Source organism: Miscanthus floridulus, chromosome 4 (genome assembly GCF_019320115.1).
Source record: "Miscanthus floridulus cultivar M001 chromosome 4, ASM1932011v1, whole genome shotgun sequence".
Classification (NCBI taxonomy): Eukaryota; Viridiplantae; Streptophyta; class Magnoliopsida; order Poales; family Poaceae; genus Miscanthus; species Miscanthus floridulus.
In genome coordinates this window covers 96,523,507-96,595,595 of record NC_089583.1, presented here as the reverse complement: position 1 = coordinate 96,595,595, position 72,089 = coordinate 96,523,507, and the positions used below count along the sequence as shown (strand labels likewise).

At 44.6% G+C, this 72,089-nt stretch overlaps 2 protein-coding genes and 1 pseudogene across 2 annotated transcripts; 2 read left to right on the top strand and 1 right to left on the bottom strand.

The window, feature by feature from the left end:
• Positions 1–3,648: 3,648 nt before the first annotated feature.
• LOC136552221 (uncharacterized) lies at positions 3,649–4,697 on the bottom strand (annotated as a pseudogene).
• Positions 4,698–28,613: 23,916 nt separating this feature from the next.
• On the top strand, positions 28,614–29,675 carry LOC136548859 (mavicyanin-like). The gene is made up of 3 exons (XM_066540234.1): positions 28,614–28,691; positions 28,889–29,039; positions 29,182–29,675. Exons 1-3 carry the CDS (start codon positions 28,614–28,616, stop codon positions 29,526–29,528), a joined length of 576 nt encoding a protein of 191 aa, XP_066396331.1. The 3' UTR covers positions 29,529–29,675.
• A 24,687-nt stretch (positions 29,676–54,362) lies between these two features.
• On the top strand, positions 54,363–59,066 carry LOC136552220 (la-related protein 1B-like). Its single transcript, XM_066543755.1, has 7 exons — positions 54,363–54,842; positions 54,956–55,730; positions 55,817–55,973; positions 56,057–56,147; positions 58,188–58,265; positions 58,380–58,451; positions 58,571–59,066. Exons 1-6 carry the CDS (start codon positions 54,495–54,497, stop codon positions 58,428–58,430), a joined length of 1,500 nt encoding a protein of 499 aa, XP_066399852.1. The 5' UTR covers positions 54,363–54,494; the 3' UTR covers positions 58,431–58,451; positions 58,571–59,066.
• Positions 59,067–72,089: the final 13,023 nt, after the last annotated feature.

Below are 72,089 nucleotides of genomic sequence, written 5' to 3'. Positions count from 1 at the left end.
ATACTATGATTACATTCCGTTGTTATAATAATAAATATTATACTCTGATATTGTATTAAAAGTGATGTAAGAAATGTTTAAGAATGATGTAAGCTTTATTCTCTCATTTGTGATCCTGATGGAAAAATATGGATTTTCGGGTTCTCCCCTAGGGTGTGCGTGACGGAATCGAGTAATTTAATGTTATCCCTTGGGTGCTTAGTGTCTAATGGAAGATGAGCACTCATAGGAGGCATTAGATTAGGCGGTTCTACCATAGCTGTACAACCCAGTGGGCTTCGAGTCAAAGACAGCTAGCTCCTCAGTTTGCCTCACCTATAGAGTAGGTGTCTCAGTGGTTTGCTTCACCAGGGATAGCTCCGGGTCCTCACTTTACTCCTATTGTTATGGGCTTCACTCTGACTCAAATTTCTTCGGCGTTAGTGACAGACACCCCTAGTCTCCAAGAGTCTTGGTGCTACCTTCAGTGAGCTTACAAGGCAGCCTACACCTCTAGTATTCTGAGTCTCTGTCCCTACCACAGTTGCTCCAGTTATTGGGACTACCGAGATGATTCTGTCGTCTGTTGCATCATCCGAGCCACCTTAGACAATCACTCCTACACTTGAGGCTTCAGCGACAGCAACAGCGGCAGATGTGGCTCTACTTCCTACTAGTGACACCTCTAGAGTCATAGGCCATGCTAGTTACTGAGCAGACCTAAACCGCTTCACCTTCACTTCCAGCAATAGAGGGTCAAACCGCTCAGAGCTCAGGGTCAGAGGGTGATGAAGCTTAGTTCCAAATCTCTCATCGCACCTCAGCACCCGACTCGACTACTCCTATCCCACCGTCTGTCCCTTAGGTTTTGGTGCTTGTCACCAAAGGGGGAGAGGGAGCGAGTATATTAGATCTAGGGGGAGCATGTGAGATGGTCTCGATTTGTTTCTTTTAATCTTTTGTGGGTGATACTTTGTGCATTCATGTTTACTTTCATGCATTGTATTATATACATGTGATTGTGAGACTTATGTGACATGTGTGCTCTCTACATTGATATATATGTCATGTCACTTGGTTATGCTCATTTGTTGTGCTTTCGCGTTTTACTCCATTTCAAATGAGCTTTACTTCATGTACCCATGCTTAATTCATATTTTTTAGTACACCATGTTGACTTGGGTCATACAAGCATGCCTACCTCCTTTATTCTTATTGTCAAATGCTTATATGAATCAAGCATGTTGAAAACCTCACTCGTCTCTATTACATACTCGAGGTTGTGTTGTCATCAATCACCAAAAAGGGGAAGATTAAAAGCATCTAGGCCCCTAATTGGATTTTGGTGATTAATGACGACGCGAGATTACTATGACTAATAGTGTGTTTTATAGAGGTAATTTGAGTTAGGTCATGATAATAGAAATTGATTGGGCAATCATGGTTGTCATGCCCCTGTCGATGGAAATTGTTTCGGTTTTCAAAGGATGGACGACAAGGTTAAGGACAGACTAGTTCTAAGTGTCATTTGGCAGTTAGAGAGACACTTAGAGTAGTTTAGGACTTTGTTTTTCCTTTGGCCGTACTATTAAGGGGGGTATGGACTAGTAGCATGATCTAGGTGAGTCTAATGGATTAGGTATGGTGCACACATATCAAACTTAGCACTAGGTAGCTCAGGGATAGCCCTAAGATCGATAGAAGTCAACTTCATTCTCGAAGGATTTAGAATTGGAAGTGAATAGGAGGGTCAAATGACTGATCGAACGCTGATTTTGTTGTGATCGAACGCAGCGTGAAGAGTCCGGTCAGTTCATTTGATCAGCAGCTACAGTCATGTACTAACCGTACATGACCGGACGCTAGGGTGCCAGTGTCCGATCAACATCAGAGAGCATCTATAGGGGCATTTTGCTGACCGGACACAGTCGGTGGGTGATGACCGGACGCAGGTCAGAGTCCGATCAGAGCTAACGGCTCTATCTGACACAGTGACGTGTACTACTGACCTGAAGCGTCCGATCACCCCAAAACTTGCTGAGTTGGCCTCCAACCGTTATGTTTTGAATGAGGGGGTATAAATACTTATCTTACTCATTCATGGGAGGTCTCTTGTCCTAATTGTTCAGCTGTGAAATGCCTTTGGAGTGCAAGAAAAAGCAAAAGCCTAGTTTGGTGATTGAGAGTTGATAATCCAAGATTAAGGACCTCACTAGTGCATAGGGAGTAGCAAGTGTGCATCCATCTTTTTTATTAGGCTTGTCTTGGTCAAGTAAGAGTTTGTGTTTGTTACTATTGGTGATCGCCATCACCTAGTCGGCTCGATGGTGGTTGGGAGCTTGGTGATCATCCGGGAGCACTTGTGGATGACCCATGTCATGTTGTGAGCGGTTGTGGGCGATTCATCGTGACTGGGGTGTCAAAGAATCAGCTCGTAGAGAGCACTTGATCCTTGCGTGGATAAGGGGGAGCTACACCCTTGTGCGGGTGCTCCAACGAGGACTAGTGAGGAGTGCTGACTCTTCGATACCTCAGAAAAACATCGTCGCGTTCCTTTCCCTCTCTTTATTTTGAAGCATTTATATTTGAGTAATTTATTTCATATATTTATATTCCTAAAATTACCATGCTAGAGTAGGATTGAAACTTACAATGCAAAACTTTTGTATGGCAGAACAATAGAAACACATTTTAGATACAAATGATGAAATAAGCTAAATATAGGGCTTAATTATTGTAAAAAAATTAGAATTAGTCTAATTCACCTCTCTCTCAGACATCTTGAGCCCTGCCTCCTGCATCATGGTAGTATTCGTACGCAAGATTAGCGTGCATGACCAAAAGCAGGTTGATTTGGACTGAAGTGTTATTTTCAGGAGCATGCAATACTCGCATTTATAGCTATCTAATTATCGCCCCGTTCGTTTAGGCTTGCTTGGCTTATAAGCCATAACTTGAAAGTACTATTTGACTAGTTTGATATAAAAAAAGTATTATTTATTGACTTAATAATCCATGGTTTATAAGCCAAATACAAGTAAGTTGTATTCGGTGTTTCTATTGTGCTGACGATAACGAGGTGCTGGTGCTCCTACTTTGTTGTTCCCCAGACGTGCATTAGAATTAGTACGTATCACACAAGCCTGGACAGCAGCTGTGCATAATAAAATACCGCAACTAACGTATTGCCTGGATACTACGACAGTACGACTTGATCAAGTAGTATTATCTCCGCTAGCCATCGTTGCCAATTCAAAGCAGACGCCACACAGTTTATGTAAATTTGATAATCTTCGGAGAGCTCGATCTGCTTCTAAAGTTGAAAACAGCCGCTGGCGAAATGCCGCTTTGAAACGTTCCAGCAGTCGCCGGCCAGAAACAAATCAACTCTACGAATCAGCCATAATCAGTTCGCTTGAGCTTATAAACCTGAATCAATTCTATTTTTTCAGCCATAAAACAGTAATTTTCCCTCACAACAAATTAACTCTACAAATCAACCACAAAGTCTTGCCGAACAAACCCGTAGCAGCTACCGCCACCCACACCACACCTCCATGATGCCTAGCCAGCTGCTTGTGCTTCGTATCGTATTCAATTCGAAGCTTGTGCACGTCGTCTGTCTACTCGTATATCCTTGCAAGCGAAGTTAAGTTCGCGTTCGCATCGCAGCTGCAGCGAATGTTGTGGTGGACGGCGGCGGCCACGGCGAATGGTTCAAATTTCTAAACGGCGTCCACGTACGGATCCCGAGGAACATTTCGGCAGTAGGGGACAGGAATAGGGGATTGAAAATTCAAATTGAGAGGCCGGCCACACACACACAAGACCACAATGGTACCAGGCTACCAGCACTTGGGGAAGACTCCATTCGGGATCTGGAAATGAATATCTTGCAGGCCCAGTTCGGATCTAAAATTCGAATTCAAAACGTAGCAGCAGCACGAACTGCTTTCTGTACAAGCTAGCTTCACTTTCTTGTCTTGTTCCCCTTCCCCTTTGCTGTGGCCTTCAGCCTTCTTCTAGGAGAACTTTGAAAAGCAAAATGACTGACATTGCAAAACAGACCCTACTAATCTTCGATAATTACACAAAAGCCCTTCCCTCCCATCTCCTACCTTCATCCTCCCCTCCGTCTCCCTCTAGATTCTAGTCTAGAGTCTAGAAGCACTGATCTCCGTCGTACCTGATCGTCGTCCCGGCCTCCGCCTCCGGCTCCGTCTCGTGACCCCGCTTCCTCTTCCTGGCGCTGCCCGCGTCCGCGTCGGCGCCGGTCACGGGCCTCGTGGCGGCGTAGACGTCCGACAGGAGGCGGTACCTCTTCCTGGTCCCTCCTGTCCAGCTCCATCGTCCCGAGCCAGAGACCGGCCCCGGCCACCACCTCCTCTCGATCCTCCCACGCCGCGGCGGCCGCGCACGTGTTCACGGACCGCGGCGACTCCGACTCCGACCCCGACGCCGCCTCGTCCCCTCCGCCGCTGCCGCTGAGCTGCACGAGCTGGTCCGCCACCGCCAGCTCCGCCTCCGTGAACAAGGCCCCGAGCGCGAGCCCTGGGCCGATCTCCCACCCGCCCGCAAGCGATGCGCAAGCCACGGCCATGGCTGCCTGCGGGGCTGCGGGGTGCGGCTGGTCTGGCTGGTTGGTTTCGTGGAGAGAAAAGAGAGGGGTGGCGTCAGGCGAGCGCAGTGGAGAAGGGAATCCGGAATTATGGGTGTTGGCTGGGCCGATCTGCAAGAACCGGTTTCGGGCGAACCGCGCGGGCTTTATAGCGGAACGAAACCGACTCGGTCCGTCTCGCCGCCGAGGTCTAGACGTCTTGGGGGCCTGGCCGTCGGTGCGGCTGGCGTGCGGGCCCGGATCCCGTGCTCGGGGTGGGGACGGACGTGGGGTGCGGGGTCACCAGACCGTTGGGTGGGAGTGGACCGGCTCCGGCTGCCAACGGGAAGCCAAATATATTTTGTTTCTCACAAACAATAGCTACAAATTTGGTGCGCTGTCGTCATTGGTCTTTTGTTATTTCGCTTGACGCACCTCTGACTCGTGCACAAAGCAAGCCACGGTTTTGCGGGTAGTAAAGTGACAAAAACCAGTAGCTAAAAGCTTTGTTTGCATCCACAAGGGGGATACTCTTACGTACCAAGTCACACCATCACCGTGACGGAACCTTGTGGGCAACTGCGCAGCAAGCGTGCATCGCACAAGCACATGCAGGCCGCCCCGTCGTTGCTCGAATTCACGCGCATGAGTGCATGACGCGTCACTGCACGGCCGGCGAAGCCTTGGCGTCCTGGACCTGACGAGCCTGTTTCTGTTGGCGCAGGTAGATTTTTGCCCGCGCACGACGCACCGCACGGCCCAGGATTTGTCACGCACCTTCGGCCCTCTTTGCACTAGCCCGTATACAAAACTGAGTTAGCTTCTGCGAGCCTGGGCCCTCAGTTGAGACGATCCAAAGCCCAGTTTACATCAAAACGCCTCAGCTCTTGCGTTAGCTCATACTAGCTAGCCTCGTACTTCTTGTTCTCGATTATGCAAAGCATCGTCTTGCCGCTGTGAAATGCTAATTTAGGAACGCTGCAGCCCATACCATACTCCTCGATTAAAAGCAGTCGAAAAACTGCTGCGAAATGCTAATTTAGGAGCGAGTGGTAGGTGAAGAAAGCGGCAGCCAGCAGTGACTTTGACTAAATACACGTACTTGAGCACGGCCATAATCAGTAGAGGCATATGCCAAGAGACAGCTTCATTACGCTAGTCGCTGTTAATCACGACCAGGCCCAACCTTGCATCAAACAAGTGAAACAACTCAAGCAAAGCAAGCATAGACTAACTAACTGCACCAATTGGCAACAACTACAGGGAGCTGCAGGTGCTGCTAAGAACTATGGTTATATGCAGCAAAGCCACTTCATTATTATCCCCAAGACCCCAACGCTACGTGGTCTTGGTCTCCCTGCGCCCCTGCTCCCTCCCCAATCATGGGAGCCACCTCGCTTTCATCCAGAACGGCAGCAGCCTGATAGACATTAAAGTAGGATCACTAGACCATAGATCTAACATGTGTACTTGTATTTAGAGTAAACAGCGAATTCCTAGAACGTCTATCAGTATGGGATTAACAGATAGAGTGAGAGAGAGAGGGGTGGAAGAAGTGCAAACCATCGGACCGCCTTAGAGGAAGACGGGCTGGCCATGGCGACGCTTGGTGAAGACTCGGTGGAGGCGCTGTGTCGAAAGGCGGCGGTGCAGTGGAGGCTGTTGCTCGGTGGTGGTGCTTCCCATCACTAGCTACGCACCCTCTCTTAGATCGGATTAGGGTTGTGTCGGTGGGGCGACTGTAGCTCAGGTGAACCTCGTGATCTGAGCCGCTGACCCCACCTTTCTTTTATAGCGCAGTGTGACGGGGACCCACCAACCATGTAGGGTTGGGCGCCCCCGATCAGGGCGAGGATCCAAGGGCCCAATTATCCGTTGGACCAATTGATGGAGATCACCTAACATTCTCCCCCTTGATCTCACCTTATGACTTAAACTTAACTTACTTCATTATCTTATTTCTATTCCATCACAGATCAGTGCATAGAGCGTGTCTCATCGTCACGATCTGTTGCCATTAGATTAAACAGCTACAATGCACCTCTCTGTTTTAAAACAGATTCTCAACTAGGCCCTTATTGTCCAAGAATCATAGGACTTTCCCTTAAACCCATATTGGCTAAGTGTTCTCTGAACACACTGGGTGGTAAGCCTTTTGTAAGCGAATCCGCGAGCATCTTTTCTGTTCTTATATGATCAAGACTAATTATATGATCCCGGACTTTGTCTTTCATAACATAATACTTTATGTCAATGTGTTTGGCAGCACCACTTGACTTATTGTTGTGAGCATAACATAATGTTGGATTATTATCGCAGTATAACTTGAGTGGTTTATATATGTCGTCTACCACTTTTAACCCTGGGACATGAATTTTTTAGCCAATTCACCTACCCTGTGGCCTCATAACATGCTACAAACTCGGCATACATTGTGAACGATGTAGTGACGGTTTGCTTTGAGCTTTTCCATGATATAGCTCCTCCTGTGAGAGTGAATATGTATCCTGACATGGACTTTCTTTATCTCCCGCATAATCAGAATCTGTATACCCCTCTATGTGCAGGGAATCAGATCTTCTGTACGTTAGCATGAGACCCTTCGTACCTTGCAGGTAACGCAAAACTTTCTTTACTAATTTTCTGTGTTCTATTCCTGGATTACTCTGATATCTGCCAAGCAACCCGATAACATATGCTAAGTCAGGGCGAGTACATACTTGATCATAATATAAACATTCCTGATAGCTGAACTATATGGAACCGCTTTCATTTGATCGATCTCATATTGATTCCTGAGGACATTGAAATTCTCCATATCTGTCGCCCTTGACTATGGGAGCAGGTGATGACTTTACAATTTTGCATATTGTATTTCTTTAGAACTTTTTCTAAGTATGCCTTTTGTGATAATCCTAAAGTCCCCTTTTCTCTATCTCGATGAATCTCTATTCCTAGGACGAACGAAGTTTCACCGAGATCCTTCATATCAAACTTTGAGGACAAGAACTTCTTTGTTTCTAGTAGTAGATTAACATCACTGCTAACGAGCAAGATGTCATCCATATACAAGACTAGGAAAATATATTTCCTATTCTTGAACTTTGTATAAACATAATTGTCCTCTACATTTTCTTGAAACCCAAACTTTATTACTGTACTATCAAACTTCAAATACCACTGTCTTGAAGCTTGTTTTATTCCGTAAATGGATTTCTTTAGATGGCATCCCATACATTCTTTTCCTTCCACAACAAAATCTTTCGGTTGTGCCATGTAAACGTTTTCCTCCAAATCCCTTGTTTAGGAATGCCCTCTTTACATCCATCTGGTGTAATTCTAAGTCGTAATGTGCTATAAGCGCCATTATGATTCTAAAAGAATCCTTACATGAGACTAGAGAAAATGTCTCATTGTAATCTACGCCTTCTCTTTGTGTGAAACCTTTTGCCACAAGTCACGCTTTAAACCTTTCTATATTCCCTTTGAAGCCATGTTTAGTTTTGTAGACCCATTTATAGCCTACTATCTTGGCTCCTTTAGGAATTGTTTCTAAGTTCCAAACTCCGTTGGTTTTTATTGATTTTATTTCATCTTCCATGGCTTCAAGCCACTTGGATGAGTGAGTGCTTCTCATGGCTTCTTCAAATGAGGTGGGATCACCCACCATTTGAAATTCCTCATATTCATAAACTTCATAATCATCAGAAATGTCTGATCTCCTGACTCTTTGAGACCTTCTAGGGACCTCGTTAGATGACGCTTGTTCTACATGAGGCTGTTGTTGCTCTCCCTCATGTGTGACAACGGGTTCTTGGGGATCCTAAAGGACATGTTCCTTATGTTCATTCATTGTTGCCACAGGAGAACTAACAACAGGTGTTGTTACTACAGTATTTTGCACTGTTGGTACAGCAACAACAGGTAGCATGAAGAATGGCTCCTGAACCATAGGAGTGGGCATGTATACCCGCTTCTATTCAAAACTAATTTCTCACGCTACCATGCTCCCCCTAATCATATCATCCTCCTAAGAAGATAGCATGTCCTATTTCTACAAACTTCGTTTGTCCTGTTAGAACAATAGAAGCGATAACCTTTTGACTTTTCTAGATAGTCAATGAAATGGCAACCTGACCTGTCTTAGAGTCTAGCTTTTCTATGTTTAGGTTAAATACTTTTACCTCAGCTGGATAACCCCACACACGTAAATAGTTTAGTGAGGGTTCTTTTCCTATCCATAACTCATACTGGTGTTTTGTGCATCGACTTACTTGGCACTCGATTAAGTATATGAATGGCGGCTTTTAACGCCTCCATCCATAAACTTATCGGTAGGGTAGAGTAACTTATCATGCTTCTCACCATATCCATTAAGGTACGGTTGCGTCTTTCAGCTACTCCATTCTGCTGAGGCTCGCCCAGGTGTAGAATACTGAGCTACTATGCTATTTTCCTATAAGTACCTTGCAAAGGGTCCTAAGAACTTGGCCATATGGGGTGTGTCGATCGTAGTATTCTCCCCCACTGGTCGGACCTTACTACCTTAATCTTTAAATTGTGCTAATTTCCAACTTCAACCTTGAATATTTTAAATTTATCCAATGCTTCCGATCTTTCCTTAATTGGATAAATATAGCCAAAACAAGAATAGTCATCTGTGAATGTTATAAATGAATCATAATCATCCATGCTCTTCACAGGAAAAGGACCACAGATGTCTGTGTGAACTATTTCTAAAATTCCTGCACTTCGTTTGGCGTCTTTCTTTATTTTCTCAATGTACTTTCCTTTTATGCAATCTATGCATTGTTCTAAATCTGAAAATTCTAATGGCAGAAGAATTGATTTCTTAATCAATCGCTCTATTCTCCCCCTCGAAATATGGCCTAAACGATAGTGCCATAATTTCGAAGATACATCATGCACTCTCTTCTGCTTATTTGTTGCATTCATGGACGATGAAGCATTCTCATTGTCAGTACTTACATCATTCACATTCTTAGAAAGTGATAATAGATAAAGCTTTTCTTGTCAGAAGGCAAGACTAACACATTTATTATTATAAACAATCTGACATTTGCCATTTCCAAAATGGCAATCATATCCATCGTCATCTAAATGTGAAACACTTATTAAGTTTCTTCGCAAAGAGAGTACAAATAGAACATCTGAAAGCTTAAATAGAAAACCATCAACTAATTCTAGAGAAAGATCTCCAATGGCTTCAACTCCATTTGCTACTTTAATTGATCTTTCTCCTCTTTGCAGGGTCCTCCTTGTACGGAATCCCTATAATGAATTTGCAACATGAACAGTTGCACCTAAATCAATCCACCAAGTAGATTTTACATAACTTAAATACAAGGATTCATCTATGAATATAATGAAATCCTCACCTCTCTTCAGCAGGTTCTTCAGGAAGTATGGACAGTCCCTCTGGTAGTGTCCATGCTTCTTACACCATTTGCACTGTTCCTTTTCAACTTGAGTATTGTTGTTCCTCGAATGGTGGTCATTCTGAGAGGCTTTTTGTAACAGAACCGACCAAATATACGAGATTAAGGAAATCTTCCACCGAAGCAGATAATTTAGCAAACTTAAGTCCGTATAACCCGGTAGTCCGTGAAACCACGAAGGATTTCAAACCAATCAACATATAAACCAAGATTGTACAAGTTTAGCAAGTACCATCATATGTTACATAAAGTTCGCAATGACAGTTGGATACATCAGAGTTTAGAATATAAAGTTATTACAAACCAAGTTCAATCTGAAATAGTGGAAGCAAATAGTTTTAAAGCCACACACACACTTTTAGTTCAGATACAATGCCAGTAGGTAGTCATCTCCAACAAAAGCATCAGATGAGAGATATGGAGCGACCATTGCCCTTGGTCCTAGTTGTCACCCATCGTCGGGTATAGACAGTTAATGCAATAGCCGTAGTACATTTGACCATCTGCAATAACAATGGGAACAACGCCCTGAGTACAAGAAGGTACTCAGCCAGACTTACCCATCTTAAACCAAAATAAAGCGACACCAAGGATTATGCAAGGCTTTCTTTAGTGGGCTAGCTGACTTGTTTGCGAAAAGCATAAGCTATCATGAAGAAACCATTTTAAGTACTTTGCATCATCTTTATTATAACCTATCCACCTAGGTAAGCACCTGTACTATAGCAATCACTTGATTAACCAATAACATCCAGTTACCAATTTAGATTTAGCATATCCCATACCATCTAGATAACCATCATTGTTCCATAATAATTACTACGAATGCCGTAGCTTGAGTCAAGTGCTCACTATCCAGGAGTGATGGCGATTCGAATCGATTCCTAACCAGCTGGTGATTTATTCCTCACACAAACCACACTCACCGATCAAGTGAGCTACAGATCACCAATGACACTTTCCAAGTAGCCGCGGGATAACAGTCGGGACCGCACTACCCAGGGACCACTCGACTGCCAGGACGCACCTTGGGCTCACTCTTCGTGTCCCCGTCATACCCCCTTCAGCACTAGTCTGCCAATCCGAGTTTATCCCAGCTCGAATAGTGTCACTAGCTTCGCGGTCGAAAGGTACTTTATTCGGCCAGCTAAATGTGAGGCATGCGTTCAACATGACAAGAGGGACGAGCAACGATCGGTCCTTAATCGACACAGACGGAAACTAACAGCACCCCAGAACCCTGTCTGGTTGCCTCCAACTTTTTCCGTCCGGTCTCCAATTATCCATCACACATGGTTAATTCTAGGATATCATTCTTTCCATAGCTAAATTCTTCTAGTAACCACCTATAATGTAGGTGACCGGATATCACCGATCGCTACCGGTCTAAGCAAGGCTAAGCAGTTATTCGATCCTGACCTAACAGGGTAAAAGGTAATAAGGTAGGCAAGGATAGTAATAAATGCATCAACTGGTTTCAATCAACTCCTACAACTTAATGCAACAATATATAAACTCATATATATAGAAAGAATTGCTTTTATAAATTAGGAGACTTATAATGCTCCGGGGCTTGCCTCGTTCGAACGAACTAGGTTGATGATCCACGCACTCGGGCAAGTCCTCTCCTGGCTCCTCTTCCTCTGGCACCTCCTGTGCCTGGACTTCTTATGGATCTGTCCTGGTCTGCTCTTCCTGAACTACTGCTAGCAACTCCTCCTGTGATCATGTATGATGCAGATGTATGAGTGCTAATGCATAGGTGCATCGAAGAGATGACATGTAATGATCATGATGCATGAAATGTAGATGAACATGTTTAACTTTATTGGACATAGTAGAAGTAAAGCCCTTCTACAAGGTAGCCAATATCATCCAAGAACATGTACTACCATACTACTACTACAACCACTGTACTAACATGCCAAGTCACCACAGCAATCTAAGATGCTTCAAAGATACACCAAAGCAAACATTATTAACTAATCATGCATTAAAGAAGATTTGTTTATTTCATTTTAAACTAGGGCTACAACAGCAACATATATTTCTGGTGCTCATAAAAATCTGAGAAAATTATAGTAGCATAGTACTACTCTAAGTAGACTACCATAAAATTTTCATGGCATTTGGATAAGTAAAATAGCCTACACAAAAATGACAAGCTATGGCATAATTATGAGCATGAAAATACTTTGTACTATGAAAAGTGTCAAACAATAGATTTGGTATTTTTTCCTATGTTCTACATAGTAAACAATCACTGTACAAAAATTATCATACACATATTTTATACAATTTTTGCTCTCTATTAAAATAACAAAAATCATCAATTAAAAGCACTTGAACTACACCTCAATATTTCTCTACAGAACATGCATGGCATATATTTTTCACAGAAAGTACATCTCAAGAATAGATCAACCAAATTGGAATCATATTTTTCTGATACATATAGGATTTACTAAACATTTTACAAGATATCAGCAATATCAAGAATTAAATAAAGCTCTACATTAAGTATCTCAAAAATGACATGCAATATTTTTATCATGTAGATCTGGTGACAAGGAACACAACAAAATTTGTTTCATCAATTTTGGAGCAATATAACTCGAGATATACATTTTACAAGCTTTTTAATCAATTTTTGAAATCATTTTAGAAATCCTTTTCTTTAAAACTGAAATTCCACCGAACCCTAATCTGCTAGGTGCACCCGGTGCAGTGCACCCTAGAGGTGCTGCCATGTGGGACCCGCGGTCAAGCCGGGCCCACGCGTCAGCCGGAGCCGAGGCAGGGGTCGTCGTTGACCGGCCGGACTTTCGTCCGCCGGTGAGCTCGCTGGCGGTGAGGTCCACCACCAGCGGCTTCCCAGCTACGAGGCGGACCCGATGCGCCAAGAACGGGCATCTGGAGGAGCTCGGAAGCGAGCTTGCCGGCGCGCATGGCGACACGGCGGCGCGGCATGCCCGCGTGCAGGGCACTTCCCGGCCACAGCAAGGCACGGGGAGGCGCTGCACGAGGTTCGCAAGGGCAAGGCGGTGCTAACGCGCGTGAAATCGGAAGGAGAAAGGGAGCGAAGTGGAGCAGAGAGGGGCTGTCCGTGTGGAGCCAAGCTCCGGCGAGGAGAAGCTCACTCCGACAGGAATTCCCGGCTGGTGAAGGCTTACCACGGCAAGCGATGCAAGCACGGGGTGCGCGAGGTGGAGGCGGAGCTGCTGGCGAGACAGTGTGGTCGACGGCGAATGGAACGGCCGAACGGCCAACTCCGGTGAGGAAGCTTGTGCGCGGTGGCGGCGCGTGCGCTGCTGCTGCTATCTGAGCGAGAGAGGCAGGGGGAGTGCGGCACTAGGGTGCATCTGGCCGAGCCTTGAAGGCAGCGGGGACGGTCGGGACGCGGCAGGCCGGTGGTGCTGCGCGGCGAGTTCGCCGCATGGCCGCCACGCGGCGGTCTGGCCTAACGGTCAGGGTCTGGCACGAGTGAGCGGACGGCGGCACGAGGCAGGCCGGGCCGGCTCTCGAGCTGGGCCGAAAGGGAGGCGGCGGCCCATTCAAGGTAAAAATGATTTTTTTCAATTTCTTTTCTCTCCCAATTTCATTCAAACGAATTTTTGAACTTTTTCAAAGTAGTTTCAAACTTTGGCCCAAAAATAAAAGTTGCTCAAAAATTTATTCTCTACAACTTTGCTTTTATGACCAAAGTCAAATTCCAAATAGATTTTGAATTACAAAATTAAAATCAATATTAATTCAAAACCCTAATTTTGAAGAATTATTTTTAAAAGCAAAATTTGGCAAAAATTTAAATATAAACTTTGCTCCAAATTGTATCCTAAATATTTATAAGCTATCTTAGTGATCAAACCAAGAAATCATATCACCCAAACATGAGCATGGCATTTCAAATAGTTTAAACATGATGAATTTCAATTTAATTTCAGCACCACATGAAATGACACTTCCTTTCTTTAGAATGGAATGCATAGATGCTGCTTATGCATAATGAAATGATGATTATGCTCATGAGATGGAATGTTAATGCATGCTTAACACCGAGGTGTTACAGCCCTCCCCACTTATAAGAATCTCATCCCGAGATTTTGAGTTACGAACCATTTGTTATAAAAATCCTTATAAGCGTTTTGCAGATATTCTCCTGTTTCCCACATCGCATCACCATCATCGTGATGACTCCACTGTATCTTATATGTTCTCACCACTTTATTCTGAGTGACTCGGTCCTTAGTGTCCAAAACTCGAACCGGTTGCTCACGGTATTCCAAGTCTGATTTGAGCTGAATGCTCTGAGGTTCTATTCTCTCTTTCGGAACACGCAAGCACTTCTTCAACTGTGATACATGGAAGACTGGGAAGATCGAACCCATCGCTTCTGGTAACTGTAACTTATAAGCCATGGGACCCTTCTTCTCTATGATCTTGTACGGTCCTACAAATCTAGGAGCAAGTTTTCTCTTTACTCCAAACCGTTGTACTTTCTTCATTGGAGTAACCTTCAGATAAACGTAGTCACCTACCTCAAACTCAAGCGGTCTCCTTCTCTTATCGGCATAACTCTTCTGGCGTGACTATGCCGCTTTCATGTTTTGTTGGATAATACGGACCTTTTTCTCAGCCTCGTCAACAAAATCGATTCCATAAAACCTTCTTTCTCCAGGCTCAACCCAATTCAATGGTGTCCTACATTTCCTGCCATACAATGCTTCAAATGGAGCCATCTTGATACTCTCTTGGTAACTGTTGTTGTAAGCAGAACTCTGCCAAAGGTAACCATGATTCCCATGAACCCTTAGACGATAACACACAAGCTCTAAGCATATCTTCAAGAACAGCATTAACTCGCTCTATCTGCCCATCTGTCTGTGGGTGGTAAGTTGTACTCCGAATCAAGCTAGTACCCAAACCTTTATGAAGATGCTCCCAAAAATGAGCGGTAAACTGTGACCCATGGTCAGACACGATAGTCTTTGGTATACCATGTAATCGGACAATCTCTGCAATGTACTTCTCAGCATACTGAGGTGGTCAAAATGTTGTTTTGACTGGTAAAAAGTGAGCTGATTTGGTAAGGCGATCTACAATTACCCAAATCGAATCATTCCCCTTTGGTGTGGTGGGGAAACCGGTGATAAAATCCATACTTATATCATCCCATTTCCAATCTGGTACTGACAAAGGTTGCAACATTCCTACGGGTCTCATGTGAAGAGCTTTCACTCTACAACACATGTCGCAACGAGCAACATACGCTGCAATCTCCTTCTTCATCTTCGTCCACCAATAACGAGGTCTCAATTCTTGGTACATTTTGTTACTTCCAGGATGGATAGACAGCTTAGAGTGATGAGCTTCATCCATCAATTTGTTCTTGAGCTCTCGATCTTTAGGTACAACCAGACGGTCCTTAAACCATAACACTCCTTGTTCATCCACTCTAAAGTGCTTGGTCGATTCTTTCTTCATTTTCTCCTTGATATGGAATATTCCCTTATCTGTTTTCTGACCCTCAATGATCTTGCTTTCCAAGGTACAACTAACCTGGATATTATGCAACACAGCAGGATGCAACAAATTGAACCCATCTTCAAACAATGGTTGCACAACAAGAGAATGTGACTTTCCTACTTAAGGCATCTGCCACTACATTTGTCCTTTCCCGGATGATAGTGCACATTCAGATTATAATCCTTTATTAGCTCTAACCATCTTCATTGTCGCATATTCAACTCAGACTGAGTAAATATGTACTTGAGACTCTTATGATCTGTAAAGATATTGCACACATTCCCAAGCAAGTAGTGTCTCCAAATCTTTAGAGCATGCACAACAGCCACAAGCTCTAAATCATGTGTAGGATAGTTAACCTCATGCTTCCTCAACTGACATGAGGCATAAGCAATGACCCTTTCATCTTGCATTAGAACACATCCTAAATCATTCTTTGATGCATCGCAAAACACATCAAATAGCTTCTCTATATCCGGTTGCGCCAGAACAGGAGCAGTGGTTAGCAAATTCTGCAAGGTGCAGAAAGCTGCCTCACACTCCTCTATCCAAACGAACTTATGATCCTTTTGTAGCAAACTTGTCATTGGCTTGGCAATCTTCGAGAAGTCTGGTATAAAACGACGATAGTAACCGGCTAATCCAAGAAAACTCCGAACCTCATGAACTGTGTTGGGTGCCTTCCAGTCCATAACCTCTTGTACCTTACTAGGATCCACTGAGATTTCATTCTCAGATAACACATGACCGAGAAAAGGAACTGTCTTCAGCTAGAACTCACATTTACTAAACTTAGCATACAGCTGGTGATCTCTAAGTCTAGTCAAGACAATTCTTAGATGCTCTGCATGATCCTGTTCATTCTCTGAGTATACTAGAATGTCATCAATGAACACAATCATGAACTTATCCAACTCTAGCATAAAGACCTAATTCATTAGATACATAAAGTATGCAGGAGCATTTGTCAAACCAAAGGACATGACAAGATACTCGTACAAACCATATCTGGTGGAGAACGTGGTTTTGGGTATATCTTGTGGTCTAATCTTGATCTGATGGTACCCTGATCTCAAATCTATCTTGGAGAACACCTTGGCTTTTGACAATTGATCAAACAAGATATCAATCCGAGGTAGAGGATACTTGTTTTTAATTGTCACCGCATTCAGTGGCTGGTAGTCCACGCACATCCATAAGGAGTTATCCTTCTTCTTCTTCATGAACTAGTGTGGGACATCCCCATTCCGATGAACTTGGACGAATTAAACCCTTAGTCAACAGATCTTGGAGTTGTTTCTTCAACTCGGCTAATTCATTTGAAGGCATCCGATAAGGCCTTCTTGAGATCAGTGGTGTTCCAGGGATTAACTCAATGGCAAACTCAACATCTCTGTTCGGTGGAAGACCGGGTAACTCATCTGGAAACACATCGGAAACTCGCACACTACTGGAATCTTGGCTAGAAGAGTAGTTTAGGACTGCATAAGTTGTACTAGTCAGATCTATTCTCCTAGGTAAGGTTACTTGAAATGTACCTTCTCCAACAGGTTCCTTGAGAGAAATGCTTCTTCCTCGAACATCAATTACTACTCCCATCTTATTCATCCAGTTCATTCCTATAATCACATCTAGAACTAGACCTGGCATAACTATCAAGTTAAGCTGATACTGCCTGTTTGCTATACATAGGGTTATCCCCCGGATTATCTGATTAGTTAACAGATCAGCCCCAGCTGAACTGATCCAATAAGCACATTCCAATTCAACTATCTTTTGCTCATACTTTCTTGTAAATGCTTGACTTATGAATGAATGCGATGATCCAGAATCAAACAAAATGACTACAGGATGATTGTTGATAGAAAACATACCGAGCTGTCATGGGCTCTCCTTCCAGGATGTCATCAATGGTGGTGTGGTGCACATGAGCTTGGTACTGATTCTGCTGCCTCTTGGGACTATGGGCAAAACTTCGCAAAGTGCCCAGGTTGATTGCAGTTGAAACACGATCCTCTTACTTGAGTAGCAGCTCCAGATGAACTACCTTGTCCGGTCTTGGCTTGTGGCACCGCCATCTTGAATGGCTTCTGATTCCTCTGAGGTTGCTGGGCATTCTGATTCCTCCGCTGGGGTGGCCTAAACCTTGCACTAGGGGTAGGCGGACGATACGTAGAACGATTTGCCAATAAGGCCCTTGGCTAGGATGGACCTGACTCAAAAGCCCTCTTGCGAGTCTTGGATGTAGCATATACATTGTTGTTCTTTTCTTGCTTTAAGCAGTCACTAACAAAGTCATTGAAACTAGTTCTTGTGTTGGTACCCACGTGCTTCATCATCTTGGGATTCAGACCTCTCTTGAAACTAGCGATCTTTTTGGTGTTGGTATTCACCATGTCAGAGGCATAGCGACTTAGATTATTGAATGCATGTAGATACTGGGTCACCGTCTTGGTGCCTTGGTTCAGTGCTAGAAATTCTCTAAACTTCATTTCGGTCAAACCCGGTGGAATGTAAACTCCACGAAAAGCCTCTGTGAACTCCCTCCAAGTAATGTGGGCATTGGGGGGAAAAGTGGTGCGATGGTGCTTCCACCACATTCCTACAGGGCCTTATAGCTGATGAGATGCATACTCAGTTTTCAACACTTCTGTCATCCTTAGAACACGAAATTTATCTTCCATGGTGTTTATCCACTCTTCCGCATCCAATGGCTCTGCCGCTTCTTTGAAAATTGGTGATCTGGTGTCCATAAAGTCCTTAAAACTACTATGCTGATTCACTTCATGTCCACCTGGGTTTAACCCACTATGGGTGTTGTCAGCAATATGGTGCAATGCAGCTTCCATGTTCTGCTACATGCCCTCCATGTTGCATTAACTTCCAAGGAACTGTGCGAAGAACTATTCCACGGTGTATGGTGGAGGAGGAGGTGGTGGTGGTGGATCACGGTTCTCATTCCCAGCGGCACTGCCACCTGCCTCAGTCATGTCATACACGGTACGATGAGTGTTCGGCATCTACATATTTCAGCAACAGTAATTATTAGGCGATGTTGTAGAAATTACAGGTGAATGAAAAATTATGTCGTACTAAATTCACTGGAGAGAATAAATTCATACAATAAAACAGGGGCACAATAAGTCATTCCAATTAACACAACATTACTAATTAGATTACTAAAGCGCACACATCGCGTCCAATACAACCAAATCGCTAGCATACATACACTGGACTTTTGACGTTCAGATATCGCCACAAACACATCCAAGTTTTCCAACATTACATCAAGGTCTTAGTCTTTCTACTCATGAGTACATGCCAGACATGTCAACCATGCAAAAGGTCATCGCAAACGAAACCCTAGTAGCTAGCGCAACAACTACTAGCCTACTCATCATGGTCATTGTCTAGGTCAGAGATGTCGACACCATCACTATCTACATCATCGTCATCGTCATCAGCTGGTGCCTCAAGCTCTTCAGGATCCTCATCCTCATCTAGATCCATCTCTATGGCTCTAGGTGGAACGTAAGGGTGGAGCTAGTTATTCAGCTGATGAACCTCCTCATGTAGGTTGTCGTTGTACTCTTCTGCATTGGCCAGCTACTGCTCTAGCTCAACCTGTCAAGCTCTCAGAACATCTTCTGCGGACCAGGCTTCATTCCTCTGGTGGAGCACATGGATCAACATGCGCTCAGTGTTCCTATTGGTGGTGGTCAGATGCTCAACCTGCTCTCTCAGTGCACGTATGTCTCCCTCATAGGCTCTAGTCCTTTGGGTCGTCTGATCCCTCTGACGAGTCAACTGAGCCATCTCTGCACTAAGCCTCTCAATCTCAGTGTCATGATCCCTCTAAAGCTAACATCGGTCATCATGGGCATGACCAAGAGCACTAGACACACATCTCATGCTACCTTCTACTCCATCGAAAGCCTTCATCACTGTGAACATGGCGCTCATGGTAGGGTTATCACTGTTCTGTCCTTCTGCTGCACCAATCTCCAGAGATCTTCCTCTTGCTTACTACCATGAGTCAGTGGAGGGGTTGCCCCTCAGAAAGACTCCAACTAAAGCGGCTGCCAACTCCTAAGGAAAATGATCCATGATATCCCTCAGTGTCCCAAAGGCTGCCCTGTCAGCTCCTTCTTCAACGGTCCTACCAGTTGACTCATAACACCAACCAGTCCACTTAGAACCATCACCTCGGGGACGAACAATGGCCTCCACAATAACCAAGAGACCTTCCCCCAACTGCTCATTTGTCTAGAAGTAGCGGGGCTCCATTCCATTAGGATAGCCTACATAGCTGAGCACTCTCCACAAGAGTGTAGGCATCCCAAACTCTTCAAGAAACGTGTGGCGCTGACGGGTACATGGAGCAAACTGATGGCAGGGAGCTCTGCCTCCGGTGGACTTGCGAGCGGTCTGCTTTGTGCATGCCATCTATAGCAAATTTATTTTATTACTCACATGAGAACAAGGTTAAGTTGTCATTTTTATCAAAATGAGATAATCAACTTATAAGAGGAGGAACAATGCCATGAATGATATGTAACAACATGATTGAAGGGTCGAGATGGCGACTAGAGGGGGGGTGAATAGTCTTTTCTAAAACTTAATCGCGTCGGCTAACCGATACAAATGCGGAATTTAAACTAATGGTCTAGCCAAGACTACACCCCACTATATATGTTTACTAGCACCTTGCAAAGATAACAATTATGCAACAAAAGTGCCGAGCTAGCTAGAGCTCTCCTAAACAATTCTAGGAGCAAGGTCACACAAACCTATGCCACTAGTACTTTAAACAACAAGGGAGCTCCTACACATGCTAGTAAGCAAAAGCACAAAGCTAACTAAGCTCACTAGCAATGCTTAATAACAAGGCAACCAATGCCTAATTAGAGAGCATAAATACTTAGTTACACAAACTAAGCAATGTGACTAACAAGGTTACTAAAACCAAATTAGCCACGCAAGGGAGCTACTTCTATGCTACACAAGCAAGAAGGTAATTAGCAAGCTACACAAGCTATCTAATTACAAGAGCAACTACACAAGCTTAGTATGTATAAAAGTAATTGCAAGCTTGTGTAACGGGGATGCAAACCAACGGGAAGAACAAAGGTTGACACGATGATTTTTCTCCTGAGGTTCACGTGTTTGCCAACACGCTAGTCCCCGTTGTGTCGACCGCTCACTTGGTGGTTCGGCGGCTAATTAGCATCACCCGCTAAGCCCGCACATCGGGTGCCGCAAGAACCTACCCCTTGAGTGAGGGTAGCTCAATGACACGCTTTACTAGAGTTGCTCTTCGCGGCTCCCGCGGGGCGAGCACAATGCCCCTCACAAGCACTTCTCTGGAGCGCCGCACAAGCTTCTTGCGCGCTTCGACGGAGACCACCACCAAGCCGTCTAGGAGGTGGCAACCTCCAAGAGTAACAAGCACCACTGGCTTGCAACTCGATCACCTAGTGCCACTCGATGCAACCTCACGATGCAATCGCACTAGAATCGCTCACTCACACAATCGAATGATCACTATCAAGTATGTGTGTGATGGAGGGCTCCCAAGCACTCACAAGCATGGACACTAAGTCCCTTGAGGTGCTCCACACAGCCATGGCCGAGGGCCACTTCTATTTATAGCCCCAGGGGCTAAACTAGCCGTTACCCCTTCACTGGGCAACGGTCGGGCCGACCGGACGCTCCGGTCGTGTTGACCGGACGCTGAACCTCAGCGTCCGGTCGCTCACAGACGACCACGTGTCCCGGTTCCAACGGTCACTTGACCTGACCGGACGCTCCAGCTTCAACTGACCGGACGCTGGACCCTCAGCGTCCGGTCATTTCCAGTAAGCTCCCGAGCATGATCGGACGCGTCCGGTTGAACGTGATTGGACGCAGCCAGCGTCCGGTCACATTCCAGCTACTGCTACACTCCACGTTAGTGCGACCGGACGCAGCCTGCCAGCGTCCGGTGCATTTAGATCTAGCGTCCGGTCAGTTGACCGACGCCAGCATCTTCTCCATTCTCTTCACCCTTGCTCAAGTGTGCTAACCACAAGAATTTGCATCCGGCGCAATAGAAAATAGACATTCCATGGACCCAAACCCATCTCGACCCTTCAATGATGCATGCACATTCCGTACATTCTCACAAACTTAGGAAAAATAACAATTGCTAGCGGCATAGACGGTGGCATACAACGGTCTCTGATAAACGTAGCTAATATGTACTACACGACAGCGCTGTTATGTACCTGCAAAAGATCCACTTTAGCCCAAACCCTGACAGTATGAAAAATATGCATGAAAGCAGTAAGGTAATCTACTCGCTCTACACGCATCCCTAGATACGCGTACAATGTTAGCAACTACCTGAACCATCATCCTATCGACGGCATCGTCACCACAGATAGAATTCCCCACACATTGGATACCTTCATACAAACACGCGTATGGCATGTAAATAATCCGGCATCCTATAAGCACTTCCCTAGATCGGCAGTGTATCTGATCATGCTCTCACAACTCTCACTTACCGAGGCGTAGAGGCAATGGATCCATACATTACCACTCAAGTGAATGGCACTCATACAATAGCACGCCGTATGAGCAACGAAATAGAAATATGATGCAAAGACCCCCAAGTCAGTACTTAAATAAGCCACCTAGAGTCCTTAACTAGACATAAAGGATATGACCATTGGCACACTATTAAGTTTTTAATTAGGGGTTGAAACACCTATATACTATAGTTTGCAATTAGTTTTGTAACACAAAACCCTTTTGTTTTAAATACACGCATGAACAGTAACATGCTAAACCTTGCTCTGATGCCAGCTGTAACAGAACCGACCAATTATACGAGATTAAGTAAGGAAATCTTCCACCAAAGCAGATAATTTAGCAAACTTAAGCCCATATAACCCGGTAGTCCGTGAAACCACGAAGGATTTCAAACCAATCGACATACAAACCAAGATCGTACAAGTTTAGCAAGTACCGTCACATGTTACATAAAGTTCGCAATGACAGTTGGATACATCAGAGTTTAGAATATAAAGTTATTACAAACCAAGTTCAATCTGAAATAGTAGAAGCAAATAGTTTTAAAGCCACACACACACTTTTAGTTTAGATACAATGCTAGTAGGTAGTCATCTCCAACAAAAGCATCAGATGAGAGATACGGAGTGACCATTGCCCTTGATCATAGTTGTCACCCATCGCCGGGTATAGGTAGTTAATGCAATAGCCATAGTACATTTGACCATCTGCAACAACAATGGGAACAATGCCCTGAGTACGAGAAGGTACTCAGCTAGACTTACCCATCTTAAACCAAAATAAAGCGACACCAAGGATTATGCAAGGCTTTCTTTAGTGGGCTAGCTGACTTGTTTACGAAAAGCATAAGCTATCATGAAGAAACCATTTTAATTACTTTGCATCATCTTTATTATAACCTATCCACCTAGGTAAGCACCTGTACTATAGCAATCACTTGATTAACCAATAACATCTAGTTACCAATTTAGATTTAGCATATCCCATACCATCCAGATAACCATCATTGTTCCATAATAATTACTACGATGCCGTAGCTCGAGTCAAGTGCTCACTATCCAGGAGCGATGGCAATTCGAATCGATTCCTAACCAGCTGGTGATTTATTCCCCACACAAACCACACTCACCGATCAAGTGAGCTATAGATCACCAATGACACTTTCCAAGTAGCCGTGGGATAACAGCTGGGACCGCACTACCCAGGGACCACCCGACTACCAAGACGTACCTTGGGCTCACTCTTCGCGTCCCTGTCATACCCCCTTCAGCACCAGTCTGCCAATCCGAGTTTATCCCGGCTCGAATAGTGTCACTAGCTTCGCGATCGAAAGGTACTTTATTCGGCCAGCTAAATGTGAGGCATGCGTTCAATATGACAAGAGGGACGAGCAATGATCGGTCCTTAATCGACACAGACGGAAACTAACAGCACCCCAGAACCCTGTTTGGTTGCCTCCAACTTTTTCCGTCCGGTCTCCAATTATCCATCACACATGGTTAATTCTAGGATATCATTCTTTCCATAGCTAAATTCTTCCAGTAACCACCTATAATGTAGGTGACCAGATATCACCGATCGCTACCGGTCTAAGCAAGGCTAAGTAGTTATTCGATCCTGACCTAACAGGGTAAAAGGTAATAAGGTAGGCAAGGATAGTAATAAATGCATCAACGGTTTCAATCAACTCCTACAACTTATGCAACAATATATAAACTCATATATATATAGAAAGAATTGCTTTTATAAATTAGGAGACTTATAATGCTCTGAGGCTTGCCTCGTTTGAACAAACTAGGTTGATGATCCACGCACTCGGGCAAGTCCTCTCTCGGCTCCTCTTCCTCTGGCACCTCCTGTGCCTGGACTTCTTGTGGATCTATCCCGGTCTGCTCTTCCTAAACTACTGCTAGCAACTCCTCCTGCGATCCTGTATGATGTAGATGTATGAGTGCTAATGCATAGGTGCATCGAAGGGATGACATGTAATGATCATGATGCATGAAATGTAGATGAACATGTTTAACTTTATTGGACATAGTAGAAGTAAAGCCCTTCTACAAGGTAGCCAATATCATCCAAGAACATGTACTACCATACTACTACTACAACCACTGTACTAACATGCCAAGTCAACACAGCAATCTAAGATGCTTCAAAGATACACCAAAGCAAATATTATTAACTAATCATGCATTAAAGAAGATTTGTTTATTTCATTTTAAACTAGGGCTACAACAGCAACATATATTTCTGATGCTCATAAAAATCTTAGAAAATTACAGTAGCATAGTACTACTCTAAGTAGACTACCATAAAATTTTCATGGCATTTGGATTAGTAAAATAGCCTATACAAAAATGACAAGCTATGGCATAATTATGAGCATGAAAATACTTTGTACTATGAAAAGTGTCAAACAACAGATTTGGTATTTTTTCCTATGTTCTACACAGTAAACAATCACTATACAAAAATTATCATACATATATTTTATACAATTTTTGCTCTCTATTAAAATAATAAAAATCATCAATTAAAAGCACTTGAACTACACCTCAATATTTCTCTACAGAACATGCATGGCATATATTTTTCACAGAAAGTACATCTCAAGAATAGATCAACCAAATTAGAATCATATTTTTCTGATACATATAGGATTTACTAAACATTTTACAAGATATCAGCAATATCAAGAATTAAATAAAGCTCTACATTAAAGTATCTCAAAAATAACATGCAATATTTTTATCATGTAGATCTGGTGACAAGGAACACAACAAAATTTATTTCATCAATTTTGGAGCAATATAACTCGAGATATAAATTTTATAAGCTTTTTAATCAATTTTTGAAATCATTTTAGAAATCCTTTTCTTTAAAACTGAAATTCCACCGAACCCTAATCTGCTAGGTGCACCCGGTGCAGTGCACCCAGAGGTGCTGCCACACGGGACCCGCGGTCAAGCCAGGCCCACGCGTCAGCCGGAGCCGAGGCAAGGGTCGTCGTTGACAGACCGGCTTTCGCCACCGGTGAGCTCACTGGCGGTGAGGTCACCACCAGTGGCTTCCCGCTACGAGGCGGACCCGATGCGCCAAGAACGGGCACTAGAGGAGCTTAGAAGCGAGCTCGCTGGCGCGCATGGCGACACGGCGGCGCGGCATGCCCGCGTGCGGGCACTTCTCGGCCACAGCAAGGCACAGGGAGGCGCGCACGAGGTTCGCAAGGGCAAGGCAAGCGCTAACACGTGCGAAATCGGAAGGAGAAAGGGAGCGAAGTGGAGCGAAGAGGGGCTATCCATGCGGAGTCAAGCTCTGGCGAGGAGAAGCTCACTCCAGCGAGGAATTCCCGGTCGGTGAAGGCTTACCACGGCAAAGCGACGCAAGCACGGGGTGCGCGAGGTGGAGGCGGAGCTGCTGGCGAGACGAAGTGGTCGACGACGAACTGGAGCGGCCGGAACGGCCAACTCCGGCGAGGAAGCTTGTGCGGGCGTGGCGGGCGCGTGCGCTGCTGCTGCTGTCCGAGCGAGAGAGGCAGGGGGAGTGCGGCGCCAGGGTGCGTCTGGTCGAGCCTTGAAGGCAGCGCGGGGACGGTCAGGACGTGGCAGGCCAGTGGTGCCGCGCGGCGAGTTCGCCGGCGCATGGCCGCCACGCGGTGGTCGCGGCCTGACGCGATCGGGGCGCTGGCGCGGGCGAGCGGACGACGACGTGGAGGCAGGCCGGGCCGGCTCTGCGAGCTAGGCCGAAAGGGAGGCGGCGGCCCATTCAAGGTAAAAAAGATTTTTTTTTCAATTTCTTTTCTCTCCCAATTTCATTCAAACGAATTTTTGAACTTTTTCAAAGCAGTTTCAAACTTTGGCCCAAAAATAAAAGTTGCTCAAAAATTTATTCTCTACAACTTTGCTTTTATGACCAAAGTCAAATTCCAAATAGATTTTGAATTACAAAATTAAAATCAATATTAATTCAAAACCCTAATTTTGAAGAATTATTTTAAAAGCAAAATTTGGCAAAAATTTAAATATAAACTTTGCTCCAAATTGTATCCTAAATATTTATAAGCTATCTTAGTGATCAAACCAAGAAATCATATCACCCAAACATGAGCATGGCATTTCAAATAGTTTAAACATGATGAATTTCAATTTAATTTCAGCACCACATGAAATGACACTTCCTTTCTTTAGAATGGAATGCATAGATCCTGCTTATGCATAATGAAATGATGATTATGCTCATGAGATGGAATATTAATGCATGCTTAACACCGAGGTGTTACACTTTTCCTCGAGGTTTGGCATTCTTATTGAAGTTCTTTTTCTTGTCCTTCACAAGGTTAGCAGAGTCATCCTGTAAGGACCTCAGCCTTTCCTCTTCTTAAACACACATTGCGATGAGCTTCTCGACGTCCCACTTGTTGGGCTACATGTTGTAGTTAACAACAAAGGTTTCATACTCATTTGGTAAGGAAGTAAAAACCAAATGAATTAGGAACTCATTCTTGAGCCCCAAATCCATTGGCTTCAGCTTCGAAGCCGTGTTGCTAATCTTTAATATGTGCTCTCTGATACCGCCACCAGTATATTTTTCATTGAACAATTTCTTAATCAATGTACTAGCATAAGCCTTTGAAGAGCCAGTGAATTGACTCTCCACCTTCTTAAGATACTCCATGGCGGTATCACAGTCTAGGATAGACCCTCTTATAGCATCTGAAATTGTGGACTTAGCCACCATCAAGCACTTACGGTTTGAAATGTCCTATTTCTTATGTTCGAGATCATACTTCATCTGCACTTCTACATGTCTTGCTGTCGAGCAGTGAAATCAGCATCAGACTTATTTTCTTCGCTCACCGGATCCACTGGCTCAGTAGGACACGAGGAGGTAAGCGCTAGGTCATTTTCAGACAGCGCAAGTGCTAACTCATACTTCTCTCGCCATACCCTATAGTTGCCTCCTTCAAGAGGTGGTATGCGCGAGATGAATGCCATTTGGTTGAGTTCTGAAAAACACCGTCAGAGATAGTGAGAAAATTATGACATAATAATTGCATGCTTTAATTTAACATTGGTCAAAATTAAACATACAATATTCTTATACACTAATTCTACATCACCGTTGGGCAGAAATAGAATTATTGCATGGAAAACTTATGAATAAACATTATAATATTGTTATTATCAACATTAGTCAGAAAAATAACAATATTATAATTTATTGACTAAAAATAACTACTCTTCAAATTAAATTCTCTCATTGATTTGAATTTAATTATAAGATAATAAACTATTACATTGCAGCGGAAACATGAAAAATTATTTATCTACTTTTCAAAAGCATTTACTATACTAATCTACTCTCTGAAAAAATTATCCCGTTGGTTCAAATTTTGATAGAGATTTAAACTGAACAAAATTCATCGAAATCTGCTTCTGAAAATAATAAAACAAAAACGAAAAAATGTTACGGTGTAATTTGGACCAAAATTCTTGGCGCGCTGTGCACTATCGCGGCCCAGCTGCGAAAATCGGCCCGCGCCTGTTCGGCTCTCGTGTGCGCTGCGCCTAGGCCGCAACCTGGGCCTGGGCCAGCGCGCCCACCTAGGTCGAATGTTGGCCCGTTCGTTGTCAGCCGTTCATCTGCATCAGATAGTCAAGCGCACGCGTCGATCGAACAAAAACCCGGCACGGTGGCCTCCCCTGAAACCCTATCTCACTTCGACTCCCTCCATCTTCTATCTCACCGCAGCGATGACACCGAGTGAGGCGAGGCGAGGCGATGATAGCGCCGTCGTCGGCGCACACGCTCCCTAGTGGGTGAGTGCGCCGCCGTCGAGCGGCCTGGCCACGACGCCCTTGGCCAGAACACGCGCCCGCTCAACGTGCAGCGGTAGCTCGACCCTTCTTCTCGTGCGCCGATGATGCTGCAGCGCGGTGCAGCGGCGAAGTAGGCCTCTTCCCCTTTCCGTTTTCTTCTCTGATTGGATTTTTCTTTTTTTTCTTCTCGGATCTATCCGATTTAGGGTTGGGGATAGGTTAGGATCGAGATTAGGGTTAGGGTTTCCGTACTGTTCATCTTCCCTGAGTAGTTTCTTCATGGGTTAGGGCTCGGTTCGAGTTCTCTTGAAGCCAAGAACCCGTTCTTACTGTTGTTCTTCACCCGATTTGGGTAAGGGTTCGGTGATCCTCTTCTCTTCTTAGATCCGAACAGATCTAATTTGTTTCTTACCCCTGCATGATCTACATCTAGTCAGATGGTTCCGATTGGCTAGATCTACGTCTAGTTAGGCGACTGATATCATTGATAGACTTAAAGCAGGATCACTAGCCATAGATCTAGCATGTGTACTTGTATTTGGAGTAAACAGCGAGTCCTAGAATGCCTACCAGTATGGGATTAACAGATAGAGTGAGAGGAAGAGGTGGAAGAAGTGCAAACCATCGCCCACCTTCGAGGAAGACGGGCTGGCCATGGCGGCGCTTGGTGAAGACTCGGTGGAGGTGCTGTGTCAAAGGGCGGTGGTGCAGTGGCGGCGTTGGCCGGTGACGGTGCTTTCCGTCACTGACTGCGCACCCTCTCTTAGATCGGATTAGAGTTGTGTCGGTGGGACGACTGTAGCTCAGATGAACCTCGTGATCTGAGCCACCGGCCCCCACATTTCTTTTATAGCACAATGTGACGGGCCCCACCAACCCTGTAGGGTTGGACGCCCCCGATCAGGGCATGAATCCAAGAGCCCAATTAGCCGGCCATCCTCCACCTCGTCCTCCTCCTTGCAGCGGCTCGACGGCACGGCGCGACGGACAACGTCCTCGGCTACTCCGCTCGGTGGGTCATCGGCCCCAACTACCTCACCTGGTCGCAGAAGTACAACTTCACCGCCGGCGACACCCTCGGTACGTACGTTACGCGCGCCACGCACTACATTTTTTTTTTTTTTGCCAAAAGATCGTTAATTCTATTAGCTGCTGCTGGCCTGCTCCTGGTTGGTCTTGTGGCCTGATCGATACACAAACAACCTGTCGATGCGCCCTGCAGTGTTCGACTACGTGAAGGAGCAGCACAACGTGTACCGGGTGACGCAGGACGAGTTCCGGACGTGCGAGCCGGCGAGCCGCACGCTGGGCATGTGGGCGACGGGCCACGACCTCGTCAACCTCACCGTGCCGGGGGGCTACTGCTTCCTCTGCAACGTCGCCGGCCACTGCCTCGGGGGCATGAAATTCTCCATCGAGGTGGCCGCGCCGCCCCCACCGGCCCTGCCGTCGCAGCCACCGCCGCCGAGCTCGGGCGGCGCGCCGTGGATTGCACGGCGGCCCGCGTGGCCGGAGGTGGCGCGGATCCCATTCCTCGCGGCGATCGGCCTGCTGCTGATTCTCGCTTGATTATCGATTGGTAGGTGGTTGTACTAATATTTTTGTGATGGTTGACCTGGACCATTTCTTGGGATTGGTTCTATGTGCTATTGCTATGCAACTATGCAAGTAATGGCGTGCGCATGTGTATGTCTACGGTTGATTGATAGTGTTGACTTTGTACTCAAAATGTAACAGTGCATTTCTCTCTGCGTCTTGTTATCTGTATGTGTGTTAGTATTCATTCACTGGCATCATCTGATCAGAGTACTTCGTCAAGAATTTCGTGTATTTTTCTAAAAAAAAAACAAAGATCATGGCGTGTCCAACAAAATGCCCATCAAAGATCTGCAACCTCCACAAAGATCAAATCAAATGTCTCTCTTTTTTCTGTCGCTTACTAAACTGAAAAAAGTAGCTGTAGGTATCGGCCCATGCAACAGCGAACATTGGGATTTGGGAGGCAGACTACAGCAAAGAATATATTTTTTTCTTCTTCTTGGACGTGGGCTTCCTGGTTTGAGATCCAGAATTTCTTCTTGTCCGGCTTCCTGATCTGAGATCCGGATTTTCTTCCTTGTCCTTGCCTTTTTCACTAGTTTCCTAGTGACAGATCTTCTTGTGTTTTTTTTAAGAATTAGACAGTACATGTAGACGTTCACAACATGTAAACACACTGGCTCCTATGAACACACGCACGTAAACTCTTCCCCTATGAGTACCTCTGAAGGACTGAGTCGACAGATCTCGAGATTCACAAAGTCACCACAGGTGCCTCGCTATCGACGGGATTCACGAAGTCACCATTGGCGTCTCGCTGTCGACACGGACGTTGTCAACCACTAAAAGCATAGCGCCATTAAATCATAGAATAAATTCAGAAAAAATACGAGCACCTACGCCAAGTCGAGAACATGAACCCGGGTGGATAGGTTCCACCACAAAAAGCCTAACCAACTGATCTATGATCCGTTCACAATCTTCTTATGTTTGTTGACCCAAGTTATATCGTACAATGTACTCTATTAGTAAGCTGCCCAACTTATTACCAAGTCAAGCTAGGCTTCACTAGGCGATCCGCTGGGTGTCACTAAGAACAGCTCCACTGTGTTGTCAAACTGAACCGTGAGGAAGAAGAAAGGGCAATAGAAGTCGATTTCAACACCGGAGATTCCGAACTGAGGGGAAGATTTCACGGATCGACTCTCCAACATGGTTCGAACCTAGGGAATAAAAATTTTCCACCGACGAAGGGAAGGATGGTGTGACAGAACCGCCCAATTTATACAAGATCAAGTACGGTTGTCCCCGCTAACACATTGACACGCGCATATTTTCACTTATATAAACCTGATAGTCATGCCGAGTGTCACGAAGGACCTCAGTAAATCAACATCACAACCAAGATCGTGTGATTAAGCAAATACGTATCACATACACAGAGTTGCAGTAGAAATAATATTACAAATGGGTTCACAAATAATTGTACAAGTTTAGGTTTCAAAACCGATTAAGGGCAAACAACATAGCTTTCAAATGATTACATTAATATAAGTTTCAAATACATTGCTAACATAAGTGACATCCTAAGATAAAAGCATATAGATGTGAAATAAATATAGAGTCACCGAGCCCACCGACGGTTAGCCACCATCTTCAGCAGGCCGAGAACTTCACCTGCAACATGGTGGGATAAACCTTGAGTACTCAAATATACTCAGCTAGACTTACCCGTTATAAACTAGAAATAAAGTGACACCAAAGAGTATGCAAGGCTTTATAGGTGGAGCTAGCTTGACAAAATTTTGCATAAAAGTCACTAGTTGAGCTATACATTTTACAATTCGGTAACCAAGTTAATTATAGTTATTCATCTCTAAATTAGCAACTAACATGTGCTAAACATATGAAATATCATTTAGTAATAGGCAATAGTAACCATAGCCGGTGTAGTAATGTGAGTATTATCATCATAACCATCAAGTTTCCATTAAGTTACTCTACGTTGTCCGCTGCTCAGTCAAGTTCTCACTATCCAGGAGAGATGGCGATTTCAATCGATTTCTACCTAGCTGGGGAGTTATTCCTAACACAAACCCAGACCTACCTCCGCCAAGGTAGTCTTAGGTCACCTTTGGTACAACTCAGGAACCAACTTCGCGGGTCCGATCAGCGCCGCACCCTCAGAGATTCTACCAGTCTACCAAAAAGTTCGGGCCCGACCTACCCTTGGACTCACGCCATTGGCTCCCCGCACATCCATACCAGCAACTAGGGTACGCACTTTTACTTACCGGGTCCTGGTCTGAGTTGAGCTACTCGGCTTCATGGTCAAAACGACTTATCCGGCCAACTAAGTGCTAGGCATGCATTCAACATGACATGAGGACATACAGCGCATCAGTCTTTAACCGACACAGACAGGATAAATAGGCACCAAGACCTCCATGTCTTGTTGCTTCTCAATCGCAATCTCGTCCGGTCTCCTTTTATTTATCAACACATGGTTATTTCCACGATAACAAATATAGTCAACCGTGCTTTGGTATCCACCTATATCTCGCAGGTGACAGGAAATCATCCGACGTCTACCGGTCTAAGCATTGCTAAGCATACATTCAATCCTGGACTTTATGGAAAGATAATAAAATTGTCTATAACTTTTTTATTCATTCCAAAAGCTAACTCACATGTTAACATGATCAAATATGCCAATATCTCAGGTCTATACTGATAAGGATAGAAAACTGATATTAACTTCAGAAATATATAACTAGAGTCCTAATCATCCAACAATCATGATGCTTAATTTTATAGAAATCTTATTAAGTTATATACAACTTTCTTATTATCATCTTTAGGTTATTCAACAGTTATTTGGCCTTAAACACATAAAGCAATAATTCTATCCAAAACATGGATAGAATCTGAGATGCAACTTCAGACAGCAATAAGTTGAGTTCTAGCTTTTACAACAGGGTGGTTCTAACTTTTTAGAAATATTAACAAACCATTAATAACTTTGTTATAAACACTACAAGCTAATTCCAAAGCTAACCAGGTCAAACATCACAAAGAAGACATCTCTATCCAGATTAGGACAGAATCAGTCACTCCACTTCATAAGCTCATAGTTGGAGATTGAGACCACCAAAAGGGGTGATCTTTAATAATTTGGAAAGATCATGAAAAGTACTACACTTCTTATATTATCTCCAAGGCATGATTCAAAGCTTAGTTAAGTCCAACAACACAATCATTCAAATCTATACATAGAGCATGCAAAACCTGACAGGGAAATTATAAAATCTATAGATCCTACATTATCCGGCCTATGGTCATGAAAATTTAACACAAGCTATAATATGAAGTTAGCTACAACTTTTGTGATCACCATATTCACATAAAACAAAATTTCCATCACCAAACTAATTGCACAACCAAAGTTGTACCTGCAGTCTAGACAGTTGAGGCATACCACATTCATCTCTTATTTAGTTGCTACAAACTAACACATTCTTGACATACATGCTACTCTAAACAACTTGTGACCATATTCAAACAATCATAGCACATACTAATAGCTTTGAGAAGCATCATAGGACAACAATTTCATAGATCTATTAGCAAACTTTATCCTCTATGTATATAATACAATATATATGCTATTTTTAGTGCCATATGAGAACAACTAGTTTGGGGCTAAAACTTTTATGAGTGGTAGATGTTATCAAAACATAGCTACTGTACAAATTTCCCAAGCTTAGGTTTTCTAATTTAATTGCTATGAAAAAGACAAATCTTAATTATTAATAAACATGTGAGAACAAGATAAATCTAAAGATCATTATTTTATATAAACACATATCTATACTATATGTTATTATGGTAGTATAACATCATACAAAGGTAGTGGAACCATATTTTCCATTTTTATACCTAAATAAAAATTGTAACTTAATTTAAAACCATTTATCAAGCAATAAACAAGTTAAATCAATAAATAAATAAACAGACTGCATCCAATGACCATGAAATTATTACCACATCACACACATAGCATCAGTAGCCTACGATAAACATTTCTAGAAATTAGAGCACCACAACTTTAGATATGAAAATAACAAGCAAAACAAGCTAAAATTGCCTATTTAACATGATTAAATCAAAACATGATAAAAATAGTACACAACTAGCATGTTTAATATTTTTCTTAGCTAGATAGTGTCATCACAAGACTAACACAACTAGGAATCACAATTTTAGGACCTCTATAATTCAAGATATGCATCTAACCAACTTAAAAGCATTTTTAAAAGCACTTTATAAGAATAAATAAAAAACATTAGAAACTTTCTACTAACACATATCATATTATGACTCTACTGTGTATATCTACTCACAAGGATTCTAAAAAGTCCTCATTTGCTATTTTATGATTTTTCTACAATTTATTATGATTTTCCAAAGTTTTAGCCATAAAAGAAAAGCAAACTTACACCGAGGACCCTAGACTTTTCTTTAATACCGATTCTAGCGAACATGTCCTTATAGGCACTATTTATATAAGTCTACGGTTTGTAGATCGGCCCTTTCCTTTCTTCAAATTCCTGTGCGAATCCCTTGACGTGAATTTGGAGCAGAGGACGCTGGCGTACGGCCGATTTCTGGCGCGGTGGTCGACGGCGGTGGAGAAGAAGTGGCGAGGAAGCACCAGGGGAGTCGTGTGCCCCTAGTGGATAGCTCAGCTTGGCCCGAGGCAGCCTAAGTTGGCCCGGCCATGCTCGCGGTGGCCCCAGCGGGCGGCTACACGACGGTGGTGGAGCTCTCGGTGGCGTGCGAGGCCAGGGATGGGTGGTACGAGTTCGAGGAACAATGAGGAGGTGGTGGTGATGCTAGCTTGGAGCTGGGGCACTCGGGGAAGCGAGAATAGCGGTGGCAGCACTCTACTGCCCGTCCATGGCAGACGCATGCTCTGGAGCGGCCAGAGCGAGCGTAGTAGGGCCAGAGCGAGGGAATGAGAGCGAGAGAGAAAGGAGGGCGCTCGGGTGTCCAAAACGAGCGAGCGCGGAGCCGTGGCATGCATGCATGCGAGCGCGAGGCCACGCAGCGCGTTTCACCTACGCGCGGTCAGCCATGAATGCAAGGGTTTGTAAACACTGTCAATACCACCACAAAAATATAACTAAAACCACCAACTTTCCCAACCTCAATCTCTCGATCCGGCTTACATATGATCATGGCGCAAGAGGAAAAGTTGGAGATCTTTGCGAGGTGAACAATATTTCTTTAAGGATCCAAAGCTAACTCGGACTATATTGGAAGGTATGGAGCTCCAAAGGAGGGTACCCAAAACTTAATCCTAAGTTTCAGTTTCAAGCCGACTCTAACTATGTTTTATCCCTTTTCTAAGTCCTAAACCGAGTGATGAAAAACTAAATCGTTTGCGCCGTGTGGTAGAGCTACACTGAGTACAACAATTTTTATTAAAGTAGTTTGGCCAAATTCGAAATGGTTTTTAAACTAAAATTCCCCAAAGATGGCTACATGAAAACTAAAAACTGAAAAACTTCAGTTCCAACACTTAGCTGATTTTCGGAGCTTCAAAACAGCACTGAGTTGATTTTTGAAAGCCCTATTTGAGACACTTAGAAGTCAAATCAAGCCTTGATCCAAAAATAAATTTTGTTTTACTCCACTCAAACTTAAACTTTTATTAAAGGTCAAACTTCATATCTGGTACAGAAACCATTGTTCATCTTGGTCAAAGCAGCACCTCAGTTAAACCCTGGAATTAGGGGGTTTGACCAATTAAGGTATTTTCTTGACATTTGCTCAATACGAACCCTTCATGACTTTTATTGTAGAGTTCAATTAGAGTCATTTGGGCAAGGTATAAAGGTTTGGTAGACATCTCATATTCCCATTTACTAAAGGAAGCAATCTAAGCAAAAATCTAATTTATCATTTCATGTGACTTTTTGGCTCTAAACTTCATGAAACTTTTCCACTGGTCAGGATGGATACATGTTGATGTAATATATATGAAACAAGCATGTTTAACATTACTCATGCCTAACCTTAACTAGGGTCCATATGTAAGCAAAGTGTATTGTCCGAGTCCAAATTGAGGCTCATTTTCATAGATTGGACCACAATACCTTCATCATTACTTCCAAATTATGAACTAGAGATCATAATCCTTGCTTGACATATCCTACTTACTTCCAATTTTGTTGCTTAACTTATGACTAACACCTAGGGTGTTACAACCCTCCCCTTATGGGAATCCTGCCTCAAGATTTGGTGCGAAAGACTTTTAAGGGAAGAGAAGCATGTCATCCATTTTCCAATATCAGTGATAGCATTAGGCTACTTAAATTTGGAGTATCAGAGAGGCTAATTTGGTCAAGACACTTTCTGATACTTGCTCTTCATAGTAAGTTTTGTTCGAAGACTTTCCTTCGTTGGCTTCCATGAAGCATTGTTACTTTGGGAGGAAACCAAGACATCACAATACTTCATTCTTAGGATACAGAGAGTACTATAGAGCATAAACTAATTACCCACGATCTCTATTTCTCTAGTGAATACAGCATGGACCATGTGAACTTTGCACTAGACTGCAAGCTTCTGGAAGCTACTCATTACAATGGTTCCATGTTCATTCACAAAGTTTGAAAAGTACTCCTCTACCCAAAGTAGCTTGAGTATAACCTTTTATAAGGGATGAGATCATAGACGGGGTAAGCATCCTCTAAGGCTGTGAGAAACTAAGTAACCAATAGACAATGTCTATGCCAGTCGTAATTGTTCAATCACTCATATGCCAACTGATGGAAAACTACAAAATGTTCCGTATGTGTAGTTCTCCTTCTCTAATGATAACACTTTATTATCTGAGTCCATTGAGTGAGCGGTGAAGGTGATAGCCGACTCTATTGACTCAGCATTTTTTACGATCATTATTTGAGGGAATCCTCATATTCAAGCGGCAACAGTTATCTGGGTTGAATCTGAGGCAACCTTTTGGGTAAAACATATGGAAGGTACCAAGGACAAGTCCGCCTTGGAAAACATTGCTGAAGAAGGATGACAGCAAGGTCTAGAGGATAACAAAGGTTGTAGTTATTCACCATCTAGAGAAACAGTACACTACCAAGATCGAGTACAATTTTTCTTCATGGTGCTGTTGCACAGTAAGTTGGGTTAACTTGCACTGTAGCAAAACTAGCTTTGTGGGACTACTTTTGACATTAAGGCTTCCTTTATAATGTCAATCAATAACTCATAAGCAAAATTTAAAATCTATTGTTTGACACTTTTCAAATTGTTTTTGACTCGCAAAGGCATAAATTGACTTGTAGAACACTTTGACTGCTCAAGCATTGTTGATAAGAGAGGGCAAAAGCAAGCCACAAAGGGGTGCAAGGAGTCTCCTCTAGGGCACCTAAAGGATTATCTAACGGCAAAACATTGACCATGTTGCTAATCTTGGCATCAATTACAAACACAACATTTCTAATATGAGGGATGATAGTAGTAAATAGAGAAATCACAGATTCTGTGCACCTTGGTTTTCAGTTCATCTCTCACAAACTATGGCTCCATTGTGCACAAGTTTTGGTAGAGATTTAGATCCAAGGGTCCTTTAACTACTTGACCAAAATTAAGCTCAAACAGACACTGTTTGACTATCCAAACAAATCATTTACCAAAACTGCTTTGTTCTAAAATTTTAGGACCGAAACTATCAAAACATCTCTCAAATCTGATGCTTTACTCAACCAATCCTAAAATCAACTTAAGATATCAAAGTACCTTAAGCGAGGAATGAGATCACCAAGTTTGGTGTGAATTCAACCATGTTTGAGCTACTAATCACTGGCTTAAAGATAACCGGTTTAGTGCTATGAAATTTCCTGCTCTTATTTTCCTTTGATTTACACATTGGGAAGTGTGCTCGTAGCCTTTAACTCTTTTTATGACAGCGGTAGCTTTCTCGCTGAGGATGGAGGCTAGGGTTTTCCTTACATGCCTCTTAGGAAACAACCTCAATCGTTGATTTAATTAGACACCAACTCGATGATACACAAGCACTAGACTTGTGGGTTGTTTTGTAGGGCACAATGCATACTTCACATGGAGGGGCAGTCCTATAAGATAAGAAAACATTTCTAATTATCCGTTTGTGCTTTATCCAATAGAGTCCTGAACAAATCCTTTGGCAGCACCATATACATAATGATGCTGATCGAGACTAGGGATGTGCTTTCTCTAGCTCTTTACTTAGCTGATACAATTTCTTGCACTACCCATGTGATTGTCCAAGATAGAATTGACTTGATGACATAGGGCTTGGAGAAGAAAGCTGGTACTGGCATCGATGATCAGCTTTGCTATTTCTTTGCTTACCTATTGTTCCAGTAAGACCTAGCCTTCGAAGCTACCAAAGAATTGTTACCTAGCTAGAGATTAACCCTCCTACTAGTAACTAATTAGTTGTCTCTCAACATTTAAAAGCTCCAAAACTTCCTTTTTGACGGCAACAATTGTATTTGATGTGTAAACAGACAGTCACCATAGGAAGTCAGCAGAAAAGAGGCGACACCTGAAGAAGGTCAGGTTTTTGTCTACATGATCCTTATGCACCTAAAGATTGAGAACTTGGACAGGAAGCTCATGAGTACCAGGTGACCTATTACAGCACATAATATCTCCATCCATTGTCACTCGACTGTTGACTTGTCCAACATTACATGTTGTGTACCTTTCTGATCCAACGGGGATGACTATAAGTTGCACACTAGATGATCGATGTCATTATAGGGACAGTCAAGTAGAGTCACTTGTCTACCACCTCTTGCAGTATGTTAATGTTTATGTTAGTGACATGTTCTTCAAGGTTATCCTCTGGACGACTTCAGAAGGAAGCTCTACTACTTTTGGTCTGATATAAGGATCTTCTGATTAGATATGGAGAGATAGCCAAGGAAAAGCTCACGTGAAAATAACGCATCGGTGCAGTTCTACAATGGATCATGACTAGGAACCTCGATACCAGCGCATGTCGAGCAGCACAACCATGTGTGCACGCCCACAAGAGGCTCTCGGTTTCGTCGTGGCACCGTAGTTGCTACTCATAACACCATTACTGATCATACACCCAAAGTGAAATTTCAAGTTGCACAGATTGGGTTGTATGAACAAACATTATGCAAAGGAGGGATAGCAAGTAAAGGTAGTCACAAGGTTGGGAGTCAACGAGGAGGTGATCCAAAGATTAAAACACAGCATAAGAGAATATAGCTTAGTTGCCAAAGACAACTGAGCAGGGGACTCTTGCTTTATTTCCATATACACCTTGTGTCCACCAAGGTGATTACCAGGTAAAGATTCACATGAGATTTGGTCTTACCGAGCAGCAACATGAGATCAAGACTGATAAACATCTAGAGACTTGAAAGAGTTGGAGACAAAACAAACGAGATTCGAGGGACAGAGCCAATGCACTGACTAGGGATTCAGTTGATAAAGCAATAACATGATCTATGAGGAAAAGGTTCCAAAGTTAGGGTAGATAGCGATTAGCGTTGCACCAAATCATCTATAGGAGAAGGAGCAATGAGGATCGACAAGAATTTTTGAGCAGGGTCCTCCCACATAGGAGCAAGACAACCATGACACATGCAAGCATTCAAGGGAACTAAGCTTGGGCTTAAGGTCAAGCAAAGGTATAGATATAGGTCTTGGAAGCATAACATTCAAGGGCTAGCAATCATGTGTATAGGCTCAGTCTCCTAAGAGAGAACTTAATTAGAAACGACAACCATGAGATTATGAAAACTTGGACACTGTTTCTATGATAGCGCTCTTCAACACTCGTATGCTTACCAAGGACAAAAGGGGTGATAGCTATGGCACTACCTAGATAACGAGCATTCACATATACATCATGGTCTTAAGCAAGCATTTTGAAACACTTAATCCAATAAGCTTAGGCGACTATTACTAAGCACAAAGCTCGCACATAACAAGCAGTCACCTACAGCAACACCACTACACATATCATGCAAAACATGGTGGTAAGGTACTGTTAGCTTTTATATCCTTTTTACTGAGTAGGTGGATAACTCTTCAAAATAAGTTTTACTTACATTTAGCAATTTAGTTTTCAAAGGGTATGAAGTTTTTGCTAACTACTAATTTGTCGCCTATTTCCTTTAGAAGGCAAACATGCAAGGCAAAGCTAATCACACACTATCTTAAGCATAGCTATTCAAGCATCATGGAACAAGGCATTTGCCTAGCTTCACACTAGGGAATATAGTAACATCACATTGATCATAAGTTACTTAGTATTAGAACAAAGTGAGGGAAGCATATTTATGCACAAGCACAATCATGATGCATGATCGTCCTATTCGTCCTCACAAAATTGGTAGCCTAAGGCGGCAATCATGTTCTATGTCGGTGGCATAACACGTAATCTCTTGATATATAGCTAGTCATCAGCTACATTCAATCTACGCATTCATGGTTAGCATACCTATAGAAGGATTTTATTTCAGCCCAACCCCATAATTATATATGCAGAAATGAAAGTCTAGGCTCTAGGTTACAAGCTAAATACTTCCATATATATATATACCCCAATATATATACTTCTGTATTAAAGCTACCCGATCATTAAATTTGCTACCCACAATTAAATACGCACCATACACACATGTAAGCATGTGTATACAGTCGTATCAAAGCTAGCTCTCCCCGACCGCACGCTCACACTTATGGTCATGCCACTCATCAACTTACCTTCTTACCTAGGCATAGAGGTCTAGTGATCCATACATTACCATTCAAACAAATGGCATCCATACAATAGCATGCCATATGGATGACAAAAATAAAATATCATTTTACCTTGGGCGTAGAGGCGATTGATCCATACATTACTATTCAAGTGAATAACATCCATACAATAACACGCCGTATGGACGACAAAAGTAAAAACCCCCATGTTAGTACTTAGATAGCCACCTAATAGTCCTTAATGGGGCTTAACTGGAGGTTGTCACTAGCATAATTTTGCAAATAAGTTTTGACAAACTTGCCTGTAGCTAAAGTTTTAGTCAAAATAGGCTTTTAAAACAAAACTTTGTTTTGAAAACTAAGTACATGATAGTATTATGCTAAATCTTTCTCTGATGCCAGTTGTGACAAAACTGCCCAATTTATATAAGATCAAGTACGGTTGTCCCCGCAAACACGTTGACACGCGCATACTTTCACTTATATAAATCCGGTAGTCCGTCGAGTGTCACGAAGGACCTCGGTAAATCAACATCACAATCAAGATCGTGTGATTAAGCAAATACATATCACATACATAGAGTTATAGCGAAATAATATTACAAATGGGTTCACAAATAATAGTACAAGTTTGGGTTTCAAAACCGATTAAGGAAAATAATATAGCTTTCAAATGATTACATTAATAGAAGTTTCAAATACATTGCTAGCATAAGTGACATCCTCAGATAAAAGCATATAGATAAGAAATAAATATAGAGTCACCGAGCCCACCGACGGTTAGCCACCATCTTCAGCAGGCCGAGAACTTCACCTGCAACATGGTGGGATAAACCCTGAGTACTCAAATGTACTAAGCTAAACTTACACATCATAAACTAGAAATAAAGTGAACCAAGGAGTATGCAAGGCTTGATAGGTGGAGCTATGAAAGGTCCTTATGTGATTTTGGTAATTAAGTGACAACCTAGGTGGACTAATTGTGTTTATGTGAGATACACAGGTGATTAGTTCATAGGTACATGTGTGTGAGCAACATATGCCATGAAGGTGAAAATGGCTTGGAGATGTTGCAACACTCACACATGTGATGATGAAAGAGCTCATTGCACATGAGACATGACATTGAGTCATGTGATCAAGGTAGAGAAGATCAAGACAAGACTTAGCTTGATGGACCGGTTGCAAGCGTGAAGGGCAAGTCGAAGGCTTTGGAGCGATGGACCATGTGGCGGTGAAGCTTGAGCAAGACTTGGTGCTGATGGACGAAGGCAACGGTGAAAGGCAAGTGAAGTCAAGATCGATGAACCAATATGATCATGTGATGATATGAAGTAGATCATATCATTGTTGATTACGTTGGTGCATGTGTTGCATCGACATTGGAGATGGAATGGAATGTGCAAGGCAAAGGTATAACCTAGGGCATTTTATTTCACCGGTCATAGGTGTGTAGAGAAGTTGATGACCGGATTTAGGATAGATGGTCGTACTATCAAGAGGGGCAAACATGTTTGCATATCGGTCATCTAGTGCCACTCGAGTGATCTAACTTTGCATCGTCACTAGGATTGAGTGGTGTGACAAGTTGAGTGGCTAATCTTTTAGAAAATGTTTATGAAAAAGCTAACACACATACACATGATGGTGTTGGCACAATTGCAAAGGGGAAGAAGTTGGTGAAGAAAAGGAGTTAGCCGTGTTGGTCACAGAGTGACCGGACGCGTCCAGTGTGGATACCGGACGTGTCCGATATGTTATCTAGACTTCGGGTAGTCTGACAGGAGTGACCAGACACGTCTAGTATGGTGACCGAACGCGTCCAATATTTGGACCTGAGGTGAGTGACTAAGTGTTAGCGACCGGACACGTCCGGTGTGAATCAGCAAAGTCAATGTTCAGTGAAGCAGTTGATCGAACGCTGAGAGCGTCCGGTCTAGAGTTACCAGACACGTCTGGTTGGGCCTAGGTGCTTACAGGACTCGACCGGACGCTGAGGCTCAGCATCCGGTCATTTTCTAATGACACGTCCAGTTAGCCCTAGGAGCTTACTGGACTCGACCGGACACTACGATGCATGTCTACTTGGTTTGCATGGTGACACATAGGACACATCATGCATGTTTAGTTTAGTTTGTTTATATATAGCGGAAGAAGTGGGTATGTAGAAACATATATAGGTGTATGTTATGGCTATTTAATATATATCTTTACTTAATATAAAGAGCAAAAAATCTCTCCTCGGATTTTCGTCCTTCACACTCTCCCGAGACCGTCCGTCCGTTCCTCCACTCTCTCAAGCATAAGAATTATGTCCAGTTTTAATACGAGTTGGAGTACGCGATGACTACACCTAAGGATGGCAACGGGGACTCGATACCCGACGGGTATTTGATCCATTAGGGGACGGGGATGGGATCATATCTTTACCCGCGGGGATCTAAATGGGCAAGAATCCATACCCGATGGGTATAGCGGGTACGGGAACATTCTCTGTTTACCCGTCCCCGTTACCCGTTGGGGAACCCGACTATTTGAGCTGTCATGCGAGTATTAGGCCCAAAGAAGCTCAACATAGATATTTTGGTCCAAATCTGAACAGTCATATATATAATTTGTGTGTTCTAGGAACCCTCGTTCAATTTTTTTTCACCATCTCCGCCAGCAGCACAAGCATGCCTGTCTCACGAGCGCTCGTGCCCCTCGCTTCCTCAGTTCGGTCTCTCTGCCACCTTTGCTCGTCCTCCTCGCAACCTCGCTCCTTCTCCTCGGCATCTCCGAGACTCCGACACTTATACCCGGGTGAAGAAGAAACGTCTCCGATTGCAAAGCTGCGACTCCAAGTGTCCTTGTTTATCGGGTATGCAGTACCCGTCGGGTATCTGTTACCCGGCCGATACCCGACGGGTACGGGAATGGGCAAGAATCTATACCCGAGACAGTTAATGGGGATGGGGACGAGATGAATTCTCCGTAGCGAGGAAAAGAACGTTCCGGCGATACCCGACGAGTATATTCCCGTTGCCATCCTTAACTACACCAGTGAATGCCAACAAAATGCCCAGGACCCTTAGTGCGAGATTCGCAGTGTTCTCTAGCGACAGACAGCGATAACAGGACGTAATGCACACTGCAAACTAGACTGATTTTTTATTATTTATATATATTCCTCGCTCAGTACAGTGCAGGAGAATGCATGGGCAGCCTCGTGTTCCAATCCGTCGCCGTCGTCTGCAGCCCACGTCGCGCACGCCTGGCACATTTCGTCTTTTCCGGAGAGTGACATGTACGCCCGAAATTTTTACTTTTTAATTTTTTTTTAAAGTTTCTCACAAATAAACATTCAGAGAAAATATTTTAGAATATGGACTCTTAGCTCGGCACCATTGATGCTAGCGTCGAGCTAACACGTCTCGACGCCAGTATCCCTGGCGCCGAGCTCTGGTCACTGGCTCATCACGCGCGCTGCACGTTGCCTTTGGCAGCTCCCACATTGCCGCACCAGAAAACTGACTGGCCAGTAGTGGCGTGTACTAAAACCTGACGGTGACTCCAGCGACGTGGGAGCGCAGCGCAGACAGCGACGTGGTGTGCGGCGGTGCCCGTGCGTGCATGAATGAGTTGCGAGGTTCGAGCAGGGGACGTCGAGCTGCTAGTGTATATATATAGTATCATGTCCTTTTAAGCTTTGTATATGGATATAACTTTCCTGACCCTTTATCAAAATAATAATAAACTTTTCTGGACATTCTTATATCATCACAAGATTAGTTGAAAAACGAAGAATACGGCAACCTTTTTATTCTTGCCGAAAGTTGCTGGACCTGCAGTCATATGTAAACCGAATATAGTTCACTGCTCTTCTTCTTTCAATAATCGATCAGCTGATTGCCACGCAGACTGTCATTCTTTGGGGAAAGGTTCTGGATGGTGATGTTAGGCTAGCTAACTGTCATTTTTTACATTACTTTTATGATGATTGATGACCACAGGCATGCATGTATGATAAATTAAAGGTGATATGCTTTACACACCAACAGAAAATTAAAGAGGCCTCTTTAGAAATTGCTTATTTTAACCACTTGTCACTGATTAACAGAAAGTGAGTTCTCGTTCACACTACGGCACCGGTAATTATTGCATCAGAAGGTTCATACGAAGTTCTCGCGGTACAAATCCTGAGGCTATTACTAAACTGAAGCTAATGAACACTACTGGTAAGGCTGGCAAGTAGTCACAAATGATCCTTCTCTGGGCGTACCTTTGCATCAACATCGGCTAGTACCAAATTCGTAGAAAAGGATAATGTACTTAGCTACAAATTTGAATAAGCCGGGGACAATTCGAGCCATCTTCATCTCAGTATCAATGAAGCATGTATATTACTATTACTTTTTTTTCTGTCATCTTTGTTTTCCGGAACTGCATGCACTATGTCGATCCAAAGAAAAGGACGGCAGATATTCACGAGAACACAGAAGCCTGCTTCCTAACGTCATTTGGCAGTTTGGGGGAAACCTTGTATATTTATAGATCGTATAAACACGACTAAGAAACAACGGCGGTTAGCGTATAATAACAAAGGAAAGCATAGCCATCTACATCCAAGAAGAGCAATGAACTATATTCGGTTTACATATGACTGCTGGTCCAGCAACTTTCGGCAAGAATAAAAAGGTTGCCGTATTCTTCGTTTTTCAACTAATCTTGCAATGATATAAAAATGTCCAGGAAAGTTTATTATTATTTTGATAAAGGGCTAGAAAAGTTACGTCCATATACAAAGCTCAAAAGGACATGGTACTATATATATACACTAGCAGCTAATAATTGCCTGCCGCGTCAATGTCTCCCTGCTCGAACCTCGCAACTCATTCATACACGCACGGGCACGGCCGCACACCACGTCGCTGTCTGCACTGCGGTCCCACATTACTGTAGTCACATTCAGGTTTTAGTACACGCCACTGCTGACTAGTCAGTTTTCTGGTGCGGCAACGTGGAAGCTGCCAAAGGCAATGTGCAGCGCGCGTGATGAGCCAGTGACCAGAGCTCGGCGCCAGCGTCACGTGTTAACTCGGCGCCAGCATCAATGGCATCGAGCTAAGGATACATATTCTGAAATCTTTCCTTCAGAGATCTATTTGTGAGAAACTTGGAAAAAAAAAACTAAAATGTAAAAAAATCGGCACGTACGCTTGCTGTGGAGTGTGGGCTGTGTGGCCTATCCTGCCGCACGCGCGTGCACGTCGCCGTCGCCGTCGCCGTCGCCGTCGCCGCGTCTCCGGCGAGGCGCCATGCCAAGGTTGCCATTTTCCGGCGACGCTGTCGCCGATCCAGCACGCACGCGAGTACGCGACTCCCACATCGTTTGCATCTCCGAATTTTTGTCGAATCGTTTTCAGTCTATCCGGCGCTCCCGGGCAGCGGGTGGCTGCGGTGCCGTGTGGATAGAGCTGAACCTATATGGGACTACTACCCGATCATAATTCACAACGTGTATGAACACGATGTTTCCTTTATAGAAGGGTATTACTCCCTTGTTCCAAATTATAACGTATCTAGGTGTAATGTATAGTCTATATCTAAATATATAGCAAAAGCTAGAAAAGCTAAATTATCTTATAATTTAGAAATGAAGAAGGTAGGAAATAAACTATTAGAGCGGAACAGTCTTATATAGAAGAAGAATACTTTCTTCTATCTTTTGAAACCGAATGGTTTCTTTTCAAATAGGATTACGGTTTCACAGGTTACTTGGCATCTTATGTTGCTTTAAAAATTAAGATTTTTTTAAAAGGGGAGGGGAGGGGAGTTGTTGTAATCAAAGATAACCTATAAAAAAGAAATTAGAACAGGAACAAGTTTTATGCATTTTGCTACTGGGAGGAAATAACCCAGCATATATTCTTTGACTGTATTTACACTAAATTTTTTTGGCGCCTTGTATACCTAGTTTTAGGTTTACGACCACCTAGTAATGCTACCGACCTTTTCAATGGATTGTACAAACAAGGGATAAATTGAACAATGCTCTTTATTGGTAGGTGGTACAAACGGGAGGTAGATTGAACAATGCTCTTTTGTTATCCGGAGGTGATTGTAGATTTTATTCGGGGGAACACATTGGTTACGCTATTGGACACAACTGAAATGGTGTGAAGAAAACAAGAAGCGCAGCAGCATCCATGTGTGTCGAGCGCTAGAAGCAGTAGTTTTGCATTTTTTTTGTTATCTTTGGATGGCCTTTTAATCCATCTGATTCTCTTGCTTGCAAGGAATGAAGCTGAATTTTATCCATTATCTAAAAAAAAGTTTAAGTTTCATCCTACGGTTTATACTCCGTAGCAGTAGTTAAAACTCAAAACTAAATGGCACCACATGCGTATACAACCTGGGCACTGGGCACTGGAGAGTGGAGGTGGTTGTTTTGGATTTGTCGTCAAATAATGGGTGCAGTGCTGCAGCAGAAATAATAGACCTTGTTTTGAATTTCTTTCTTTCGGTTATGTGCTTTATTATTCCCTCATATTTGTGACTTCGTTTTTCTATTTCATTCTTTTGGTCATGTACTCATTTCCCTTGAATTTGTCTTCAGTCGTTGAGCTAAAAACGTTGTACTATAAACTTAGATGTATGATCGCAAGGTCAGAACAATTCTAAAATACTAGTAAATATACCCGTACATTAAAACAGAAAAAAATACTATCAAACATTTCTAAAGAACGATGAGAATAGTACATATCTTTTGCGTTTTATTTACCCTATCTATAAAATTTAAAATCTTTAATTTATTTTACGATGACCATAACATTCATGATATAAGTTTAGTATGATAGTATCCAATTAAACATGTATCAAATCAAAACACAATTTTAATACATTTTTCTCATGTTACAAAGCTCAGAAATATTTAATTGTAAATATTTCATAACTTTATTTTTTATATTAACCATGTGTCTTTCTTGAGGAACCATAAAAATTAGTATTTTTTATATTTTATTAAAGTCGACAACGAGTCAATTAAGTCAAAGATTAGTCTGTCCACTGAAGATTAGGACAGAAGATCTCTCTGGATTTCCATATATCAGCCTTTGTCAGAGATAAATTGCATAAACATATTTTGTTTAGACTGGATTAGACAACAGAAGCTCACGGTTTTATTAGTTGAACTCTTAAGGTTTATTAACAATAAATTTTGTTTATAATTAAAATTATAAATCTTTGTTTGTAAGAAAAATAAAAGTTAGATGCAAAATGATATATTTCTTATTTGTTTTTCATTTTAATAAAAACATTGAACGGAGAAAAAAATGCACTGACAAAAAATAGAAATAACAGAAAAAAAAAACTGATGGAGAAAACGAAAACAAAACAGACGTGTAAAAGCACAAAAAAAAGGAAAAACGGCAGAAAAAGAAACGAAACGAACGATCGAAGAAAAATGAACGAACAAATAAATGGAGACGTGGAAAAAAGACCGAACAGAAAAACGGAATCGTGAAAAAAAAAACTAAAGCGAAGTAGAAAGGGCACCGAATAAGTGACCTGACACGTGGAAAAAAAAGTAGTACTACCAAAGTAGAAACCGACGGATAAAAAAGAAGCAAAGTAGAAACCGACACATAAAAAAGAATGTGAAAGCGGCGGATGGGAATCATATTATATAGTTAGCATGAGTCGTTCTAACGTGTACGAGCATAACTCATGAGTCCCAGTTACATATGTGATACAGAGAGCATGGTCTAATATATTTTGAAATTGGACTCCGTATCGATTATTGCTAGACTCAAACTTATCTAACTTGTATGAGCACGAGTCATATGGATGCCCGAGTTATGAGACAGAGAGAGTGCAAGTGCAGTTTGATATATTGTTGGCTAGTTAGAGGGAGATGGCTGAAAAGAATAAGATGAAATTTTAGCTTTCTGATTTTTTTTTTCGAGGAAAGCTCTCTCTCTCTCTCTCTGATATTACGGTAGCATAGAAATTGCACCACATGCATATGCCGGGGGAAGATTTGGGCCCGGAGCTGCAGCCCTAAACTCGGCTCAAATGTTTGGAACAAGTTCTTGTACTGGGCCAACTAGCCCCCTACGGCCCGACCACACAGGTCTTCATGGCCTCATTGGTACGCAGACATGCCGATCTCTGCGCTATGTAATGCGATGCACGAGGCCCATCATGCTTTTTTTAGGGAGGCCCATCATGCTTTGTTGATATAGGTGGAGCCCCATACTGTTTTTCTCATAAGTGACTAAGAGCATCTCCAAGAGTTCCCTAAATATTCCTCCTAAAAACTTCATGTTTTTCAACTCCTAAAAAAGTTTTAGGAGAAAAAAAGAAGGTCATCTCCAATAGTTCCTAATATTTGACTTTAAAAAATCAAATGTTGGTCCCACTTGTGTATATACAAACACATATGCAAAATGCAGGCAATCAACATTCATGTCAAAAGCACAGGCTATCTGCAGGCATCAGGCGGCAGCAGCAGGTACGCATCAGCGGTAACAGTAGGTAGCAATCAGCAAGCAGCCACCGACGCTACGCGGCCATCATCAGCAGCCCGATCAGTTTCCCATCCCCTTCCAATCTGCGCAGCTTCGTCCATGTGGCATCTAGGGCGGCTACAAGGGCTTCTACGCGCGCATTGGATTCTCGTGTGATTCGGCGGCCTGCATACGACCTCATGGCAGTCGTGCCCGCGCGCTCCGCTGCGGCGGCGGAGGCCAAGACAGTGGTGCAGCAGCAGCCCCCCGCAGCCTGCGACCTCGCGACGGCCGTGCCCGCGGCCTCCGCCGGTGTGGTTTTCGCTTCATGGTTGGTTCAGCCTGGCGTGGTGTACGCGAGTCAGACGCTCCGGCACCGGTGTACATCAGAGAAAAAAGCGCGACTCCAAGACGCCAAGGCGGAAATCGCACGGGAGAAGGATCCGTGCGACTCAAGAGCCGCGTAAAGTCACGCGAAACTGGCTCAGTTTTTCCAAGTGACTAAATATTAGGAGGATGGATTAGAAATTATTCGAGAGATATTTTTTTTATTTTTCTAAAAACTAAGTATTAGGAAGGCAAATAAGAAACTCTTAGGCCGTTAAATTGTTTTTTTTTACTAACGCCCCCAACAAGTTAATGGTTGACTAGTTGTGTGATTCGTTCTCTCCGTAGTTAATGCCAAGTCTGAGTACTCCATGTATGATACTACTCCTACATGATTTGTTCATTTAAAGAAAACATCATTTTGTCGATCTGGAAAAGCGGAAAATTAGGTGCATCGGACAGGACGCACGATAGATAATCTGACTGAAAAGAAGTGAATGAATCATTGTGGTGCGCGTATTGGGTGAGTGATCAAGATGAACAAAAGCCTCAGGTAGGCGCAACCATGCTATGTGTGATGCGTTGGTTGGACCCTTTGGGCTATCCTATTATTGTACGAACGAAAAACGCGTGATATCCTATCATGGCACCAACCGCCAATCCTAACGGCCATGTACGTACTTCAGAACATCGCAAACTGCACCATATTGCGCACGAGATGGCGAGAACAGAGCAGCTGATTAGCTGAAGCCTGAAGCTAGGCGCCCGCGGCGAAGGTGTCTGCAAGACTGCGCAGAAAGCCAGAAACGAGTCGCGGGTCTCTCGCACCATGTACAGCGCACACCACACGTGTAGTTTAGCTCTGTTGTGCTCTCCCAACCTCCTTTGGCCAAAAAGAATCGATACTTACTCCATACTGTTAGCCCAATTAACAAATCTGTTGAGACTTTAGGGGACGACGGACGACCCGCGACCGGATCGATTCTTCTTCCTCGAGAGGAATTTTTCGATGCACGCATCCATCCACCCATTAAAAACCTCAGCGATCGAGACAAGACCGTGATAAGACGATGACGCCATTTCCTTGGCCAACTTATTTACGGATAATTTAATGAATTTAGGATAACTCAAAATTCACTCTATTTTAGTGCGTCGCATATGCCTGATGGAGGAGTGGTGGCGTCACTGCCTGTGCCTGCTGAGTGCTGAACGGTCGGTGTAGGCGCATGGGATCGCTTTGGTTCGTCGTCCCACTGACGTCGGCAGCTATCCGGTGCCGGTCAAACTCGTAACTGCCCGTGCGTTTCTTTACGGGCTCGTTTAGTTGCCGAAATTTTTAGCAAAATAGTACGGTAGTATTTTCGTTGTTATTTGATAATTAGTGTCCAATCATAGTCTAATTAGGCTTAAAAGATTCGTCTCGTGAATTTCGTCTAAACTGTATAATTAGTTTTATTTTTTATTTATATTTAATGCTTCATACATACGTCCAAAGATTCGATATGACGGAAAATCTTGAAAAATTTTGGAAACTAAACACTACCTAGGAAGAAGGGGCAAAGACGACGACGACCCGGGCCCGGCCGCTCCACTCCACTGTTGTAGCTTTGTGGCGACACGAGGGCCGTACGCCGAGCGGGCCCCGCGCCACGGCCATCCGACGAGCGAGCACCACCACTAGTACCGTCGGAATCGGATCGACCGGAACGGAACCAACTTTTGACGGGCGCCCGGCCGCCCATCACAAAGCCTCGCTGCCTCGCTGGACCGACCTTTCGGCACAGGCAGGCAGGCACGTCGAAGCAAAGGGTCCCGTTGCGTGGCTGCGTCTGCGTACGTGCATACGTGGGCGGCGGACCCACCCGCCGCCGATCAGGCGATCGATCGATCACCCATCGACATCTACGGGCCGCGCGACCACGATCACGATGTACGCGCACGTTTTTTACCTTTAATAAATAACGAACGGTCACGTCGCCTCCGCGCATGCGTGACTTCGTGCACGGAACGCATGCGACGCCCCCTCTTCCTTGTTGTTTCCGGCATGCCCCGGCACGAGACGAGACAGCGACCGAGCGAGCGGGCCAGCGCGCGACGAAACAACCTGCTGGTGCTGGCTGCCGCCGGTTCGGTGCGGTGCCGGGCGTGTGGGTGTGGCGGCGCAGCGATTGTCTCGATGCCCAGACAACATGGCGACGGCAGGGGCAGGACGACACGTGTGTCTCTCGCATGCCGCGTGCGTGCTTGACTCGTCACATGACTCGCTCCGCTACCGACTCGTGCGTTGTAGTAGTTACGGTGCCATGTGTCATGTTGGTTCGACTGATAAGTTGATTTGTTGTAAAAAAAAAATTATTTGTTGGCTGAAAAAATACATGATGGCCTTTAGCTGGACTGCGCCGCCGGCCGGAACACAGCTTAGGGGACGGGCGGGCGGGCGACGTCACGCGTGACGTGAGCGGACAGCGAACTCGGCCATGTCGACCAGGCCCACACGTCAACCGGTGCTGATACATCCATCGGGTCACCCAATCGTGCTGATACATCAAGGCAGCGATGATGATATGGATATTCCGGTGGACGTGTGCCTCGATCTGTCTGACGAGAAGCTTTGGAGCGAAGAAAGAGAGAAAAAGTGCCAACAGGCAACAAGAGGCAAAAGTTTGGTGACGTTAGACGCCACGGCATGCATACACCGAAGGAAAATGGGGAGCTCCGGTGCTGGACTGCTTCAGTCCGGTTCACGAGCTGGACGGCCAGATTTCCAACGGGAACACCTCGACGTCTTCCGCCGTGCCGTGCCTTGGAGATTACTACTAGTACCGGCTCACCTGATCATTTTTTCTTTCTAAAGAGGCTCAAAGTACTGATAATAACGACCTCGTATACACACTAGCAATTCAGTAGCAGTATTACAAATGTTAAATTTCTCTTAAAACCTTTCTCTAACTCGCAATCCGATAGGTTTTTCATGAAATTTAGATTCGTATTCGTATCCCCCCCCCCCCCCCCCCCCCCCCCAGATTTGGTAATGGCAAATCATCAGTTAGATTTTATCGTTGTAGTACGAGAGAATCCAGACCGAGGCTCTCGACAAGCTGGTTGGCAATCGCATTAACGGATTAACCACAAAATGCACACAAATCTAAAATCCTCCATCCTCGTCGTTCTCGTCGCAATTTCCCAGAAATACTCCGTCTCTTCCGCTAATTTCCCACCTAACCTCCCACCGTCACACTGAGCCTCTCTACCCCTAGTCCCCCTCTACTCCCCTCCCTCCCGTCTCGTCTCGTTTTTCCTCCTCCTCCTCCTGCCTCCTTGTCCTCGCCTTCCCCATCCCCCCGACCGCCGATTCATCCGGGCCCCAAAAACCCTAGCCCGAATCCTCGTCGCCTCGACCACCCGATGTCACCGGCTGCTGGTGGCCCTGCGCCCGCGCCAGCGCAATCGGCGGCCGTCGTCCCGCATGCGATCACAGCGCCGCCGGAGCTCGGGCGTGTGGTGCCCGCGGCGTCCCGCCAGGATAAGAGGCTCAAAGAACTGATTATAACGACCTCGTATACGTACTAGCAATTCAGTAGCAGTATATGCAAATGTTAAATTTCTCCATAAACCTTTCTCAAACTCGCAATCCAGCAGATTTTCCTTGAAATTTCTTTTCGTATTCCCCCGGGATTTGGTAACGACAAATCGTTCGTTCGATTTTCTCGCTGTAGTACGAGAGAATCCAGACCGAGGCTCTTGACAAGCTAGTTGGCAATCGCATTAACGGATTAACCGCAAAACGCACGCAAATCTGAAATCCTCCATCCTCGTCGTTCTCATCGCAATTTCCCAGAAATACTCTGTCTCTTCCGCTAATTTCCCACCTAACCTCTCACCGCCACAGGGAGCCTCTCCGCCCCCCTTCCCGCCTCCTCCCTAGTCCCCTCTACTCCCCTCCCTCCTGTCTTGTCTCGTTTCTCCTCCTCCTGCTACCTCCTCGTCCTCGCCTTCCCCATTCCCCCAGTGGTCGATTCATCTGGGCCCCAAACACCATAGCCCGAATCCCCGTCGCCTCGCCCCCCGATGTCGGTGACTGCTGGTGGCCCCGCGCCCGAGCCAGTGCAATCGGCGGTCGCCGTCCCGCAGGCGATCAGGTCGTTCTGCGGAGCCCAGCCGTGTGGCGCCCGTGGCGTCCCGCCAGGATAAGAGGCTCAAAGAACTGATCATAACGACCTCGTATACGTACTAGCAATTCAGTAGCAGTATTGCAAATGTTGAATTTCTCCAGAAACCTCTCTCAAACTCACAATTCGGCAGATTTCCCTTGAAATTTCTATTCATATTCCCCTGGGATTTGGTAACGACAAATCATCCGTTCGATTTTCTCGCTGTAGTACGAGAGAATCCAGACTGCAGACTCTTGACAGGCTGGCTGGCAATCGCATTAACGGATTAACCGCAAAACGCACGAAAATCTAAAATCCCCTGGCCTCGTCGTTCTCGTCGCAATTTCTCAAAAATGCCCCGCCACTTCCGCTAATTTCCCACCTAACCTCCCACCGCCACCCCGCCTCCTCCCCAGTCCCCTCCGCTCCCCTCTCTCCCGTCTCGTCTCGTCTCGTCTCTCCTCCTCCTCCTCCAGCCTCCTCGTCCTCGCCTTCCCCATTCCCCCGGCGTCCAATTCATCCGGGCCCCAAAACCCCAGCCCGAATCCCCGTTGCCTCGGCCCCCGATGTCGCCAGCAGCTGGTGGCCCCACACCCGTGCCAGCGCAATCGGCGGCCGCCGTCCCACAGGCGATCGTGGCGCCGCTGGAGCCCGGCCGTGTGGCGTCCGCGGCATCCCGCTTGGGATAAGAGGCTCAAAGAACTTATCATAACGACCTCATATACGTACTAGCAATTTAGTTGCAGTATTGCAAATGTTGAATTTCTCGATAAACCTTTCTCTAACCCGCAATCTGGCAGATTTTCCTTGAATTTCTATTCGTATATTCCCTCGGGATTTGCTAACGGTAAATCGTCCGTTCGATTTCTCGCTGTAGTACGACTGTACGAGAGAGTCCAGACTAGGATCGAGAGGCTGCCTGGAGAACATTAACGGATTAGCCGCGAAACGCATGCAAATCTGAAATCCCCGGTCTTCGTTGTTCTCGTTGCAATTTTCCAGAAATACCCTGCCACTTCCGCTAATTTGCCACCTACCCTCACACGGCCACACTGAGCCTCCGCTAACTTCCTGCCCAGTCGCCTCCGCTCCCCCTCCCTCCCGTCTCGTCTCGTCTCTCCTCCTGCCTCCTCGTCCTCGCCTTCACCATTCCCCCGGTGGCCGATTCATCCGGGCCCCAAACCCCCCTGCCCGAATCCCCGTCGCCTCTCCCCTCGATGTCGCCGGCTGCTGGTGGCCCCGCGCCCGCGCCAGCGCCAGCGCAATCGGCGGCCGCCGTCCCGCAGGCGATCGCGGCGCTGCCGGAGCCGGGCCGTGTGGCGCCCGCGGCGTCCCGCCGGGATCCGCCGGGCCATCCTGACGGGGCCGATCCCGCCAATGCGGCGGCAAGGAAGACGGCGTGGAGCGCGCTGGCGCAGGCGGCGGGGGAGACCCCAGAGGGCGGCGGCATCATCGGCGGGGATGCTTCGTGGCCGGCGCTCGCGGAGTCGACGCGCGCGTGCCCCAAGTCGGGCTCGTCCGACTCCCTCAAGGCACTCTCCGATGCGTCCAGCCCGTCCCCGCAGGTACTGAATCTCGCGATCAAGTCGTTGTACGAGCACATCTCTTATGTTAACGTGATCCTGTTAAAATCAAAGTTTCTATGAGCTTGATGAATCTACTGATGCAATCAAATCAGGAGGATCCAATTGCTGCTTCATCGGTATCCCCACATCCAGTTGTGGGGGCTAATCCGATTCCCACTGCCCAAAACCCTACCTCCACACCTCCTCCCATGGCTGCAGTTTCCTCTCAGCAGAACGGGGCCACAACCCAGACAATTCCAGTTCGGCGCGGTGGCAGCAGCGGTGGAAACAGTGGAGGTGGCAGCCGTGGGAATGGTAGCAATGGTGGCCGCAGGGCTGTCAATAGTCTTGGAGGTGACGGGAGCAGCGGCAATGGCGGTGATGGTAACTGGAATGATGGAAGCCTTGGTACTGGCAGCGGTTGCAACAGCAGCAATGGTGATGTTTCCATCAACTTGGATGATAATGTCCGTGTCCCTGGTCGTGCCGGTGGGAATGGCAATGACAGCAGCAGAAATGCTCCCGGCAATAGCCATTGGAACCACAACATACGTGGTGGTAGCAGCAGTAACGGTGCTGGTAGTGGTGATGGAAACAATAGATATAGTAGTGGTAGCAGCAACCACTGGAATAATAATCCCCGAAACAGTAGTAGCAGTAGCAATGGCGGTGGAGGTCGTGGTGGTTACCGGGGTCGCCGTGACCATGAGAGAGGGGCGAATTTCTCCCCTAGGAACTTCCCCAGAGTTCCAGTAATGCCATATCAACAGCAGCAACAGCAGCAGCAGCCTGGCATCTACCAGCCTGGGCCCTTTCACCGACCGCCGCCACCCGCTGCCCATTTCATGGTGCCACAGCATTTTTATGTTCCACCATTTCCCTACCCTGGTGAGCCTGAAAACTCTTCTTGCTATTTTTTATGAATAGCTTAACATCTATTTGCTGTAATGTGGTTGTTTTGGTGATAAATGCAGCTGATGTACAACCCTATCCTGTCTACCTCCCACCAGTAGAGCAGTTTCAGAACATGCATCTTGTTCGGCCACCCATGCAGGCTGCATGGGTTCCTCCTCCTCAGGATCAGCCAAATTTCCAAGATGATATTAGGAATCAGATAGAGTTCTATTTTAGGTAGTGAATCTGCTTGGTTTCTCTTATGTGTACTATTGCTATTTCTTGACCTTAACTGTTTGTTTATACTCTTGTCTTGCTAGCACAAATAATCTATGCCATGACACATTCTTGAGGAGACATATGAACAATCAAGGATGGGTACCTATTGACCTAATCTTGGGGTTCAACCGGGTTAGTAAATTCTTCTTGTTTCGCTTGAGGATTTCATTCCATGTGTAGGATATTCTGTTTGTTATATTTTGCCATGTATGTTGAATGCTGATAGCCTGTTGCACTGCTTGTTCTGGCTTTATTTCGATATGTATACTTTTCCATTCCCAGAACTTAAAGTTTTACCCGGTCAGTACACAAGTTGGCTCCATAAATTGGTAGTTTATCACTCTAGTTTTTTTTTTTCTATGTTGGAAAGAGGCCTATCTTCCCATCGTTCACAATCCATTGTGCAACCAGTAGATTAGTGATAAGTGATATGATTCTCAATATGTACCACCAAAACTGTGCTATGCCTTGAAAAAAAATGATGAGGTTATGATTTTGTTAGGAAGGAGGACAACAACGGTATTTTTGAAGTATGGTGGCACAATTGTTGCTCTTAGATCAGAAATAGCATCTACGTTTTTGACATTAAAATTACGACAATAGAAATTTGAAGCATGTGGTCGTCTCCTCAATCCCTGCAGTCTTATGGGTTTTGAGTTTGTGGGTCTTTGACGACAAACTTCCTGTTTACTATCCTTCTTGTGTTAGTTACATTTTTGTTTTTGGTTATTACCTAGTTTGTGATTTTTTCCTCTCATAGAGTGGCATGAGTATGCTGTGTTATCTCTGTTGTTTGATGGCATAATGGTTATAGTTGATTCATACTACCTCCATCTGGAAAAGGACGCAGTTCTAGTTCCATCTCCAGTCAAACTTTCTAAAGTTTGACCAAGTCTATAAAAAGGAGTATCAAGATTTATAACACAAAATACATATTACTATGAAAATATATCTCATGAAGAATCTATTGACACTGGTTATCATGTATCAATACCTTTTTGTATAAAGTTGGTCGAACTCAAAATAGTTTGACTCGATAATATGCTAGAATTGCATTCTTTCCCTGACGGAGGGAGTATGGTATAACTCAACCAACTAATCGAGTAAAAATGTATTACAATGGGGATATTGGATTGATCAGTGCAACTTGAACTTGCATAGCAGCCATCATCTGTTGTATATCTCAGCCTTTGTTCTACTCTTTTCTGTGTTTATTCTTCTCACTGGTTAATAAGCAGATTGCAATTTAGGCTAGCTTATTCCTTTTGTGTTTTGTTATTATTATAGCTCAATTTTTGCCTGCTGCACTTTTGCATGGACTCAATACCATCTGCCCTTGCCACAGAACTTATGCTTAATATACTTTACTAGCAATCCTTTCTTGTTTGCAAATTGTTCTCCTTGAACTTCTAACAGTAGTTGGAAGAAATGTTGTAAGGTATGGTGCTAGACTTTGATACTGTGGCTGCGTCCTGGAATCTGTTGTTGATTCTTGCCTTGTGCATAGATTCTTTTTCATGGGCAATAGTGTAGGTGATATGGCATAACTAAAACCTTGTAGATGCTCCGCCGTTGAAGGTATGCCTGGTTGCCTGGTCGCCTAGGTAACACCTTAAAAACTGTGTCATATTGTGTCCAAGTATGGTTGCATGTTCGTATGTATAATACTCGCTTGGAGCTAACAATACAATTTCCGAGTAGCAACTGACTAGTTCTGATATCTGCATAATGTGAAACTATCTGAATTATATAAGTGAAAGTTAAAATATTGAAGAAAAAGGTTAATATCAAGGAGAATTAGCTTGCATTTTGTAATGAGTATTGAATAACACAAAATTGCATGTTCTTCTTTAGCCTATCTCATACGGTAATACTAGACTACTTCTGTCTGCAAAAATTCAAGTTTCAGATATTGGAAATTAATAATCTGGAATATTTGCTCAACAGCGTTTGATAATATGCATTACTCTGATTTGGGACTAGATAGAGAATCACACATACTCATAAATTTTTTAGTAATTATGTAGCACACATACTTAAATTGATTGGTTTGCAATTATTATGATGCCCTGTCGCAAATCATTTTGTTTTGGCAATACATATGAATATATGATCAGGATGCAGTCTTCTAGCAGTTATATTCACCATAGCTTTATTATATATTCTTCTCAGATGAGGGCATTTACGGGCTTGGTGGACACCAACTACATACTAGATGCTATCCGTGGTTCTGAGTTATTGGAAGTGCAGGTTAGGCTATAAATTCTGCAACACTTGTTTTTCTTGACTACTGAGATATTATGCTCTGACATGCATTGTGTCTACACATTTTTTGAACTTCTACTGCCTCAATCTATGCTATAGGGAGATAATGTCCGGAGGCGCAATGATTGGACAGAATGGCTACTTCGTTAAGGCTGTCCACTAGCAAAACAGGTTTGTTTCTTCTCAGACTGTTCCTTCTGTTGCACTGTCACCCTATTCTTCATTCCATGATCAGACTGTTATTTACCTGCAAGCCACTTTGAAATGAAAGTGCTGGTTATATTTCGTAGGTTCAGGTGCCAAGATGCAGCTGCATGCTATCTTCGGGAACTGAATAGAAGTCTTGGGTGATTTGATCACGGGCACCGGTTCCGTGATGGACTGATGTACAGTGGGTCTATTGGAAGCGGCAAGATTTTGTTTGTTTAGATCGGACGTGTTGGCTGCAGGTAAAGGCACATTCAAAGGCACTATTGAGGGGATGACACCAATAACAGGAAATAATTTTACTTAAAAGTACAAGTGTTTTTTTTTGGCCTGTATAGTTGTCCGAAAAGAAGTGATCCTGCCTTATCATCATGGATTATGGTTCCTGTTGAACGATTTGGTGTTGCCTGGGGTTTATTCTCGGAATCGCCCTCGTTTTTTGGTTGCATTCATCTTATGCTTTTCTTGGGGGAACGATTCTGGCAACTGCAATTGAGGTTATGTATGATTATATTGCTTCGTGTCACTGCTGTATCCTGGATCTATGAAACGTGAATGCCAATGTCGATTCCTAGGTGATCCATTTAGAATGGCTCCCAGGAACATTTTGCATTTAGAATGGCTCCCAGGAACATTTTGCAACTTGTAAACTTATTACTGTGGCATTATTAGGTTGTTTCCGGAGAAATTCATGCTCGGAGGCTGAAGTATTGCCGGATGTAGCTCTATGTAATTTATCGTGCGGGTGATGTTTACATTAGCTTTGTGGAGTGGGTCCTTGTCGGGCGTCAGAGATCGCAAGGCATCATTAAGCCCAGGTGAATCCTACGGAGGAACTGAACCAGCAAGAAAAGGGTACGATCAAATAGAGCAGCATCATGACCTAACGACATAAAACCGGCAAGAAAAGAGAACGATCAAAACGGAACAGCATCATGACCTAATGACCTAGGTGTAAAAAGGCTTGCGACAGCGATACTACGTGCCTGCGAGACAACAATTTGCAGGTTGCAAAGGCGACGCCAGAAGCAGGAGGCCAGTGATGATCTCATCAATCCTCCCCTCTCCTGGGCTGCGTTGCGGCCTGCGGGCCAATCCACCTATGTCCTCGCCGGACAGGACCGGGGCCGTGCTCCGATGCTCGGCTGCCAATTGACCGTCAATCGTGTGCTTTGCGTGTACCCGGTCACGATTTTGGACTCCACATCCAGCTCCGTCTGTTCAAGTTAGAAACGAATGCCTCAGAGTTAATGCAGATGACTACCGTCTAGATCATGCATAACTGGCTGTAACTTACTACTCGAATACTCAATGTCTCAATCCACGAATAATCCAAATTCTACCTACCGTGCAAGTCAAACCGTGATCAGTTTTTTATAAACAAACTAGTAAAACATGCCTGTACGTTGCGATGGACGTACAATTTATTACTCGGTGATTGTACATTTTTTTGTAAAATTTAAATGAATTTAGTCCAACCTTGAATTAAATAAATATAACCCCGCATGAAAAATTGACGAGTACGTGGAAAAAAACAAAAGATTTTTTTCCCAAACAAATCAGAAATCATCATGTATGTTTACGTAAGTACGTCTGAGATTTATCTCATTGGTTCTAGTTTACCCGTTTCATGAAAAAAAAAATTTACAAAGCTAAACAAAAACACTGGTCTCCATACGAGAAACAAATAAAAATCACCAAAACAGAGAAAACTACCGAACAAATTTCGGAAACCACCTTGAGAAAAACAGAAAATAATCATGTCCCATACAGAATCGAAAACCATCATGTACAGTGGAGGAAAAAGGAACAAAAATCATATAAAAATACATGGAAAAATAAAAGGGGAAAATATTACGTAAGGAAAACATAGAAACATCATGTGAGGGAAACGAATCCATCCCAAAAAAGTGGCGTGGAAAAATAATAGAAAAGCAAATTTGGAACATCCTATATAATGATAAAGATTTTTTAAGACGATATAACAATAAAGATATGACACAATAATTTTGTTAATTCAATAGTTGAAGTATATATAAGAATTCGAAATTGCGTATTGGAATAGGAAAGGAATTGTACAATCCAGAAATAGCATGAGGTAATTGCGTATTGGAATAGGAAAGGAATTGTACAATCCAAGAGAGATAGCATGAGATAATTGTTGCCATATATGTTCGCAAAACCAGCCCACGACAAACCTAATGTACGCCAACCGTCCACAAAACCAAAGGGAGGAGTCTCATATTTTTGTTTGTCCTTTTCTATTTGATCAGGATTTCTGTTCCTATTCAGTTTAGGATTAGAATTCTAGCTATCCATGTTACCTCAAGAGTTCGGGTCTCATACACGACCAAATACGTTTTGGAATCGGACTCCGTATCAGGCTAGACAAGAACTATTATGGCTCGTATGAGCACGGGTTATATATAAGTCCGAACAGAGAAAAGTCGCCATTGTCTAGTAGTGAGAGGTAGACGGACCAAAAAATGGGTTGAAATTTTGCCTCTTTATTACTAGGTATAGATATAGATTGGTACAACGATATTTAAGATAAGATATTAAATATGTAATATTAAATTTCATCGTGTAATATATCTTCATAATAATATATGTATTCCCTCTATTTCAAAATATAGGAGTAAGTTGTTTTGGCTTTTTATCTATTTCTTTACATATCTAGACATAATAGTTAGCTCTTGACTGTTGATATATGACCTACTACTTTCTACTCTCACAAAGTTGTTGGTTCTTAGGCATAAACTAGTTGTAAACTTATAGCCTGCTTTTCTTCTCTCTTCTTTTTTTTTTTCACCTCAGCATTCAGCTCACCTGTAGCCATAGTATTACATACTTGCTCTAACAAGCTCATACTGAGTGAAACAAACATATATTGTAACTCAACACTCAGGCTTTGCCATTGTGCCCATGTCAGACCCACATTTCAATAAGAGGGGTCGAAAAGATCGGCCTGTGTGTGTTTTTCACAAGTACGCGGCAAAAAAAATACCTATATACATTAATAAAAAAAAAGCAACTTATAAAACACCACACATCAAGAAAAACGACCATCCTTACAACGTACTCCCTCCATCCATATTTAAGTGTCCTCGTGAAATTCATATCGGTCAAATTTTTTTAAGTTTGGTTAAGTTTGTAAAAATATATTAGCAATATTTATATATCTAAATATATTTATTATGAAAATATATTTAATGATCTATATAATGATAGTAATTATATACTATAGCTATTAATTAATATTTTATTTTATATATTTAGTCAAAGTTAAGTAAGTTTGACTTCTAAAAAGCGAGAACGACGTATAAAAAGATATGGAGGGAGTAAAGAACAAGGCTGCCATTTATGACAAAAACATAGGCCGAACGACGCCCTTGGAAGTCGCACCAAATCAAGCAAGGAGCTTGGGCTGTGGCCTGTGGCAGTATCTACGATGATGTCCTTTCAATATATGAGGGAAAAAAAAGACTTCACAACAATGGCTCTGTTTGGCTTGCTGAAACTTGGCTACTGGCTAAAATGTTGTGAGAGAAAAACACTATTCCGGTTAAAAAAAGAAGCCGAATAAACCGGATTTAAGGTAAGCCGAACGGGGCCATATATCTCCGACAAGGAGAGAGGCACTAAAATAGTCTCAAATTGCCAACCTTAGTGTGTAACTGGACAAGGCTTTCGCCCGAAAGACTCCCAACTCCTAAACCCACATCCAAAGCACAACATCGACCACCATTGCAACATCTAGATTTGCACGACGTGGACCACTGTTGCAACATAGATTTTTCTTGAAAGATCAACATCTTGATTTTTACAATCTAAATTGGTTCTTACAATCACAGTACGTATTTCATAAGTAGCTTTTCACGGTCCAAAGATAATTTTAGAAGTCCAAGTCCTTTTCCTTTTTTTTTTAAAAAGGTCCTTAACAAAGCCCATCCACCGCTCACATAAAGCAAGGCATTTTGGAGGAGAACGTTGCATAATTATTTCCGCATTTGTACCTCTCATCACACACTGACACAGCACTAATATGGCCTGGGGCCATGTTTAGATTGCGAAAAATTTCAACCTGATGAATAGTAACACTTTCGTCTTATTTGGTAAATATTGTCCAATCGTGGACCAACTAAGCTCAAAAGATTTATCTCGTGATTTCGAACTAAACTGTGCAATTAGTTATTTTTTTTACCTACATTTAATACTCCATGTAAGCGGCTAAAAATTGATGTGATGAAGAGAGAGTGAAAAAACTTGGAAGGCCTGAATCTGAAACAGGATAGGTACGTACATCAGGCTGGGATAAAACAAAACACGCCCGACATTCTGTTGTCCGTCCCCACCCCACTATCACCATGGTCCTACTAAAAACGTGTTATCATCACAGGGGCATTTGTCAGAGGTCATTGACAGCGACGGCCGTCTCCTTTTCATTTCTGTCCTTTTCTTTCACGGCGAAACGACGTCCCGGTGTGTAGGTCCTGTTCGCTTTCTATAAAATCATAGTTGAAAAAACTGTTCATTGATTTGCTTGAAAAAAACATTATTTTTTCGCTGAAATAGTATGGCGTAACAGAACAGGATCGTAGTAGTTCCCGTTGCGAGGAACGCCGCTGCCGAGAGTCCTTTTCCTTTTTTTTTTAAAAAAAGGAAAAGTCTACTTAATCCCCCACCTTTTATACTTGGTCTACTTTACCCTCCAACTATGAAACCGTCTGTTTTACCCCCTAAACTTTTTAAAACTGTCTATTTTATCCTCTGGGTGGGTTTTTGACAGCGATTTTGCTACTGTAGCAACCCATTGTTACTGTAGAAACCCTGTTGTTACTGTAGTAAAACCGCTGTAAAAAACCACCGGGGGGTAAAATAGACGGTTTTGAAAAGTTCAGTGGGTAAAATAGACGGCTTCATAGTTAGAGGTGAAGTAAACCATGTATGAAAAGTGAGGAGTTAAGTAGACTTTTTTCTTTAAAAAAAGATCCTTAACAAAGCCCATCCACCGTTCACATAAAGTAAGCCTCTCGGCAGCGGCCGTGAAAGCAAAGCACACGCAGGAAGCAAAGCAAGGCAGCCAGCAGCCTGGCAGGCAGCGGGCACGGGGGCGAGTGCGCGACCGCCGAGTACGCGGGCGGCCTGGCAGGGGGCGTACGCCGCGGGCTGGGCGCCCGACACGTCAAATATTCTGCTTCCTTGTAATGGCCCGCCCGGTACGCGCGCATGCATGGCAAGCTGTACCAGCCGAGAGATCGATGCGGCCTGCCCTCCTCCCCTCCAGTCCTGCTGCTGGCCCGTTCACTTGTTTGAAACTTGGCTGAAACCGGTTGAAAAACATTATTTTGGTTAAATTGTTGTGAGATAAAAATACTGTTTCGACTAAAAATAAGCCAAACAAACCGAATATATGGTAAGTCCAACAGGGCCAGCTCACAGTCACAGCAGTGCAGCACACCCTCAGCTCGTTAGGCTGTCTGCGACAAAAGACCTATTACAGAACTTAAATCCAAAATGAGTCTCCAACACAATCAACCTGTTGATTTGTTGGTTTTAGCCAGGGTTTATCGGTTATGATACAATATTTTTCTCTCACAACAAACTAGCACCAGCCGGCTATATCAATCTAGAAATCAACCAGCGAACAGGCTAACTACCTGGTTTTCAACAGAATATCTATATAAAATATCTATTTTAAGTACTACGAGGGTAATCGGGTGCAACCGTGCAGGTAGCAAGGACGACGGGCCTGCCCGGCTCGCGGCCCGGCAGGAACAGGGGATCCGGATCCTCTGCTAGACTGAGAGTGGGGGTTATGGCATTCAAGCTCATCTACAGTGTTTCAGGCCACTCCACACTGAAACACTGTGATAGCTTCAATGCACGTTTAGCAACTTTGAGATTACTGGTGGTGGAATCGTGAAACGAGAGACCTTACTAATGCCATTGTTTGCATTCTTTGTCCATTGATGCAATTTATTTATCGACTAACCAACAGCTAAACTTCTGGGCTACTTTATTGCTTTCTTTCCGAGGGAATTCTAGGGCTAACCCCCCTTTTTTTTGGGGGGGGGGGGGGAGGGGTTTGATTGATGCCATTGCAATTTTTAAAGTTTGGAGAAGTACAATTACTATTCCTTATTGTGAAGAGCCCCATTATAATTCTCCCTCTCTTTGAAAAAAGGCACGCTATACGTATTTGGGGACCTTGGACCCAGCTGCAGTGTTCGGGGAATACAAGTATTTTCGTATGGATGATATTGCCCTTAGAAACTTCCCTCACTCTACTCACTGGCGGGTGGGCTCCATTCGTCATCCCCTTCATCTCCTCCTACCAACGGTGGTTTTCCTTCCTGTCGGCGCCACCCCGCCTCCTCGGCCTCACCTCCGCGCTCGTCCATGACCAGGAACAGCATGCTCCCTAGCAGCTGAGGCAATTGCATGCTCGACTACAGCAGCTGTGCGCGGCTGTCGGCGCGCTCGTACACCTGGGACAGTTGTGCACGCCTGCACGGAGCCCAGCACCCACAGCAGCGCCGCGGCGAGCAGCCTGGTCGGGGCATCCTGCCGCCCCCTGTGCTTCTGGTGGAACCGCGAGACCAGTAGTGCTAGGCCGACGACGGCGAGCACACACAGGACGCCAGGTTCTCAAGTGCACGTGGATGCAACGGGCGGCAGAGCTCGCGAACAGGAGCAGCGGCGCCGATAGCCAAGCACGAGCGGCCGCGAGCCATGGCTGCCAGCGTTGGGGAAAGGCCTGGCTAGATGTAACACGCTCGGTGTTACGCCCTAAAGAAACTACTAAATCATGTCATGAGCATTATATTTATCTGATAATACATGTGATAAAGTGTGTAGATAAATTTCTTGTAACCTAAAATGAATAATAAAAACATTAAATGAAAATTGATCCAATAGCTCATGTTATGTCAAGTAGAGTTGAAAACCAATTTTTATGCAACTCTTGCTGTAGAAAAATAACATTGGTAGTTAGTATTTCTAATAGCTTAGAAATGAAACTTGAAATTGAATCCAGCTCTAAGACTTAGAAAATTCCTCAAGTCTAAAGACAATTTGATAGCATCATGTTTGGGAATTAATCCTGTAAAATTGAGTTAAGAGGTGGTGTCATGTTTTAGCTCTGGTTGGTAGTCTAATAGGCCCGCTTTAGCTCAGAGAAGGCGGTTTAGTTTCAACTTCAATAGTTTAGTTTTTATCGACGCTTTAAAATTCATGCACGATATAGCCTCGGGCTGCCTGGTGCTATGCGCGCGGCCACCTAGCGCAACGCACATGGCCGCATCATGCTCGCCGCACCATCGTGCCGGGTCGGCCAAGCCTGCCTTGGCTTGGCCAAGGCCGGCCACAGCGAGCCGCTGGCCTCTACGCCCCTGCTGCCTTGCCTCACGCTGCCACTACTACTTCTGCCGTGGACGCGCCCAACACATTTGCAAAAGAGGGCTCATACTCTCATGATTTTAACTACACCATGCTACATAGTTCCATTAGTCTTGACTTTTGCACAAAACACCCTAGGAAACACTGTGGGGGGTACGACCCCAGGATACCCACGATAGGCCACATGGGGTACGCCTCCAGGGGCGGCCCAGCCCACGAGAAGAAGCCTTGCGGGGCACGATTCTGCTCGGCGTCTCCCGCAAGGCATGGGGAGGATATCCTGAAGATGTTACAAGATCTGTTAGGATACGTACGATCCCATGATTCTTGTAATCTGTTATTACTTTCCGGTTATCTCTCAGATCTAATCGACTTGTAACCTTGTCCCCTGGACTATATAAGGCGGGCAGGGACCCCCTACAAAATCACGGCAAATCATACGATAGCTAATACAAACCAACAGACCATAGGAGTAAGGTATTACGTCATACTGATGGCCTAAACCTGTATAACTCGTGTGTCTCTGTTGCCTTCTTGTTCTTGATTACACGCTCCTCTACCGATCAATCTACCATCATGGGATACCCCTCGATGGACTGCCGACGATATTCTGTCGATAGTTGGCGCGCTAGGTAGGGGATTGCGTGCTGTTTCCTTGTCGAATAAGATGGCTTTTTCCATAGGTTCTTCGTCCCTCCCACAGCCCGGCCAGATCTTCACGGTCGGATCCATCACGTGGGTCATCAACGCCGACAGAGTTGGAGAGCTTCTCGAGCTGGTGCAGATCTGTTCTGCGCCGACCACTCTCACACCTGCGACTGCAGATCCAATCTCAGAACCACTTTTGGGGTTGACTTCATTAGCTACTCGCCGCTCGCTTCCTCGCTACCGAAGGAGGCATGTCAACAATGACGATATGATCGAGTCTATCGATCGGGTCGGCCTAAAACTCACCGATTGCCTCTCCATTGCTGAGTCAGCTCTAGACACCCTTGTTCAGCACTGACCACCTTCCGATCCCGATCTATCGGTGTTCAGTGCTCGGCAAACTTCGAGGCTCACCGCCCTGCCCTTCGGGCTCGCCAACGCTGCCGCTACATATCAGGACGCCCTGAGGGGCAAATTCGCTGACCTGGTCACCGACTAGCTCCCACCAACTATCAACATGCTGCACGCCAGTCGGGGTCCTGGAACATCCCTCCAAACTATCCTGGAGGAAAATCCGGACTCCGAGTCTCAAGGCTCCACGGAACCCCTCGCCGAGACCTTCACCGAGCAACCCCCTCTCCTGCCTTTCCGGGGTGGCGCAATCTTCAACGTCAGCATCGATAGCCCCCCTTGGAACGGCGAAACAGATGAGGAACGCGCCGCCCATGAAAATAGGAACATCAACCACGCGCAACACCGTGATAACGAATGCACCCTTGCGATGGCCGAGGCTGCTCGTGATAACCAGTTTGACTCACAAGGAAGGCCCCTCCATCGCAACCTCAACGAAGAATTCCTCCGCGTTGACAGCCACGACGTCTTCAAAACTCCGAAGCGCCAATCTAGTGGTGTCCGCCAACGAGCTTGCACACCTCCCGTAGACGCCCGAGCTCACCAAGGTCGCCGCTATGCTTAAAGCGGCACACTGTCAAGTTAATGAGATCCGAGAGGTTCAGAGACCTTCATGCTCCACAAGTGCGATTCGTCCGATCAGCAGATCCTAGATCTAATCGCCGCCCCAGTCAAAGCCATTTCGTCGACCAGTCACTACCTCCCCTAGGGGGGAGTTGGAGGCCACCACGCTAAGCATCATCGCCAGCACGACCAAGAGGTCGAACAGGACGCCCGAGTGCACCTCAGTAACCTTCAGGATGCACGACTGACGTATCGATCAACGTCGCTTCAGACGCCATGAAGATGAAGTACGATGCCGCTAGGAGTACGAGCAAGAGTACGGTAATCTGGACGTAGCTCTAGAGCCGATCATCGCCATGCAATAACGCTGATATCGGCCCCGACAACCCGAAGGGCCCCTAGCGTTCACCAGGGCGCTCCGAACACTCTAGTGGCCCTGTGGTTTCAAAATCATCGGAGTCGAGCCCTATGAAGGAAGGATGAACCTAACTCAGTGGCTGTAGGCTTATGCCACCATTGTCCATGCCGCCGGAGGAGACACCAATGTCATGGCGAATTATCTCCCTGTCATGCTCACGCCAGCGGCCATGAGCTGGTTCACAAGCCTTGCCTCGGACTCCATCAGATCTTGGGAAGAGCTGAAGAAAGTTTTCACCGACAACTACATGGACACATGTAGGCGGCCGAGCACCAAGCACGATCTCAACCGCATCACCCAAAAGCCACCTGAACTACTCCGCAGCTACATCAGACGCTTCTCTAAGATGAGGAATTCTATTCCCAACATCACAGAAGCCAAAGTCATCACCGCCTTGGACTTCATCACCGTGAACTCCGTTCTATGTTCAATAGAAAGCCACCTACCGGCATCAACGAGATGATCACAACCGCCAACCAGTACGCCGACGCCAAGGAAGCGAAGGTGCATTTTAATGAAGATACGGGCCACTAATCTCCCACCTCGCCTGCCATGACGACCTGCACCGACGACCGATAGCACAACGATCGCCGCTATGATGACTATAGTTTCCATTGAGACAAGCGGACGTGATCGGCCAGATGGATTCAAACCTAGTCAGAATCGCCGCCGTCCGACTAGACCACTTTGTTGCCAACATCAATGAGCCATGCGCCAAGCGTAACTACGATGAGCAAGTACAAGAAGATCCTCGACTGGACCATGCCCCCTGCACAAGAACACCAAACACAAGATGAAGGACTGCCTTGGTTTGGCTAAGGAGTTCCTAGGAGAAAAAATACAGCGACGATAATGGTGGGAACGGAGGACATCGACCACCTGGGGATAATAATAATGCCTTCTAGGACCATGACAAGGTGGTCACCACCATCTTCGGGGGTTTTGCCTCCTAATGAGAGCAGAAGGGAACAGGAAGCTCGCTGCCCGACTGAGTGCTCAGCCGTCGCTTCAGAGGAAACTACCGCCAACCCCAGCTATCGCCCGTGGTCTGAAGTCCCCATCACCTTCAGCAAGGGCCGACCAGTGGGTGGACATACCCTACATAGGGCGTTTTCCCCTCGTCCTTGACGCGACTGTCCAGAAGGTTCTCTTTAGAAAAGTCCTTGTCGACGGTGGGAGCAGCTTTGAATCTACTCTTCGCCGGGGCCCTAAGGGAGCTCAGGCCTTGGGACAACAGATCTCACGCCCTCAGACTCCTCCTTCTAGGGGCATGGTACCTAGGCAGGGCATCCAGACCGCTTAGGGAAATTACCCTACCAGTACAGTTCGGCACGGCAACCAACTACCGAGTGGAGCATATCAACTTCTACTGTCGTCGACTTCGACACCGCCTACCATGCCATACTAGGGGCATCCGGCTCTGGCCAAGTTCATGGCCGTTCCGCACTATGCGTATTTAGTGTTGAAGATGCCTTCGCCCACATGAGTCCTGTCTCTGCTGGGCCAACCTCTCCGTCGCCTACGCCTACGAGACAGAAAGTCTCGCCCTCATCGAAGCCACTGACCTCTCCATCCAGATGGCTAGCATGGTCGCCAAAGCCAAGATGGCATCTGCTAATGACATGGAGATCCCAGAGCCTCCTCGTGCCTCCGCCAAGTCCAAGGAAGTCAAGGAGATCGGCCTCGGCCTCGACGACCCTTCCAAGATGGTGAAAATTGGGGCTCACCTTGACCCCAAATAGGAAAGCACGCTCGTCTCCTTCCTATGTGCCAACGCCGATGTGTTTGCTTGGAAACCTGCAGACATGCCAGGGGTACCACGGGAGAAGATCGAGCACTCCTTGAATGTCTCGCCGACTATTAAACCGATCAAGCAAAAACTTTGCCGATTCGTGCCGGACAAAAAGGAGGCCATTAGGGTAGAAATAAAATGGCTCTTAGCTGCCGGATTTATAAAAGAAGTGTATCATCCAGATTAGTTAGCTAATCTTATTCTTGTTAAGAAAAAGAATAAAGAATGGAGAATGTGTGTTGATTATACTGATCTTAACAAACACTGCCCTAAAGACCCCTTCGGCCTGCCTCGAATAGACGAGGTTGTAGACTCCACCACTGGCTGCGAGTTGCTCTCCTTTCTTGACTGTTACTCTGGCTACCATCATATCTCCCTTAAGAAAGAAGACCTAGGTCAAGACGTCGTTCATCACAGCCTTTCGATGCATACTGCTACACCACTATGTCCTTCAGACTAAAGAACAGCTGGAGTGACCTACCAAAGGGCTATCCAGACAGTGCCTCGACCAATAGATTGGTCCGCAACGTCGAAGCCTACATCGACGACTGTGGTCAGTCAAGACTAAAACCGCCGACAATCTTATCGCCGACCTTGAAGAAACTTTCTCCAACCTGAGCAAATACCGATGGAAGCTGAACCCCTCAAAGTGCATCTTTGGAGTTCCATCCGGTATCCTGCTAGGCTACATCATCAGCGCTCGGGGCATCGAACCAAACCCTGACAAGGTCTCTGCCATCACCAACATGAAACGACCGATGTGTGTTAAGGATATACAGAAGCTTACAGGCTGCATGGCTATGTTAAGCCATTTTATCTCATGCCTCGGTGAAAAAGGGCTACATTTCTTCAAGCTCCTCAAGGCCTCTGAGCTTTTTTCTTGGTTAGAGGAGGTAGACACAGCTTTCGAGCAGCTCAAGTTGTTTTTAACAAAACCTCCAATCATGACAGCGCCACAGCCAGATGAAACTCTGCTAGTTTACATCGCGGCCACTTCTCGCGTTGTTAGTATGGCTGTTGTCGTCAAACGTGAGGAAACTGGACACACCTACAAGGTGCAATGTCCGGTCTATTTCATTAGTGAGGTACTTAATGAGCCCAAAACTCGTTATCCTCAGGTGCAAAAGCTGTTATATGCAATTTTGGTTACCTCACGCAAGCTCCGACATTACTTCAAATACTACAAGATCGCTGTGGTCACCGAGTTCCCTCTAGGGGATATTCTCCGCAATAAAGAGGCCAATGGTCATATCATCAAGTGGGTTGTTGAGCTCGGCACTTACTCCATTGACTTCAGAAGTAGACCGACCGTAAAGTCACAGGCGCTTGCTGATTTCATCACTGAGTGGACCAAGATCCAAGAACCCATTGCCACCACTTGCCCCGAGCACTGGGTGATGTACTTTGATGGCGCCCTTAACATCAATGGTGCTGGTGCGGGCATTCTATTCATCACACCGACAAAGGATAAACTCTGATATGTTCTTCGCATACATTTTTCGGCCTCCAACAACGCCGTGGAATACAAAGCATGATTCCATGGTCTTCGTATAGCTGTCGAGCTAGGCGTTAAACGCCTCATGGTATATGGGGATTCCGCGCTGGTTATCAACCAGCTCAATAAAGATTGGTCCTGTTCTAGTGAGAAAATGGACGCATACTGTGCTGAAATCAGGAAGCTTGAAGGGAAATTCTATGGTATCGAGTACCACCACGTGGTACGGGATCAAAACCAACCAGCCGACCAGCTATCAAAGATAGGATCTTCTCGCGCCGCGGTTCCACTGGGGGTTTTCTTTCAAGACCTCCTGGCACCATCCATTAAAGAAGAGAAGGAAGTTGTAGAAGTACCCCCTGCCGAGCAGTTGGTACTCGTGGATACCTTCGCCAGTCACCGATTGGAGGGAACAGTTCATCAAATACCTCTCCAAGCGACGAAGTACCTACCGACAAAATCGAAACCGAACGACTAATTCATCGAAGTAAGCATTACGTGCTGGTAGACGGTAGCCTGATGAGGAAAAGTGCCAAGGAAGGGATACTACAGAAGTGCATCATCCAAGACAATGGTGTGAAGCTACTTTCTGAAATTCACTCTAGGTTCCTGTGGCAATCACGCGGCTTCGAGAACACTGGTCGGCAAAGCTTTCGAGCAGGTTTTTACTGGCCCATGGCCATCTCCGATGCAGAAGATCTCATTCAACGATGTGAGGGTTGTCAGTTTTTTGCCAAGCAAATACATGTACCGGCACAAGAACTACAGACCATTCCAGCTTCCTAGCCATTCACATGCTGGGGACTAGATATGATTGGGCCTTTCAAACCAGCGCCAGGAGGTTTTCGGTATGTGTACGTCGCCATTGATAAG

Bases quoted from the DNA above. Each gene is read 5' to 3' on its own strand.
- LOC136548859 (XM_066540234.1), top strand. From the start codon at position 28,614: ATGGCGGCGCTTGGTGAAGACTCGGTGGAGGTGCTGTGTCAAAGGGCG. The intron at 28,692-28,888 runs GTGCTTTCCGTC...GAGCCCAATTAG, and splicing joins GGCGGCGTTGGCCGGTGACG to CCGGCCATCCTCCACCTCGT. The intron at 29,040-29,181 runs GTACGTACGTTA...TGCGCCCTGCAG, and splicing joins CACCGCCGGCGACACCCTCG to TGTTCGACTACGTGAAGGAG.
- LOC136552220 (XM_066543755.1), top strand. From the start codon at position 54,495: ATGTCGCCGGCTGCTGGTGGCCCCGCGCCCGCGCCAGCGCCAGCGCAA. The intron at 55,974-56,056 runs GTAGTGAATCTG...TTGTCTTGCTAG, and splicing joins CAGATAGAGTTCTATTTTAG to CACAAATAATCTATGCCATG. The intron at 58,266-58,379 runs GTTAGGCTATAA...TCTATGCTATAG, and splicing joins CTGAGTTATTGGAAGTGCAG to GGAGATAATGTCCGGAGGCG.